This window comes from Rhinolophus ferrumequinum, chromosome 11 (assembly GCF_004115265.2).
Source record: "Rhinolophus ferrumequinum isolate MPI-CBG mRhiFer1 chromosome 11, mRhiFer1_v1.p, whole genome shotgun sequence".
In the NCBI taxonomy this organism is placed as follows: Eukaryota; Metazoa; Chordata; class Mammalia; order Chiroptera; family Rhinolophidae; genus Rhinolophus; species Rhinolophus ferrumequinum.
This window is the reverse complement of record NC_046294.1, coordinates 32,405,828-32,466,775: the sequence shown is the minus strand read 5'-3', so window position 1 is coordinate 32,466,775 and position 60,948 is coordinate 32,405,828. Positions and strand designations below refer to the sequence as shown.

At 37.3% G+C, this 60,948-nt stretch overlaps 1 protein-coding gene across 1 annotated transcript; it reads left to right on the top strand.

Moving 5' to 3' along the window:
* The first annotated feature begins 3,253 nt into the window (after positions 1 to 3,253).
* Positions 3,254 to 42,140, top strand: SLC17A6 (solute carrier family 17 member 6). The gene is made up of 12 exons (XM_033118806.1): positions 3,254 to 4,254; positions 6,966 to 7,218; positions 8,803 to 8,921; positions 25,441 to 25,555; positions 27,047 to 27,134; positions 27,366 to 27,452; positions 30,068 to 30,210; positions 34,527 to 34,676; positions 37,548 to 37,680; positions 38,584 to 38,694; positions 39,201 to 39,328; positions 40,055 to 42,140. Exons 1-12 carry the CDS (start codon positions 4,169 to 4,171, stop codon positions 40,388 to 40,390), a joined length of 1,749 nt encoding a protein of 582 aa, XP_032974697.1. The 5' UTR covers positions 3,254 to 4,168; the 3' UTR covers positions 40,391 to 42,140.
* The last annotated feature ends 18,808 nt before the right edge of the window (positions 42,141 to 60,948 follow it).

Sequence of the window (60,948 nt, the reverse complement as noted above, 5' to 3'; positions counted from 1 at the left end):
ATATTATTGGCATTTTTCTAAATTCATTATTAGCCATTTAGCTCAAATACAATCCGAAAATCTTCAGGCAGAAGAAACAAAGAAAAAAATGGTTTACATCAATGAATAAATAATGAAAAATTCTGAATTTCACAAATGGAAAAGAGGATAGAGATCATTTACTACAAACATTAATTTGTACAAATTAGGAAACACATTTATTAAAGTTACATGATTGATTCAAATTAACAGGGATGGTAATCAGAGCCAGGACCCAAACCCAGGTCAGGTGATTTAACATTTCGTACTCTAGACCATTGATATTCAAAGTGTGATCTATGGGCAAGTGGCCCTGGAAACTTGTCAGAATTGCTGAATCTTGGGCTACCTGTTGAATCCAAAATCTATATTTTAACAAGATCTTAAATTGTGAGAAACTACTCTAACCCTTGCTGCTTCTTCATCACTAGTTGCATGACTTTAGGCAATTCATTAAATCTCATTTTCCTCCTGAATAAAATGGAAATTAAACCAGTTTATTTTGAAAAATAATTGTAAGGTATAAATAAGGGCATGTAAGTGAAAGTTATTCATAAATTGTAATATGCTACACACAATAGTTATATTCAATGAAACCTTCTGATTTTATGTTTAAGAGTGCTTGGGATGAGGAAACAATTCTCCTAGAGGAAGACACGTTTAATAATTCAATTTAAGGCACTATTAAAATTGGAGGGAACATATTGGTGGTAAGAGAGAGTGTCCAGAGAAAGGAAGGTTTTTTCAATATCACTAAATAAATACCATGTGTATAACTACTAATATTTCCTTGCAAAAAAGATGAATCTGGTGTAATTAAGTCACAAAAGTTCATTCATAGTGTTTGGATTTTGGAAACACACGATGAAAATCTGTTGGGTTAGTAAAGACTGTCTGAATATCTCTCTTATATTGGGAGTAGCTATGAATTTAAGAGTAGCTTAAATGGCGTTCTTCGGTCTCAGATGGCCTAGTAACAATTCTTGTAATTTTCCACATACAAGATTTTCCCCCTTGCTTATGACTTTGCTTAAGATGTCCCCTCTGGCTAGGATGCTCGCCAAGTGCCATCACTCATCCCCTCTCAGTTCCACTGGGCTGCCATCATCTTTATAGAGCTAAAGTGTTGAGACGGACAAGGAAATGTTACCTCCCGAAATTTTTCCAGTACGCTCTTACTCCCAGGCGGGGTTACTGAACTTGTCCAATTTCACCCATAATTATTTATAATTGTGTTTAGCTGTCTGTTTCCAATGTAGACGTGAGACCTTTCAGGGAATATTCCCAGAACTCCGTGCAACTCTTGACACTAAATGAATATTTTTAGAACTAATAAATCAATATTAGCGGCAATTCTTACTGAAGCTCTCACCCTGTTATTAAGAGAATAGAGGAGAGATTCAGATGACATTTATTTCCATAAAGGTGAATGCAATTATTTTACTCTAGAAACAATGCTTTCATGTTGGATTTTTAGTGCTCGATGCCCCTTCAGATATATATATAGTGCAGACTTAGTTATCAGGTAGTTTAGAACTTGACATTTGAGGTGAGACCTTAGCATAAGTGCTTAGGAGAAACATTTTTACATCACTATACCTGCTTCAAAGATATTTAACTTCTTTTTTTTGCATAACTTTCAAGAATTTCAAAATTATGGATAGCCAAAGTGAAATACATTTAATGAATTTGGTCACTAAAGATTTTTAAAACATAGATATTTTGAAAAGCACCTAGATGAGCCATATCCTGACTCGCTTGAAGCATTGTTTGGAAGGAGGTAATTCCCTGTTTTGTTTTGTGTTGTTTTTTTCTGTCCTCGTGCTTGATCACCTTTGGTTTTGAAACATTCCAGAGTTTTAAAAAATCTGGTTTAGTGTTTTATAAAATATATATTTTTATATATATATATATACTTATATATAATATATATATTTATATGTATATACATATATTTATATGTATGCATATATATTTATATGTATGTATATATATCTATATGTATGTATATATATTTATATGTATATATACATATACATATATATGTATATATGTACCTATATATATATAGTATTATATGTATCATATATATAACATATTTATCAAAATAAGACAAAGATGTCTTTAGTATTCTTTTTTATGACAACTCATAATGAAATATAATGTTACAACTATCAAATTTATTAATGGCAGACAGTTTTAGCTATATTTGATGCTGTTTCAAAGTTATCCATTCAGTGTATACATGTCCATTGCATTATTTGGCTGATTCAGGGAACATTCTTACATGGTTCTGCCTTTAGATCCATACTACTAAGATTTGGTTCGGGGACCCTAGAAAAAAAATCTACTCTCCCTGTTGGTTTAAATGAAATCCAAGGATTTCAACCTTGAGAATGTGGTTCAAGGGCAATCTGTTTTGTAATCATTTGCTTGAATTGCATCTAAGATACTTGTGATTCGTGTAAAATGCTTTAATAGTTAACATTAAGGTAGCATAGTTTTATTGCTTTGCTTAATGAAATACATTCATTGATGCTATACCTATATATTGGAAACAAAAGTCATGCATGAATCTCTCTATATAGTTCTGCTTTAGGAGAATATGGTACAAAGAAAAACGGAACATTTTAAAGGAATATAAGTAATTTAAAATAAATCTTGAAGATATCATCAATCATTATTTATTGACAAGCAAAATATATAGCCACTAATTTCATCAGCATATTGATATTTCAGTAGTGAGCTGTGAATTAGTTTAGTGAAGAATCATAACATTCTGAGGAACATATTTTAAACTGCCTGTCTTTTATTTAACCACGGATACTGAGGTTACAGTTATGATTTTCTCTCTCTCTTTCCTTTCCCTTTCTCTTCTCTCTCTCTCCATCACCCCTCTTTTTTCCTTCCTTCCTTCCTTCCTTCCTTCCTTCCTTCCTTCCTTCCTTCCTTTCTTATTAAGGCTAAAACAAAACACATGGACAATATAATTATGCATTTTGTGTACATATATTTTATATCCAAGGGAGCCCGGGTGCCCCAGAATACCATAAACATAAGTCAAATATGTTGTAATCTTCCTTCCCTGCAACACCGTCAGATTTGATGTCAGCGTGCTGGGCAAAACATAGGAGAGACTAGAAGTAACTTGTCAATTTTTAATAAAGTCTTCCTTCCTCACAGAGCCAAATGCACCATTCTCCCTGCAAACTCTGGCAATGATGACATCTTCCCACTTAGTCTCCATAGCATCCATTTCTGAAGATCCCCAGAATGGTCGTTGGTCAGGGCGATCCGCCAGGCTCCCCTAGAAAGTTGGCAATCTGGTCAGCCAAAAGAAGCTTCCTCTTTTTCTGAAACTTACTCTGTCCGTGGTGCTGAACCATTCTGCCCAGACGCTCCCAGATGGGCGCTGTCAGCCGTGCTGAAAAAAAATCTTCCCTGACGCTGCCCAAATCAGAACTGTGGATCTGTTATTTACTCACGTCCTCAAAGAGCAGCAAGCTTTCTCCATCTTAATTCGACTCTACCGCAGAGCAGAATTGCGCCGGCGTGATGGGAGGAGACCATAGGCAAGGAGAGAAAAACTAATGGCAACATTTTTCACCTGAGACCTAAAATGCTCCCATGAGTTTTGGAAGTGCTGTGCTCCTTACAGCACATACACCATTTTTTAAAAAGTACTATTCTTTTGACTTTGTTCTTACACAGGGTTCCGTGATATTTCCACCATTCCGTTTAAAAGCCACAAGACTTGATAGCAATAAGGCTTTTGACCCTGGAAATTTAAATTGTTTTTCAGCGGGCTGACTTCCAGGACAAAGACTCATGGGCACCCGCCCAAATACCATGGCACTGCGTGTGCCCTTTGCCACCGGATCCTCCCCTTCCAATGACACTTTCTGATTGTGTCTACCAACTCTCCTATTAGGAAACCCGTGGGTTGCATGCAGCTATTCTGTTGTATTCTCCTTCTCACTCTCCCTCCCATCTCTCACTCGCACTCTTGCTGGAGGCACACCAATACCGTTCTGCTGAGGAGAAAAAGCCCACAACTACCTTAAGGGGTTAAGACAATATGCGCAACTCTCGCCTGTTATAGCGACCACTATTTAAATCTGGCAAGAGCCCGACACTAGTCTTTGCAAGAATGGAGTCGGTAAAACAAAGGATTGTGACCCCAGGAAAAGAAGGGCTAAAGAATTTTGCTGGAAAATCCCTCGGCCAGATCTACAGGTAAGAGAAACCAAACCCATGTTTGCCTGGGGCTCAGCATGAAAAAAAATCTGCAGGGCTATTTCCGTAAACCCTGGTTGCTTAGAGAGATTGTAATATGATCGGAAAGTCTTTTTTACTGCTGGAGTGGGGCTGCTCTGGAAACCTGCTTATTTATTCAAGAATGTTGCACTAAATGAACCTGTCTGCTGTGTGTGTATGTGTGTGTGTGTGTGTGTGTGCACGTGTGTGATTTTCCCCCTACCTGCAGATTCTTATCCTTTCCTTTCCAAAATTTATCCTCTTTACAATTAAAAAACAACAAGTATCTGTTCAAAGAAGCTTTCTTTTGCTGCTTATAGTGACACCAAATTAAATTCCTTTGATGCAGACAAATGACTTAAAAACACCTTTTTAAAAATTAACAAAGAAATCCCACAGAGTAATGACAAAAAGAAATTTAGATCTTAGCTTCAGAACCACTTGAGTAGTGAATCCTCAGTGCAATCATCCTTCCCTACAGAAGGAAGAAAAGTCAAAATGTATCAATAATTGATAGCTGAAGTGATTCTTCTCTCTAAACCTGAAACAATGTATATGTATTTTTCATTATTTGACCTCTCCTTGAAGTCTATTTCTTGCATGGGAAATGTCACAGTACTTATAAGAAAAGCCATAATAATAACCAGCAAAATGACTTTGAAAGTACTGGGAATTATTTTTTTTAAAAAAAAATTTTTTATCCTCCCAGTAGTCATTGTACTAATTAGGCTGTAAATTTCACAACTTTAAATCCTTTCAAGAATACTATCTGAATACACTGTTTCTTAATAATATGAGCAAAATCAAGAAGAGAGGGCAGACACAAAAGGATAGTGGATTCCAAGAGAGCGCTAATTTTCACAATTGGGAGATTGAAGCCTATGGAAATGTAAAGGAAATGACCAATGTGCCTCCCAATTTCCAAATCTCTTCGGTTCTGGTGGGCTTCCAATGGGCTTCATCATGCACCTATGCGGCAGTAGATACCGCAAGGGCCCTGCAGTCCCGCACTTGCCCTGGAATGGGCTGTGCTTTCCCCTCCCGACTGCTATCAGGTGGGGAGTTCAGGTGCAGAGTTTAACTTTGCATATATGAGCATATGAAGCCAATGTAAGAAAGATAATAATAAATCTCATTAGGTGAAATTTTCTTTCCCAGAATTGTCCTGTGTTCTACAATTGGGATTGGACTTTAGAAATCAGCATGAACATGGCAGCAAATATCTTTATGACCTATTTATTCCCAGGTGGTGTTTTGTAGAATTGAGAAGTCTGACATTTTTTTTTTCCTTGTAGCTTTAAATAGCTTGACAGCCATCTCCCAAGCTGTGCATTCTTGGAATGTATGTAAAAATTTCATTTGCTTTACCCGTGTGTATGAAAACAATTGTGTGTGGATACATCATGTAAAGGGCACACATAAAAATTAATTATGTGGTGGATTGGAAAACATCTGAAAATTGTAAACGGAAAGTTGCTTTGTTTAAATATTAAAAATATCCATCTCAAGGATCCACGGTGATGTTACCGTTCACAGTCGTCTTTTTTTTCTTTTTTAAATAGAAATTTCACAGATAAATTGTGGACTAGAAGAACATTATCAGATTTTAGTAAAACCGGTCCATCACTCCGCTTTCCCCTTCCCCCTTCCCCCAAGGACGAAAGCCTAAACGGAATTGAATCAGACGGGTGAAATCTTGTGAAATACTGTGAAAATTTAAAACCAACCAAACAAAAAAACTAAATATGAGACCTTCTACCTTGGTGTGGAAATCTTACAAGAGTTGATTTGGGGGCGCATTTGCGTATCTGGGAGTCGTATTTTAAGTCTTTGGAAACAGGCCCGTGACATTTTTTCGGGGTTTGTAACCGAGATAGTAATGACGCAAGGTTGTGAATAATTAATTATTCATGTTATGGCACTAGGAAGCTTAGGTGTCGGCCATATGTTGCGGAGGCCTTTGTTTCAAACTAGAGTAAAAGGAGGGGAAAAAAGTAAGACGTGTAACCGGAGAGTAAACGTTGAATTGGCTGCAGGAAGGGGCAGTAGAGTGCGTGACACTCCCAGAGAGCATTCACAGACCTTCTCCGCGTGGGCACTGCAGTGAAAGGAGAGGCCTTAGTCCCCAGGGTCCCGGGCTCAGCTGGGGGGCCGGGATCCCGGCATCCTCACCCCAGAAAGCTGCAACTTGATTGGAAAGGAAGGGGGGTGCAGGGCTGTGGCTGGGCCAGGTCGCAGCAGAGAGGCCCGCAGGAGGCTGGGTGGTTGGATAAGCCTCCTGTCGCTGGGGCAAAGCACTGCGGGTGGGAGGCGTCTCCACAGGTTCTGAGAAGGAGCCTTTGCGGTAACCATCATAAACTGCAGACCCCGCAAGAAAGTTAGGCCCAAGCGGCCTCTGTATGTGAAGGAAGTCACGGCGGGAGGCCTTGGGGGGAATGGGGATTGGATGCCAGAGACCAGGAGGTATTAAAGTTGAAGGGATGCTGACGCCGGGAAGGGGACTCGCAGAGGGTGGAGAACCCGGGAGGTCCTAAAGCCTAAGGTCTTCCTAGCACCCTCACCCCCGAGGGAGGAGGAGCGAGTCAGCGCCCCTCCCCCCGGGTCTGATGGGCCCTGAGAATTGGGAACCATCCGGCGTCTGGGGTTCCTAACCCGAGGCTTCCTTGCCTCTACCCCGCTCTGCCGCGCAGGGTGCTAGAGAAGAAGCAAGAGGCCGGGGAGACCATTGAGCTGACGGAGGATGGGAAACCCCTGGAGGTGCCTGAGAAAAAAGCACCCCTGTGCGACTGCACGTGCTTCGGTCTGCCACGTCGCTACATCATTGCCATCATGAGCGGCCTGGGCTTCTGCATCTCCTTCGGCATCCGCTGCAACCTGGGCGTGGCCATCGTGGACATGGTCAACAACAGCACCATCCACCGCGGGGGCAAGGTCATCAAGGAGGTGGGCAACCGCTGGTCGTATGGTTGCGCAAAGCCGTATCACCTGTTGGAGCCCGGTTCCCCACGCCCTCACTCCCACCCCAACTGAATGAGAAAGGCCTGGATGCTCCCTCAGCTCCCTTCTAGCACTGCCCTTCTAGAATGAACCCTTCTAGGATTATCACCTCCCGTTTTGCTCCTGAAGCAAGTCGCTTCTGCCCGCTGGGCCTCTCACCCGCAAAGGGGAAAACAGTATCTAGCGCACTAGGTTTTTGAGAAGAGTGACTTCATACAAGAAGGTGGTGCTTAGTAATGTCCGCTAAATCAAATGGAAATATTTTTCCTTTTACTCAGAGGAACGGAGCGGCATCTGAGTTATAAGTTCCCCGACTTCTTCCAATTCTCACCAAATATTCTCAGTCAAAATGAAACAAAATCGAGAAACAAATCAAATCAATTGTGCGCACGTAAGGGGCCTTTCGGAGCCTTCCATCGGGCTGGAGGGGAAGATGTGCCGCAGCGCAGGCGCACGTGGGGGTCTCCGGAATCCAGTCCCCTAATCTTACTGTGTGTGTGGTGGCTGACCCCTAGGGAGAGAAAGGTCAACGCCAAAGCCACAAAAACCCTTGGGTCCGTACTTTCTGTTCAGGGATCTGAGTGACCATAAGCCAGGCAGAGCGAGGATTGGGAGGGAGGAACTCCTGACGCACTGTGTGCATGGAAGGAGTGAGCGCCGACCCGCCTTGGAGATTCCGGGACACCCTGCAAAGTGCGTTTGTTTTCAAAATTGTACTCAAAGGGAGAAAAGGGGGCCCCAATTCCCCAGGCTGAATAAGCGCTCTTTCCCCTTTCTCATGCAGATATTTCGCCCTAGTTTTCTTTAAGGTACACCAGGTTCTGCTGCTCCCGCCAGGATCTGCAAACACACCCCTCTCCGGCTCTTAGGACCACCCCCAAAGCAACACCTCTCTCTCCATTGACTCCCCAAATTTCCTGAACTACTCCAAGTCATTCCGGCCCACGGTCATCCCCATTTTTCTGGGACCATCCTTCCCCCAGCTCCTCCAACTTCCGCATCTTCTATCCCAAGCTCACCACCTTCCTTCCCCAGAATTTCCCCGGTAGGGATTCCATTCTCCAAGAGACTCCACCACGGTTCGCACTGAATGGAGTCGGCTAACGCACCCCACCAGGTGTCTCTATCCCCAGCTGGCTAACGGAATCTCTTCCCAGAAAGTCTTAATTTTCCAAACCAGAGCCCCGAGGAATCCTCATTCATCGAGGTGAGGTGATCCTACCCGCCTAACGTTTTCGGAGAGCAAAGCCAGGACTCCCAGCTTTGCAACTAATCACAATACATTTCAAATGAGCACGATTATTAGGTTAAAGAGGCGTTTCTTCTCTATAAGTATAGATTCAGTTTTGTTAGGAAACGAAAATTAAGCCACCTCCACCCCGGGATGCAGGGAGTCCCCCGGGGGTTGAGGGTTCTCTGGCCCAAGAACCACGGAAGGTGAATCTTCAGCCCAGGCACTGATTCTACTCTCTCCCCTCTACCCCATTTTTTAAAAAAAATTTGTAATTATTTTTTTTCCCTACTCCCTAGAAAGCCAAATTCAACTGGGACCCGGAAACCGTGGGGATGATCCACGGTTCTTTCTTTTGGGGCTACATCATCACCCAGATTCCGGGTGGCTACATCGCGTCTCGGCTGGCAGCCAACAGGTAATTGGCGGGGCCGGGCTTAAGGTGGTGGAGCTTGTACACTCAGAAGGGCTAGCAGAGGCTGGGGTGCAGGAACGACAGCCTCGCGGGGATTCGAAACTCCTGGGCGAGGTCCCGCGCACCCAGTGTAGAAGCAGGAACTGTTGGTGCTTCCTTCCTGAATAAGGCCCCCCAAAAGCATTCGGGCTCTGCCGGGCGGGCGCACTTTGTAGCTTCCTCTCTGCTCTGGGCGAGCCGGCCCTTCGCAAAATAGTCGACGTGCCTTAAGGCCTAGAAGGAACTGAAGCCTGGCGTTGAGAGGGCCAGGCAGGGAGGCTGGTGCACAAAGGGGGTATCACGTGCTGCGCTCTCCCCTGCGGGTCCCGCGGGTGCCCCAGCTCCTGGAGGCGCTGACCTCCCGGCACGGCGTCGCAGAGCTCCCGGCAGCCGGCCCAGATGGTGCTCTGGGTCTGAAGGATTTGTTTCTATGGAGGCAGGCGGGATTTTAGGCACCCGGGGTGCGATTCCACCTGTTAATGAGCTCGGCTGAGTAGGGGCGGGGATGGGGAAGGCGTTCAGCTGCGCCCGGTGGCCTCCAACCTTGCTGCGCTGGTGGCTGCAAGCCGAGGTCCTAGCGCCAGCCCTAAGGAGTGCCCCCAGCGCCAACTTGCAGAGGCAGCCCCAAATTTGGGGCAAAAGGACTGAAGGGGTGGGAGTATCAAGGAGTACAGCCTGGCCTTCAGAGGGTGAGAGGCCGCTTCATTTGCTTCACTGTCTGTGTTACGATAAACAAAACTAAATGCTCCTTAGATCTGAATTGTTTATGCTGAGCAAGAACACATGCCCTTGCCCTTCCAGGTATTGCTGCTTAGAGACTCCAAATAAAGACTTCCGGTTTTCCTTCAGACCTGTACCTAAGGCCTCACCCCTCTCCCTTCCCCAAAAGGTGGGAAGTAATCTAGAACTGGGCACCTCTCTAGTCTTGATCTCTTCTCTGCTTTTATAAACTGGTCTCTCCTCATCTCAGTGAAATCTCTTAGGCTTCCTGTTTTGTTTCTTTGTTTTTGTCACCTACAATCCCATTCACCAGAGGTGTTCTCCTATCCAGTATTTCTCAGTCCCCTCCAAGGCCAAATAAGGAATTTTTGGAAATTTATTTTAGGCTTAATGATTCTAGGGTGAGGATTTTTGGACAGTCCCTCAAAACGTCAAGAGGAGTGCAATAGATTAGAAATTGAGTCCTGTGAATATCATCTTTACCTTGACATTAAGGATGGTTAACACTCAGACCCAACAGGAGACAAAATATTCTTTTAAAAAAGGAATCAGTTTAAAATGAAAAGCATTAATTGTTAAATCACCCAATTTTATGGATGGGATAAATCAAAGAACAAAAAAAGGTAGCAGGGAGAAAAATCTAAAGGAAGTATTGCCTTAAATATTACTAGTAATGAACATGTTACATTTTTGGCTTTCTTTTCCCTAATGCATAGTGTCTTGGGTCATTTTTGTTTCCTAAAAAGTATGTTCTGAAACAAAATAAACTTCCCCAGAAAGATACTACAAACATACATATATGAACTATTTTCATTTCAGGGGGAAAATATCCAACAATTCACCAAAACCCAAAATGACACATGAAACTCAGTGTAATGTGAACTGAAAATATAATGGCTGTGCCTGTAAGATTTTCTCAGAGTCAAACCTTCAGCTTGCCAAATGTTAAAATGCTAACATTTTCCTGCCAGGAAAAAAAACACCAGGGATGCCCCAGCTTTCCCTGGTTGTAACACTGGGAGGTTTTCCTGCTTTAAAAAAATAAATAAATAAACAAAATAAAACAAAAAACAATATCATTGTTATCATTTGCCATGTTTAGTAAAGAAAACACTGAGGCTGACTCAGGTTCTAAATTTTTTGGTAGATTTTCCTCAAAGGAAAAATTTTTGAATTTTAGAATTTTTACTTGGATCTGAATTCACCTTACTTTTAAATGAGTACTCAAGGGAGAGAAACTCAATATTTTCACATATAGTGTTTTGTGTTCTACTAGACTGAGAAAATTAAGTTAAAATTCATTGTAAAATATTATGAACAGACAGAAGATTATAAACTAACTTCCTTATTACATCTTAGAATTTTGACATATTTGCTTCATTTTTAAAATAGAACAAAACATTACACATACAGTTGAAGCCTCCTGTGAAAGGAGGTTTTTAAAATATGTAACATTCCCTTTTTTGGTTATAAAAGTATTAATACTAAATACAACATATAAAAAAGATAATAAAAATCATAAATAATCGCCCAGAGACACCTGTTATTAACACATTGACGTATTTCCAGTTGGTCTTATATATACTACATAGGATTTTATCTTAGAAGCCTTTTTTAAAACACAAAATCTGAGAGATTTTTTAGAATTGGTTTAAAAGATATGTATTTTTCTATTATGAGTATTTTTCAAAAACAGTAAAAACAACACAGCAAGACCAGTTTTCCACCTACAGTATTGTATGCCCATTCCAATAAGCTTCTCCATATAGATTATTTAATAATAGAACAAGGTTTCCTTCTGGTGGTATCCTGGGGATAGAGTCCTTTCCCTCTAGGTATGAAAGAAGTGCCCTTTGGAAAGTTTGCCATCACTGTTTTGGGTGGAACTGGAGCAGAGGAACTGAGGTGTGTGGAGACAGCTCCTCAAGAGAGAAGGGTTCCTGGTTACACTTCCTGGCAAATTTCTCAGTGAAAAACAAACAGCAAGGATTTGGAGTCTCCATATTATGGATTAAGCAAAATCAGCCCCACATTTGGTCAGAATACAGAGTTCTGGTTCTTTTTCTGGTCAAATGATAAGCATTCTTGTTTTCCAGCTCATTGAGAGGAGGAGCTGAGGGAGTGCTAGAGAGGAAACACAGATCCACAGGGGAGCTCTTGTATTATTTTTTCCTTTGTCTTTCCTTAACAGGCTATTGCACAATCCTGGGTAGGAGAATTATTCACCTCCATGGAGGGCCTTAGAGTGGGGAGTCAAAGGACTCCTCACAAAATCTGTAATGTTTTCAGATGAGAACATATTGAACATAGTGATTAAAAGGTGTTGGGGACAAATTAATTTTTGTCTTTAGATAATATAGGTTATGGGTTTTTCAGCAATCCAGATATGTACAAATGTGTAATTGCTAAGGGCTATTTTTAACTTGCATTTAGAGAGTGATGAGGAACCTGGACAAGTATTTAATGGGAGAAACAACAGAAGTTTTGCAGTGGGCATAACCAAAGAAGGTTAGATTTACCAAAGAAGTTTGGTGGATACTATGTTTTTAATGGGTAATATTATATACACAAAGACTGCCCTTGCCTTTGTCTAGGTGGTAATATTAAACCTTATTTAAAATTTTTCCCTATTCCCCTGTCCTCCTGATATCTCAACCCAGCTTTAATTTTTTTACATAGCACGTATTGCCACCTCTCGTACCAATGGTTTACTGATTTTTCTTTGTTTAATGTCTGCCTTTCTCCAATAAAATGTAAGCTCCGTGGTTTTGTCCATGTTATTTTTACTGCTATATACCTAGCATCTCAGAGGGTTCCTGGCCCATGATAGATCCTTGTTGAATAAATAAAATGAACACCACAACAAAGGATTTGGGGCTTTTTAAAAAAAGGCAGTATTGCATAGTGGTTAAGATATGGGTTCTAAAGCAAAACTATATGGGTTCAGATGCTTGAATGTGCTATTTAAAAACTGAATAACATTAAATATTATTTAACCTCTCTGAGCCTCAGTTCATATTTTTGTAAAAAGGGACTAATCAAAGTACCTACCTGATATGGTTATCATGACATCTAAAGAAGAGGATCTGTAAGAAAGTACCTGGCACTCAATAATTGCTTGCTGTTGTCATTGATTATTAATAAAATCTTAAATTCATAAAAAAAGTTAAAATAAAAATACTCCCTAAGACCATTAGCATTGCTTGTGTTTAAATTTGCCTTAAGTGTTAGTAGTGAAAAAGGATTATTTTTATTATTAAAAAAATGCCTTTTTCACGTCAGATTTCTACCTTTAAAATTATTTCATCTAACACATTATGCACAATTAATATTATTGTTCACTGGAAATGTCATAAATCTCCTTTGAAGGCTTTTAAAGAGCTGTCTTTAAAATATTTTTTAGCCAAGAGTATAGAGAGTGCATGCAAGCTTGAGGTTGCATTCCTTTGTGGAAAATTAGTTTCTTTTTCCCTGCCCTAAATCAAAGAACTAAATCAAAGAGGATCTAGTTCCTTGTACAACATTTTGTCTTTTCATGTATTTCTTGGGTTTCAAACTTGACTTTTGCTAAAGAAAAAATAGTTTTTTATTTGAATAAGGATTGCATGTGTCTGAGGCATACAATGCACTCTCTATAATAGAAAGAACCCACATTAGAGCTGGGCAGGGCTCATCTAATCCAATCCTCTTATTTTACAAAACAGGAAAGGAAATAGACAATCAGGGAGGTGGTGACTTGCCCAAGGTCACAAGAGATTGTGACTAAAATTCAGGTGTCCAGTAGGACATGACCACAAGCTACATCCACTTTGAAATTTGACATCTCTGCCTGATATGTGCTTCATTGCAGAGTTCACGTTCAGCAGCAGACTGAGCCATCTGCTATCTGAAAGAGTGCCTACAATCTATCATGCTCCAAATCCTGGACAAAAATCCATGAATTAGAGAGAGAAGCCTTTAGCAGGCTCAAGAGAGTCTTAGATTTTTGTGGCAGGAGAAACATGCTGTATTTTTGTGTGTGTACTGGCTCCCAAACTATTTGGCCACAACATGAGTGATTCTGTTCTTTTCTCTGCAAAAGGCAATATCCAAACTTGATAATGACTTAAACAGATAGTGTGATTATCTGTAGAAGAAAACACGGTATTTAGAACTTTTCCTGTTACCCAGCCCCTTTGGAAATTTGGGCTTCTAAAAAATCGCAGAGGTTTGAGCATGACTGGGAGTAGTTCAGACCTTTTGTCTGCAATGAAGAAGGGTTCTTCCTTGGGATTCCAAATGATACAATTCAGTTCATACTACTGATAGAAAAGAGAGTAATTTATATTTAAAAATGAACAGATTTAAATGTATGGATTTTAAAACTTTACTAATGTGCATTTATGAAAATGAAATTTGATATACTTTAGGTAAATATTCTGGCTAGCCTGATTATGAAAAATCCTCTTGTGAGAATGATTTTCAGAAAGAAAGGAACAAAGATACTTTAAATATAACACCTTCATATTTTAAGCCCAGAAAGAAATGTTACTGGCATGATTATTTTTTGCCACAGAATTAAACAATAAAGATGTGCTTTATTTAGTAGAATAAGCATTTATCGGAAATGACGTCTTAAGTCTCATCATCAAACACACACACATGCACACACACACACACACACACACACAATCTGTCTATCTATATCTATCTATCTATCTACCATCTATCATATTTATTTTTTTTCCTCTCTACTTACCTACTATCTATTACAACATCCATTGTAATCTAAGGTTTCTTAACTCTTGTACTGAGAAACATTTACACATTCCTTTTGTGTGAGACAATAATTCAGACTGTGAACATAAAGCCCACTGCAAGGGACCACCATCTTGCTACGGTGGAAAACCAGTTTATAGTCATCTAGTCTTTCAGGGCCAGAGGTGACGATTTCTATCTCACTCATCTAGCTGCCTATCAAACATCTAGCTGCCTTCCCATTGTGGGCCCTATAGGTTAGATATCTAGGGCAATGCAGATGAGGCCTTTTTTTGTCTGATAAAAGAAAATACCCTTTCCACAAGATGAATAGATGGATCAAGAGTGGGAGGGGTCCCTAAAGGGCTTGCACGTGATTTGCTGACGTGAGCTTTTTTCTCAGTACCTCTCTCTTTCCAGTCTCCTCTCCTCTCACCCCTTTCTAGCTTAGCTCTGGCTTCCCGGGTGGCTGCCACATCCTACTACCGCAGTGCAGAGGCAGCCTCTAGAGGGAGGGGCATGATTTGGAGGGAGGAGTCAGGTGAGCAGCTGGTAGAATGATTTTCTCCCTGCCATATGCCACTGTTGGGGCTGTCTAATTTCTTTGTCATGAGTGATGAAGTCATTTTTACAACTTAATGATGTACCAAGGGACCCAGCGGGCTGGCTTGTGCTTGTGTATTCCTTTTTTAATATGTGAGTAGGGGCATCAGATGTGACAAAGGGAGGTGCCCGAGCACTGATTTGATTAGATTAAATAGATTAAACAGCCTGAATCAGTCTATTCCTGCAGACCCTCTAGGAGAGGATTAGTGCCACACCTGGGGTGAGGAACAGTAGTTCCCTGTTAAGTGACAAGGTACTGCCCAAATGGAAATTGATTGATTGATTCAGGGAAAATGGATATAAGCTGTAGATATGACAAGTCACCAGTGTTTCTGCCACCTCTTCTGGGCAAATCCTTGTGAAGTGGGGTTGATATATGAGGACGTTTGTGGTTGTGGTCATAGGAAAAAATATATATATATGATTGGGAATTTCACAGCTAACTCGTGCTGGGCCACACTGAACATTCATTATCAAGCAGGGTGTGGGACAGGTTTTCAACAACAGCATTTGCTTTTCCAAACATTTCTGTATCAGGGATACTATATGCCTCTCAATTTTGGCAATCTGTATTAATATAGGGCCTTCTGCAGCCCTGCACCCACCCACACACAGGCCAGTGTTTTGAAAGTGATTGTACATAAGGAAATATAATCATTTTACACTGTAAGGCAAAAGAAAGGAAAGACATGTGTACGTGTGTGTATATGTGTATCATATGCAGAGAAAAAACAAGTGGAAATTAGGTTTTAACTTGAAAATAAGGAAATTGAATTTATTTTAATATGTCATTTGCTGCAGAGGGAATCATAAGGAAAACAATAATTTTAAGTAGCTTTCAAGTGGTTTATCGTTTTTGAAAACAATCTTAATTATCAAATGGCCCTTATTTCACAGAAATTACCGTGATGTTCTTTGAGAAATTGAGAGCACGCATCAATTTCTAATCCTGCTCTTCAGTCATAGAAAAGTTAAGATTTTTCACATTTAGTTTGCACATTTCTTTGTTGTTTTTTCTCAGCCCAATTATGAATGACTCATTTCTGACTGATATAAATATAAATATACTGATATAAATACTGATTGATATAGAGAATTGAGATTCACAGTTCAAAAAATAAAAATGGGCAAATATTTATTTGGGGAAATTTATTTCTAGAAAACATTTTTTTATGTAAAATATATTTCTTTATTTTCCCATATATTACTTACCTTTACTTGGAAAAAAAGGATAATTAGACTTTAAGTGAGTTGTTGAAATTTAAATGGATTATAAAGCAAAACCCCAAAACAAAACCAAAACCCAGAATATAAATCAGAAGTCAGATTAACTTTACAAATATGTAATTGTTTAATTATATTGAATAGAGCATCAATTTTCTATTCTATAGTCACCAATTTATTAAAACATTCTCATAATTATTTGACGTGTCATATAATTTAACATTTAACCCATGGACAAACATTGAAAATGAACCTGAAAAAAATCAACAGTGGAATTTTAGAAGACAAAAGGATTGTAAAAATGAACCTAAAAAAACAGTACAAATGTTCTCTTTAGGCCTACTGCAGTCATGCAGTAACATGATTGCTTAATTTATATGATGGAGGAGAGGACAGCCTTCTGTTTTCCTGTAGTTAAAAAGAGTCTAGAAATGTAGCTGTTAGATTAAAATGGGGGAAAATAGGAAGCCTCCTCAATGGAGTGGAAACACAGAAGAGATACTCTCACCATGTAAAGTGGAGAAGGGTGAGTGAATGTAAGAGCTTTTTAATCAATGTGAAGTAGATCATTCAGGGATAAAATGTCCACCTCTCCCTAAATAGTACATTTGTATTGGGGGTGGGAAGAAAGAGGAGGATATGAATTATGAATCATCTTCTAATTGCCTTACTTCTCCATTTCAAGAGGCAGATGAAATTAGAATTGAATAGAATAATAAATATATGTATCACTAAACTTTTTTATATATATACCATCTTTCTTCCTCATAGAGACTATGAGGCAGACATTCTTACACCTGCTTTATTGATGAGGAAACTGAACACAGAATAGCAGTTATTTTCCCAAAGATCACTAGCTGGTAAGAGGAAGAGGGGGAGTATGAATCCCATTGTGTCTGACGTCAAATGATGTCCTTCTTTACTAAGCAGATTTCTCCTCTTGAATAGGTTTCCTGTGCATGTCCTTAAAGAAAATCTATTATACAGACTCTTAAAAAATACTATATTACTTAGTGCTGGGCTATGTCCACAGGAAAGAGCATGTCTATGGAATAATCAGAAAATTTATTTATTTGCGTGATTTTGCTTTTTAGACAAGTCTTTTGAAAGAGGATAGATTTGAAAAACCTATTATGGTGGATATTATTTTCAGTGCAGCTTTGCTGTGAAATGCAATTATGTGTCAAAGTTAAGAGTGATGCTAGGAGTAAGAAAACTCACATGAATATTAAATATCCCTTGGTATATAATCTATTTTCTTCTGTCTGTTGAGATATAAAGAAATATATTCAATTCTCATGTTTGTTTGTTTTTGTAACATCAGGCCAAACAAAAATGATGACTGTCAAGCATAATACAATATACACAACTACATTAAGTATTGATAAATGATGAGATTCCTTAAGAGGAGAATATATCACCTCTAAAACATTGCAACCTAATTTAATTTTGAGGGTAGAGCTTCAGAGTGGTTTCAAAGGCTCATCAAGATACTATGTTGAACAGAAAGTGTAATGGCAGTTGGTCTCAGGAGATTCGACAGTGTTGTTTGGAAGACTTAAGGATGAGGCCAGACTGAGCCATGTACTTGAACTTAGCAACTATCTCAAGTGCGGATTTATCCACAGGGTTACTCTAAATTCTAGTCCATAGCTGCCATGCTACAGTTTCTCTATGAAAGTAACTCAGCTTCCTAGGATTGTTAGGATACCCAGAACGGCAATTTGTTCCCCATCAGAAGCTGAAGAACAAATAAATGGTCAATTGATTGAAAACAATATCAGGATAAAGAAGTTTCAAAGAAAAAAAATCTGTTATCACCTACCTATACCTCAGGAAGGGAAGTTATCATTGCCCTCTATTTAAAGTATTTATACAAAAGTGTAAGAGGGTGACATATACAAAACCTTCTGCTTAGCATCATGACATTTGAAGAAGTGAAATAAAGACCTGGACTATATTATCCAAGAGACTCAAATAACTTAGAGTGTGGAGAAACATATGATATCTTGGTTTAAGTCTTATAAAAGTGTTCTACGGTGCTTTAGAAATATCTATGAGAGATGAGCTTGAAAAGAGGTGTGTCTGTGTGTAAGAGAAGTATTGGGGGTAAGGGTGAGGGTATACCAAGACAGGTATAATTGATTTAGAGAGGGCTGTCAATTTGAAAAAAAAAATGCTTCCTGTTTGATATTTTAGATCAACTATTGAAGCACAGATTGAGAGGCTAATGTATGTTGATTAATTCTGTATGATTTCAAAATGGGAGCTAGAATTCCCACTACATGTTTTCATGAACTTAAGCTGCTAGAATTTCAGGATGATGTGGAATGACTCTGACTCCATAGACACAGAAATAGCATTATTTAATCAGGGCAAAAACATTCTGGAAGAAAAGGACAAAGAGTAACAATTCTCTGAAAACTGTATTGAAGGTTAAGAAATTTCTATGTAATAATAGCTGGTAAACCATTTACCATTTACTATGAAACAGACACTGTCTTCTTTCATAATTGATTTATTTAATCTTCTTCATGACAATCCTTTGAACTATAAGAACTTATCTCCATTTTGCAGATGTATACATTGAAGGTTGGAGAATTTAAGTGATAACAACTTGCTCAACATCATACCTAGTAAGAAACTAGAATATATAAGAATTTGAATTCATACAGTGTATTCTTAACTAATAGTCTGTCATGCTGTTTGCATGTCCTTAAGAAAAATATGGCAGCTGCTCTGTCAATTTGGTCAGTGAGGACAATTAAAACCAGGCCAGCAAATTTCATTTTTGGTCTTGCTCAAATGATCTAATTACGATTTGTATTTTGTAAAGGATATCATCCCTTTTCGTAAGTGATTCCATTCCACCCTTGCCACTCCCCTCTTAATAAAAGGTCAGCCCCTTATTGCAGCTATGGTTAGCTCTTTTCATTCTAGGTCTGACTTGCCCTAGCCGTGCCCCTTTTTGTGATGTCTCAGGGGAGGAGTATCTAGCACAGTACTGCTAAACCCATGATTCTCAAATCAGGAAAAGTAACATCAGCATCACCTGGGAACTTGTTAGAAATGCAAATTCTCAGTTCCCACACAAACCTGTTGAATCGGAAGCTCTGGTACCCAGCAATCTGTGTTTGAACAAGCCAGCTAGGATGATTATCACGTGTAAAGTTTGGAAATCACTACACTATTTTATTTTCTGGGACTTCTTTTCCATACTCAGTTCTAGTATTTCTTCCATTTGTTTTGAAACCTAGACTTTGTTCATGAAAGGCAGAACCCTTCTACATTTACTTATTTTAAAACGTAGGTGGGATGGGGTAGAGGTCTGTTCTGCTCCCCACTGCTGCGACCATCTATCTTTCAATAATGTTCTTATCTTTCACGGTTTTGACTTTATCTACTGGAGCTGGCACTGTTAGTACTAGTTCTAGTACTAGTGTTAGTTCTGCTGATGTTAAAATATTAGTAGAGCATAGTGGTTGAGGATCTACAACCAGAGGGAGTAAATATAAACAATAGTTCTCCACTTAGTATTTATGTGACCTTAGCAAGTTATTTAAGCTCACTGAGACTTGGTTATTCTATCTATGAAATAAGGATAGCAGTAGTAGCTTTCTCATATTGCAATTGCTCGTTTAAAACAAGAATCTACAGCAGGGACTGGCACACACTAACAATTCAGTAACCATTGTCTATTATTATTTCTACTTGACCGACTCACATTTATGGATTTGTGTATATGTGCATTTTTCATTTAGCATCACAGAAATCCTGTGAAATATAACATATTGATATCATTGTACAAGTCCGAAGACCCCTTAAATGCTTAGGATGTGTCAGCCATTCTTCTGTGTGCTTTACTTGTAATAACTTACAGGTTCTATTAATATGTCCGTTTTGTAGATGAGAAATGAAGCATAAATAGTAAAATAAGCTGCTCAAGATAACTCAAGTAATAAGTGACAGAAATAAACTTTGAACCCGGGGAGTCTGGTCCTAGGAACCATGCTCTTGATCATGACATACACAGCCCTTTTTATAGACAGCTGATCAGAAGCCGATAAGGTTAGTACCTTCCAGTCACATCTTTATCAAGTGACACAGCTAGAGTCCTATAAAAATTTCTGCACCACATTTATGTCACTTTTTTTTTCTCTACTCCCATTAGTGACGTTGGCCCCTGTTCCCCTGCAAGCCATCATCTTGCCTTAACTCACATGAATCCTGATCACCTTCTGTCCTCCTGGCCTCATAGATCCCTCGCCCTTAAATTCTTGTCAGCTTCATGTTTACTTCACCTTAGTAGAATAATCACCTATTAGTCTCTAAGACCCTAAACTCCATCATTTCCAAGATGTCATGGACTTATGGACTCCGCTCTTTTCCTCTTGTCCTATCTACCTTGCCTCAACGCCCCTCCCACCCCAACACCATCCTTATTCATCATCTCACTCTTGATGTTCTTATTTCTACCACCTGTCCCACTATGTCCAGCCATTTTCAATACTGCCCTCATGTAACCTCTTCCATTTTTTGAAACTTTGCTGATCCATTTTCTATTTTTGGAATTCCTTTTTTCTTTTTTTCCTTCATTTTCCAATGGCGAACTTGAAAGTTTCCTTATGAAGTTCACCCCAGTTGGAATGGATTTCTTCCTCCTTGGTTTTCCATTTATACTCCTGTTACAGCCTTTGACATAAATTGCCTCTCGGCTACTTGTCTCCTTCTCTCTCCACCTACACCAAGGGCTAACATTGGCCTTTTCTGAGTGCCTAGTATCATTGTCTAGATGAAAGAGCACAGATGTTCATGTTAGAGAGCCCTGGGTTCAAATCTCAGCTCCACTGCTTGCTTTTTTCTTGCATAGACTTTCTGTGTGCATTTTCATATGTGTAAAATGAGAAGAAAGTGTAACTCAGAAGGTTGTCATGGGGATTAAATTAATTAATGTAGGTGGAGAAAGTATAGTAAGCGCTCTGTAAATTTTAGTACCTTTCTGCTCAGCACAATACCTTGCTCTAAATATAGTCTCACAAAGATTTGGGGTGTGAATGCATAAATGAATGTTAAATGAAATGACTGCTTCAGTTTTTGCTGTGTGTAGTACAGCAAGAAAAGGTATAAAGACTTCCCATATTGGGCAAGAATATTGATAATCAGAATTTCATGTAGTTGGATATTGATTTGTACACCAATTACATAAAATTTAAAAAGAAGATGAGGTTCTGAATGTTTGATGGATTTTATTCTTAAATACCCTGTTTCCCTGAAAATAAGACCTAGCCAGACAATCGGCTCTAATGCATCTTTTGGAGCAAAAATTAATATAAGACCTGGTATTATATCATATCATATTATATTATATTATATTATATTATATTATATTATATTATATTATATTATACCAGGTCTTATATTATAGTAAAATAAGACCGGGTCTTATATTAATTTTTGCTCCAAAAGATGCATTAGAGCTGATTGTCCGGCTAGGTCTTATTTTTGGGGAAACATGGTTAGAAAAAAGTCAATGCATTGTTATGATGAAATGACCATTGCATCATAAACAATAAAAAAGGATAGTTTAAGTAATTAAGAAACTTAAAAGTAGGAAGCATTTACAAATGTCATAAGATTATATAATTTGAAACACTATTTGAGACAAGAGTAGAAGGTAAACATTGTAAGTGATCTATTAACATTTTACCAGGAGTAGTAGGGTGATTTCAAGTCGCTTTGTGAAGACTATTTAATGTTCATTGCAGCTTTATTTACGGTGGCCAAGACATGGAAACAACCAAAATGTCCTTCGATAGATGAATGGATAAAGAAGTTGTGGTATATATACACAATGGAATACTATTTGGCAGTAAGAAAAGATGAAATAGGACCATTTCTGACAACATAGATAGATCTTGAGATTATAATGCTAAGCGAAATAAGTCAGACAGAAAGAGCAGAGAACCATATGATTTCACTGATATGTGGCATATAAACCAAAAACAACAAAAGAACAAGAAAAATGAGAAACAAAAACTCATAAACACAGACAATAGTTTATGGTTCCCAGAGGGTAAGGGCGAGGGGAGTGGTAGATGAGGGTAAAGGGGATCAAATATAAGGTGATGGAATGAGAACTGACTCTGGGTGGTGAACACACAAGGGGATTTATAGATGATGTAATACAGAATTGTACACCTGAAATCTATGTAACTTTACTAACAATTGTCACCCCAATAAACTTTAATTTAAAAAAAAAGAAAAAAACAAAATTTACAATTAGAATCCCAAAATACATTGCTAAATGATGTGGTATGTGCATCATCAGATATAAATCCTAGCGGCAAAACCCACTAGCTTTGGAATCAGACTAGATTTGGAAACAGGGCTCCTCTACTTAGAACTGGCTAACAACTTGTGCAAGAGCTTTCACTTATCTTAGGCTTATTTTCTTCATCTATGAAATGGATATGTTAAGAGTACCAATGTCATTGGGTTAGGTGGTTGTGGATTTTACATGAAGTGTTAGCATGGTGTCTAGCAAGTTGAATAAGCACTGATTACATTTAGAACTGACCATAGTGGGCACTCAACAGATAGTTCATAATTGGTTCAGCTCTACTGAATCCATAGGGGACATTTTGCAATTGCTGGAGATATTTTTGGTGTCGCAAATTGGGGCGGTACGCTACTACTGGCATCTAGTGCTTGGAGCCTAGGGGTGTTGCTAAACATCATGCAGAGCACAGAAGAGCATCATGCAAGAAAGAATTATCTATCCCGAAATATCAACAGTATGGAGGCTGAGAAAACGAGGTGAAGAATGGGTAAAATGCATCTTTCTCCAGCTTATCTAGAGATAGCAGAATTTTAAAACGCTTCAAATGGGGCAGAGAAAATGATGATTGCAAGTTATATTCATAGAAAATGAACTTCATGCATCATACCTTCAAAATAATTATTAAAAAAGAAGGCTCATGTATTAGACAAACACGGATGTAAACCTTATAGTATTATTTTTTTGCAAACCTTAGCATGCAAAATGATCACCTGGACTGCTTATTAAAGCACAGTTTCCAGGCTTCACTCCCAGCACATTCTGATTTCAAAAGTCTGGAGTGAGAAATCTGCATTTTTAATAAGCACTGCAGGGAATTCTGATGCAGCTGGTTCATGGATGACAGTTTGAAAGAATTCTTCCTAAGGGCTCAATGAGGTGGATGCATAACTCATATACACTTTCAAAAACCCTGTAGCATTATGTAGCTCTGGTTTTCTCTATGCTCAAAGCCTTAAGCAGTCAGTCTCATTGTTATCGACGATAATAAGCAAAGTGGAATAGATCTACAGAAAGATATAGTCAATAGAAGTTTGCCAATCCCCAGACAGCCTGCTCACGTGACTAAAAGTCCTGTGTCATTTACCCTTTCTGCCTCCATTCTCTCTGTTGCACAAGCACCACATTCAAACACCCAGAATAGTAGAAAGACATGTTTACCTCACTGGCCTTTGGCAACACGTACCATTTACCACTAGGTCCAGGAAACATGCCCCGTATACTCCCTCCTATTTCCTTTCAGCCCTAAAGGAAACCTCTATAGTGTTCTGGGATTTGCACATAAGAACGTTTGGATTGCAGTCTGAAGAGAGGTGAAAATTCTTTCAACTTAAAAGTAATAATCAAACCTTAAAATATGTTTTAAATAAATTTTATAACAATTTTGGATTCTAAGTTTACAAAGACAGGTTATTAGATTTTTGATTTATTTTCTGAAAAAAAATAAATCCACGTTTGGCAAGAGTTTAGTGTCACTAAGTGTGTGGCATTTTCATAGGGGTAATTATTTCTAGAAATAAAAAGTTTCTATTTTGTGTCAAACATTTATAAAATAAATTCTTCTTTGACAAAAACCCAAAGATACCCTATTCAGCAAACAGCACAGAGGAAGAATGGAACAGAACATTTACCTTCTCAGTGACTATCTACCTTGCTGGAGAGAAGCCACTGAAGACAGACAGATATTAGGCTGCATCAAGTAAACAAAAGCATTTGACCCCGTCTGTGATTCATAGAAAAAGATTTGATCCACTTCAGCCCTTCATAAAGTCATTTCTCAAATTTTAGTAGCAGATTAATAATGACCAAGCCTCGTTTCAGAAACTTGGGTCTTTCACAGTTACATTTAAATGTGCCTCGTGGAAGAATGAGAGCTTCTATGAGGCAACCAATTTTGACTGAATTAAAGGCTTAATGTTCAACTTGAGAAAACTTGCACAGAACACACTGGTAACCTCATTAGTGATAGTATGTCCCAAAACTTCCATGCAAGAATATGTTTCTGGAGTTACCCAGTTTTGGGATTGTTTTTCTTGCTTTGTATGAACAGTATAAAATATTTTTTAATGATGAAATGGAATCTTTACTTGCAGATGGATAAAAATGTTAGCACCATATTTCTAGCAGTTCTTTCTTGAATCATTGTGTATATGTACACACTTAGAGGTGTGCCTCAAACACAATCTCCTCACCAATCCCCACACAAAAAAAAAAAAAAAAAAGGAAAAAGAAAGAAAAGGAAAAGAAAAACTTGAGACAAGTATATTAATTATTTTAATTTAAGTAATAGTTATTTTGATTATAAAAACGTATGCTATGGGATCTGACCATGAGATTTCTTGGGACATTTTAAATATGATTTCATTTATAAAATTTTTATGGATATACATAGCCTAGGGAAGTTGAAAATAGTTGTACAATGTAAGGTACAACTCCATTTAGGCATTTATAATTTTTTCAAAAACTCTTTAGTGAATATCTACTCTGTGTCAGGCACTGTGCTAGGTATTGGGGATATAACAGTGTATCTGAAAACAAGCTCTTGGCCTTAAGCAGCTTACACTGGAAACTGAGATACAGACCAAAAACATATACAATGATTCATTAAATATTTACAATTTGCAATACATTTATGAAGAAAATAAATACAAGTGAGTATAACCAGATTTATTGAATCCTTCTATTTCTTGTGCTTCAAATAATCTAGCTTTTCAAGATAGTCCAAGTATCTATTTACAATGGCTAGCTAATCAAGTCCAGAATATATTTATTCTTTTAAAAACAAAAGTCTACTTTAAAATTGCTTGTAATTAACTTGACCCGAGAAATGTAGCTCTATTAACTCCCTTTCTTTTTCAGGGTTTTTGGAGCTGCCATACTTCTCACCTCTACCCTGAATATGCTAATCCCATCAGCAGCCAGAGTGCATTATGGGTGTGTCATCTTTGTTAGGATATTGCAGGGACTTGTTGAGGTATGGAACTGCAGGATGACCTCATCTTAAGGTTGGCATGTTATTAAGGATCAGCAGACAATCTTTGCCTTGATCTATAAATAAATATGTCTTATTAGGTTGTGTCTACATCATGTTAAAAAAAATTGGAAAAGTTAGATACTCAGGTACTGTGTCTTTCAATAAGGCTAAATTACAATTGTGACGTCTTACCTCCCCATCTCTGGAATTAAGTGGTATTAAATAAATGTTTAGCACCTATTTGACTGAAAAGAAAAAAAAAAAGAACAGACACTTTTATCAATGGGTTGTAATAAAAATATCTGAGTCTGTCTTGTTGGCTGGTGATAGCCCTGAATTAATACCTTTTGGGAGGTTTATACCACATCCCTATTGTCTTTGAATCATGATTTGAGATTTCACTAAAATATTTCATTGACTATATTCTTTGGGCATCTCACTCTAATGATTTACTTTTGCTCTATCAGCCCATTGTCTTTGAAAGAATATCATTTATAAACTTATGATTGTCCTACCTGTTGCCCCTTCTCTTTCCATGGAGTATGGTGGGAATAGAAAATCAGATAAAGTATGAAGGCACTGAAAACAATCTCCTATCTCCAAAAAGAAGGAAAAATCAGTCGGATCAAAAATAACGCAAAAAGGATAATTACTGTTTTTCCTTGGTATCCAATAGGTATTGGTTCCAGGACCTCCCTCAGATACCAAAATTTGAGGGTGCTCAAGTATCTTATATTAAAATGGTATATTTGCATGTAACCCACACACATCCTCCTGTATACTTTAAATCATCTCTAGATTGCTTATCATACCTAATACAATGTAAATGCTATGCAAATAGTTGTTATACTGCATTGTTTTGGGAATAATGACCAAAAAAAATACAACCAAGTCTGTAGGTGTTCAACACAGATACAACCATGGTAGGCCAAACTACACAGTACACATCAGCAACAATGTAACATTTCTTTTTCCCAAATATTTTCAATCACTGTTGGTTGAATCTATGGATGCAAACCCTGTGGATATAGGGGGCTGACTCTATTTCAAAGGTCTTAAGATCTGTATAATACTTTTAGGAAGTGTCAGCTTCAAGGATATAAGCTTCCCCTTCCTTCATATGGATTCCTTCTATTTGGAATCACTGATTTTAATGCCTTACAAAAAGGTCTTCCAAAATCTCAAACTGTTCAGAATTGCAGATGAACTGAGTAATACAAAATCTTTCATTTTGCCTTAATCCGAAGAAAACTGAGGTAGAAGGAAGACTTGAAGGGTGGGGAGAATTTGAACAGGTCACTGCAAAGGGGCCACGTTTCACCTGGTCTGGGGCTGAAAGTTTTAAGTGGACATTCAGGGAATCAACAAAGGCCCATGAGTAGCAGCTTCCCCTTGTGCCCATTCTAAGGAAACAGCATCAGAAAAGGGAATGTGCTTATTTTCCAAGGACCCTGGATCCTAAATAGTGATACATATCTTCCCCCATCTCAGGGCGTCACCTACCCAGCATGTCATGGGATATGGAGCAAATGGGCCCCTCCTCTGGAGAGGAGTAGACTGGCGACCACCTCCTTCTGTGGTGAGTACTGTGCTGGTGTAGCTATGGTGGGTACATTTTAGGAACAACTTGAATACGAATTGAAAGTTGGTGAAGCTCACCTGTAAAACCATCTGGGGTGTGTGTGTGTGTGTGTATTCCAAATATGTATATATAGTGTGTGTTTGTGTTAGCTAACCAAAGAACACGAGACAAAGTCAAGAATTTTTATTGATTTCACCTACCTTTCTCCCATTCTCCCTTCTGTTTTAGGTTCCTATGCTGGAGCTGTGATTGCAATGCCGTTAGCTGGCATTCTTGTACAGTATACTGGCTGGTCTTCAGTATTCTATGTCTATGGTATGTTACATTTCCATACAATAGACTTAAAAGAAATGTACGTAAGCTGTAACAATCAGCTAGATCACTAAACATCCTTCTGTGTTTACTTGTTTATTTTTTTCCATTAAGAATCCTGACAGTATGTCCTGTGAAGATCAAGGAAAATGTTTATTTCCGTGATTTTCCCTACACTGTTATTTATTGTTTAAAAAACAACCACATAGTTGATGGAAGCTTTGTAATATGTGACATATATTGTCCTTGATTATGAATAAAAAAATAAAATCAGCTCTTAGTTCAAAGCTGATTAAGAGGAAAGAGTTAGGCAGCACCCACTCCTCTTTTTTGCTACAGTTTTCTTGGTCATTTCCTTGATCGAGCCTCCTTAAGACTGAATGGGGGCAGAAAGCTGGATGGTTATAGTCATGCTACTGAAACAATTCAGTTTTGTGATGAAATACTATCAGTCACCTGCAGCAACAGCAGCACATTTTAGTCCTCATTTCCCCAGAATTAAAAGAGATTAAGCCCCCAAATTGAAATACAAGTGACAAGAAACCCTAAGTTCAAACTCCCTTTCTATTTACTTTCCAACCAGAAACTGAAAGCTTACCACTTGAAAGTACCCCTAAAGTCTCTCTCTAAAAGACACTTTTTTAATAACAAGGAAAGGAGAAGTAGAAGAGAGCTGGATTCCAACTGATATGTCATTGATTAATACCACCTTTGAGCATGGGCACAAGAATCTGAAAGATTAACGAAGTCAGGGGGTCGAACAGAGCAGTATCTGGCTGCTCCCGAATTTGCCACGATCCATTTCCGTTCTGCAATGTTTTCATCAGAGCCAATCCTATGCTTGTAGAATGTTATTAAATATACTTCATAGAAGAGGCTCTTATCTGGGGTCAAAAGCCATGGATGGGTTTTGGATTTATGAATACCCAAAATTGTCAACGCAGGCGTTTGTATCTATTTTATTTTCTGGGAAGATCTTTTTATCAGATTTTAATCCATATCTTTCATTAGATTTTCCAGAGTTCGTAATTCAAAGAAGTTTAAAGCATTTGTTAATAGGGTGTGCAGTACAAGTTGAGATGGCCATTCGTTACACCCTCTGATTTATGCCTCGGTCCGTTACTTAATTGATGACATGATGTAGATTTAAAGCAAAGGTACCAATTTCCAGAAAGCACTCATGGGAACCAGTCTCATTATTTCAAGTTATAACTTATTTAATATTTATCACTGAATGGTACAAACTGAGATATTCTGAAAATATCACATCATAGTACTTGCTTCTTACTGTGTGTAACAAAAATTGGGTCTTTGAGTCACACATTCAGCATTGATATTTTAAAACTCAGATAAAACCTGTATAGGGCCTCAAGTTTAAAAAGATAATGCATATAAAGCAATTAGCTGAGTGTCTGGCACTTTAGATGCATTCACTTAGTGGTAATAATTACTTCTAAATTACATTTACTGAGTGCTTATTTTGTGCCATCCACTGTGTTAGTTGCTTTATGCATCCTCTCCTTTAACTTCTCTTTGCCCCAACCTCATAAAAAAAAAATCATTATCTCATTTTATAGTAGAGGTTTATAGAGATTCAGTTCCTGATCAGATCATGTAGCTAATGAGAGACACAGCCAGGATTTGAATCTAAAAGATCATATTCCACAACTACTACACTGCACTGAGTTTTCATACACTATCTGACCCAATATTGTGTTTGCTGTCATGTTCAGTAATTAAAAGAAGCATGGAACATCAAAAACTCTGGTATTAAGGGACTTTCCTTAGAAATTGAACAAGCAAAAAAAAAAAAAAAAGTATTATGGAGATCAGAGTCATTCAGATTTTTACCCATGAGAAAGAGAGAACCGTATGAGATAAAAGTGAAATGGCCGGCTGCCATTTCAAGAAATCACTTGAAATTCTTTCTATTATTAATGCTTTAGATTTATGCATATATTGCACAATAAGTGCATTTTTAATGGTGAGAGTGCTAAATCAAGAGGGGTGAAAAAAAACCTTGCAAACAGTTTATTGTACTGGAATGTATAAACTTTCATCTTCACAAAGAATGATCAATAGGTAATAGCATGTTCTGAAAATAATATGGCATGCAGTCAAATAAAGTGGGAAATGTTGCTACATTAATTACAGAAGCCCATTTTTTTAAATGTATAATAGCCACTCAGGTTAAAATAATCTAGATTTTACTTAATAGTCTATTTACTAGATCTTGAAGTGCTAACAGTAGAGGAAAATGAGCATTTTTTTCCTCTGGAAATACGGACCACTTTCATATATTCAAGACAGGCAATTAATAAAAAATGTCACCCCTAGAAAAATTCTTTGGGGACTGGAATTTTTTCTTGTTCATAGTACTTCTGTCATTTAGCAGCCTGCCTGTAAAAGTAACTGCTCAGTAAATGTTTGTTGGATGTATGAAGATGTTCCAGACCACATCATTCGATAATTATTTATTGTGCATTTCCTGGGTATCAGTGTTATTTAACAGAGACAAAGTGATAACACTACAGCACCAGCCTTCAGCAAATGACTGTTAAATGGAAGTATTTGTGATGGTTTTCTTTGACTTCCTCCTTTTGAATTTTTGCTTGCAGGTAGCTTTGGAATGATCTGGTACATGTTTTGGCTTTTGGTGTCTTACGAGAGTCCTGCAAAGCATCCTACTATTACAGATGAAGAACGTAGGTACATAGAAGAAAGCATTGGAGAGAGTGCAAATCTTTTAGGTGCAATGGAAGTAAGAACTTTATTATGGTGTATATTTCTATTCTTATTCTCCATCTCATCTCCCTTCAACCAACCAAAATATTTTATGAGTCCTTATTCAACAAAACTAATTTGATATCAATCATGATTTTTTTAAATTCATCCATATTCTCTGACTTACTTAGGAATGATTGCTACTTCCTCCATCTGCAGTTTATTTTTTCTTGATCTTTGTTAAACATGTTCAAATTTTGCCTTGGATTATAGCTATGACTGTAAACCTAAGCAAGTTTTTAAAAATAGTTCAATATGGTCCATAGTTTAAACAAATTCAACAATAGTCATTTAGATTGTAGGAAATGCCAAATTACCTAACACAGTCATAGAAAGGGCTATTTTTTTGTTTATTGAATGACCTAAATGTAGATTTTATACATGCCTATTTATATTATATGTGGTTTAGTAAATACTAAAGCATTAGGATGCCAACATGAAAAATATTCTTAATATAATATAATCCTTTTATTGAAAAAGGTTAACATTTTTCAGGATTATTATTATAAAAATCAAGTATTATAAAGGTAATGTTATAAAGCTTTTTTTTCTGATTATGATTCGGTTTCTTGGATAGCATCTGTTTATAGAGAGCGAAATGCAGTTCTAGATCAATAATGCAAATGTTTTATTAGTCTGTGAGACAGTAATATATCATAAGTAGTAATAATAAATAGCTAATGATACTATAAAAATGAAAAAAAAACTGGTAAGCACAAGTAACATATTTAGACAGGTTGAGTAATTCAGCACTTAATCCATAACTCAATTTCCTTAAGCTAAGAGTTGGAAGGTAACATGCACTGGCTGAGAAACCAATGCCCCTTATACATTATGTTTCTCCTCTTTCTTTTAAAGGCTCCTCCCCCTATTCTAATTGTGTTTCACTCCAGCTCTGCTTCTCTACTTCATTTGTTAGAAAAAGCCTGTCTTTGACGTCTTATTCTAGGTACAAAGGTTTGTCATCCATTGTTGCTGAGGGTATCTTGGCCTTTAATGAATAAGAAAAATCCCATCTTGGATATTATGTAGAAGTTAAACTTCAACACTTAAAAAAAATAATCCTTACATTATTCCATGAGCTGCATAGACTTGAATTAGAACTTTCCCCTTTCTGTTTCCTTCTGTAAATTGATTGATCATTTCTTTCTAATGGTGGCTTCTCAAACAATGAGTGGTGATGTGGAGGGTGGGATGGGTGTTGGCGGTACGTTCTGGTGTCCACCCGCTACAGTTACCTTGAACAGAAACTAACTCTAGACTGATCCATGGTGAGTTCAGGATTTAACTTCAATTGCTAGTCAAAAATAATCTTATCAGTCTATGTCTTCATTAGTTAAAAATGCTTCTTTTATTTACCAGTTTTTGAGATATTGTGTGTCTAGATCAGGCATAATTTTTTTAATAGAACAATCAGAAATTTAGTCTAAGTGAAAAGTGCAAACCAGTTTCTGGAAATGAACCCAAGAAGAACAGCCAGTGGGTTGTTAATAAAATGGCATAGATAATCTCAAACCTCCCATTTTCTATATCTTACTCGTTTTTCTAAACACAGTATTTTATTTATTTCTGATATTTTATACTTTCCTGTAGCTTCAAAGTAAATTTTTAAAAAATGAAATAAAGTGGGAATAGAACTCATACATTAGTTATTTTGAACTTTTTATTGTGAACACATTTAATGTGCAAGAACAGTAACAGGAATACCCATATATACACTGTGAAGAAGCAACAGTTATTAACATCTTGCCTTACTCATTTCATTTTTCTTTGCTGAATGATTTCAAAGTAAATGAGACATCAAAACACTTTAGCTATGAATCCCTCACATGGATATCTAGAAAAATAAGAATATTCTCCTTCACAATCTAAGTACTTTTATCATACCTAACATAATTAAAAATCATTTCCTGACATTATTTAATACTTATTTGATATTCAAATTTATAACATCCAGTCCAAATTCTAATACCTAGTCTATATTGCTATGTCTTTTGCAGCATATTGTTTTGAGTCTGGATCCAATTAAGGATCATACATTGTGGCTAACTGTAATGTCTCTTTAATCTCTTTTTTCTTTAAAAAACTAACTAGATATAACACACATACAGAAAAATGCACACAATCTTGGCCAAACAGCTTGCTGAATTTTTGTAAACTAAATACACCTGTGAAGCAAACAGCCAGTTCTGTATGTAGAATGTTATCAGAATACCACAAACCCTCATATGGCCCCCAATAAATTCTAAGGCATAAAATTAGACACTTTTCTCTTACACTTGATAAAGTGTTTTTCAACCTGAAGAATAAAGTTTGTAGTGGAGATGATCTTGGTGTAAGTAAAAGAAATATCTTCCCAGCAGGAAAAATTTATTTACTCCTAATAATATTCTAAATTTATGTCATACAAACATAATAGTATAATTCCTGTGTTTGGCAATTTTTCTTATCAGTCAATAAGTATATTCATCTGACACCATTTTCCCAGAATATATTGAATTTAAGAAAAAAAACCTGTATTTTTTGAACCCATCTGTTATGCTGTCACTATACAGTTTTATCCAAAGCCATACAGTACTCTTTGTATATTATTAGGACAGGTTTTTGTTTTTGCTTTGTTTTCTTTTGTTTCTTTCTTTTCCTGTATATAGTATATATATATTTGTGATTACCACAATATGACTTCCTACTATACTGCTTTTAAAGTAATCTTTAAATGGCCCAATTTGATTCACAATCAATACTAGTAATTATAAGGTTCTATACCCCGTCACCCCCCGACCCCCAAAATTACCAAATCTGTGTAAAAAAGTGTTTGCCTCTTCTTTTACTAATTTGGTCAGGTCAAAGGTCCCAAGTTACTATTAAACCACGTTATTTTAGGATATTGTTTCTTTACCAAACAGTATGTTGATGTTCAAAATAATTGAGAAAGTATTTGGAAATGTGAAAGACATTTTAAGTTGCAAAACTTAATCTTAGGGGAAGATACTTGTTCTATATTGGGGTGTATACAGGATCTTAAAGTGTGGTACGTGTAATTTTTTGATGGGTATTATAAGTAAAGCCAGTAATATTTATGTTGTTAATTTTGAATGTCTTGAATATCATAAATAATGTGCTGCTGAACAGCAGGATATGTTCTGAGAAATGTGTCGTCAGGTGATTTACTTGCTGTGGGAACACAAGGAGTATACTTACACAAACCCAGATGCCCTGTTTCCCTGAAAATAAGACCTAGCCAAACAATCAGCCCTAATGCGTCTTTTGGAGCAAAAATTAATATAAGACCCAGTCTTATACTAAAATAAGACTGGGTCTCATATAATATAATATAACATAACACAACACAATGCAACACAACACAACATAACATAATATAACGTAATATAAAATAATACCGGGTCTTATATTAATTTTTGCTCCAAAAGACGCATTAGAGCTGATTTTCCGGCTAGGTCTTATGTTCGGGGAAACACGGTGGTATAGCCTACTACTATAACTGTATGTGCTATACTTATATGACTGGCATGATATTCCTTTGTTTACACTAGCGTCACCATAAACATGCGAGTAATGTGTTTCACTAGGACATCATTACAATGGCTATGGTGTCACTAGGCAATAGGGATTTTTTTAGCTCCATTATCATCTTATAAGTCCACTATTATATATGTTGTCCTTCATTGGCTCAAGCATCATCATGCGATGCGTGACTGTAGTTATGATGTGCCCATGGTGTGCTGGGTGGCCAAATGCTTTAACCAGATGTACACACCATGCAAGTTTTATAAACCCTTGCATGCCAGTGTCACAGAATTTATACTGATATCCACTGGCTATCAAGAGGGTTTATAGATAGTTGGTGGTATCATTGTCCTTAGATAGGGTCTAGAATATTGCATTGTTAATTTTTCTTATTTTTATGCTCCTGACTGCATTGAATTTTCAACATTTTATATAAAATATTTTGGATACCAACAAGGTCACTAATTTGGCAGTGAGTTTTAGCTGAGACATGATTTATCACTGCCAAAAAAGAAAAAAAAACTTGGTAACTAAGACCTATGCTTTTGGAATTAGTTTTCTATAAATATGGACTTTTGTATACTTCCAACGATTATTCATGCAGCTAAGGTTAAATGGACTGTTATAACTAATGATTCACTCCCACTTACCTACCTCCTACTCATGTTCCAACATACATATACTGAGAAAACAAAGCTCGCATCATTCCTATTTAGTTAGAGTATATTTTAAATGATCAGAATGGCTCTGTTTTGGGGATTTCAGAAATTCAAGACTCCATGGAGGAAATTTTTTACATCTATGCCGGTCTATGCAATAATTGTGGCGAACTTCTGCAGAAGCTGGACTTTTTATTTATTGCTCATTAGTCAGCCAGCATATTTTGAGGAAGTCTTTGGATTTGAAATCAGCAAGGTATGGAAAAATTATCTTTATTTAACTCATGCATTGTTTTTGTATTCAAGTGAATATTAAGTTCCTTTGCCAAGATCTTTATCTTCTAAATTTCATGACCTAATTCATTTATTTATTTATTAGTAACTTCCGGGAATCAAAGACTAAGTAAGGTGGTTGAGTGTTGACTGCATTCATCTGTCTACTGGAAACTGCTCTTTGTTGCTAAAAATACAGACAAAACAGAACTAGTCTTTACCCTCATGGAATTTACATCTCAGTTGGGGTGGGCAGCAATGTACCCTTTTCCCTGTAATTCAGCAAAGCTTACGTTAAGTCTCAGGTCAGAGACAACATACCAGTGAATAAAAAGGTATTTTATTAAGATGGAATTTTATTTATATAATTACCAACTTAACTCTTCTTCAGTGCTCTCAGAAATCTTCTTGTCTAAAAGATTTGAGGACAGCAAAAAAATATCTGAAAACATTCTTGTATGTAGTTTATCCGACTTATTCATTTAACAAGAATTTGTTGAACACGGTATGCAAAGTTTTGGTGAGATTCAGAGACAAAATCGTGGTTCCTGTCCTCAAGAGTTGACAGCTTGGTGGTGTAGCCAAAAAAAAAGCAAGGTGAGGGAGGGAGGGCGCGGTTATTAATTACAGTACAGCATGCTAATGCTACAGACATGTGTTACACCTATGAAAATGTAGTCATTTTGAGATTTTCTATATGGATAAAATGAGCATAATAATGCTACTTTATATTCATATAAGGGTTTGAAATTTAGAAGATGCTTTCAGACTCATGAACAACCTTGTTTGGTTGGCCAGATGAATTTTCTATTGAACTGATGGGAAAACAGAAACTAGGGAAGATATTTAAATTGTCTAAGGCCAAGCTGGTAATAAATGACAGAATGAAGTTTAAGCCCAGATCCTTTGATTTATGTTTCAATTCCTTTTACTATGCCATTCAAATCCAGGTAAACCATATATTCATTGAAGTAGTTCGCGAGGTATTTGTTGAATGCCATCCTTGTGCCAGGCCCTTTGCTGAAGCCTGAATACACTTGTCTGTGCTGGCTATGGGCTTGCCATTTCTCTTCATGTCATTACATAAGTCCAGCTGGGCTCGCTATTCATATTATGTCTCTACATGAAAGACTATCTGAGGCCTGAAACTGAAGAAAACCTGAGTTTGGGAGTAGCTATTCTAAGAGCTCTTTTGTAATCACTGTTTCTAAGGAAACTGTTTCCTTCATTGCTGAGAAGAATGGCTGCTGCAGATGGGCTCTTCTCCCTGTAGCTGATCAAACATTACAGGGTAGCCTTTGGGAGCTCTGAGAGGTGTTAGACTTCTCAACAAAGGCTGCTGGAGTGTGAGTCCATTTTCATAATCTAGGACAAATATGACACTGAGAAGCTATTAACAAAGTCAGGTCTCATGGGAGAGAGTGAAGGAGCCAACTGATGTTAATAACACTGTATGGTCATTCTGGCCTTGTAGCTCCAATTAATTGAAAATGCTAGATAGAGGTAAAACTAAAAACTAAATACAATAACCAGATGGGTTGATTTGATTCTCGTATTACATTTTTAACTAAAATTGTGAATAAATTCTACACACACAGATTGACTTGAAGATTTCAATTATACTGCTAAAAAAATAAAAGTCTCTTGACTTATCTGAAAAATGCGTAAAGGAGGTGATAAATGAAATAGACCATGGATTGTGGATCTAGGCTAATGTGGCTCCAAATCCAAACTCTACTATAAACTATAACAATAATGTAAAACACTCCCATGTGAAACGAAAGAGATTATTTAATAGCTTGGACATTTAAATTATTTTGGAGTCATTCACTGTCTCAAATAACCATCACCACAACCCAAGTCTATGGTCGCAATACCACACTATTCACCATTGTAAAATAAAACACACAATTTGTCTAAAACCTTCAATAATTAAATTTGAAAGACATATTTATACCAAATAATGAACTTTGAACCAGTACTTATAATTTGCAAGGAACTGTGCTTCAAATTATACTTAGTAAAATACTTCCGTATGTTTATATTTAAAATTTACTGAGTCCATGTATTTGGTAATATATGATTAAAATGCATTTTATTTATACTTTCTGCTTCAATAATGCCTAGAAAACAGTGCCTTGCACATAATTATTGGTCAAAAAATGTGTGTTGAATTGATGTGGTGGGTCAGATTTTAGATTGGGCTATTTGGTATGAAATTAGTGCAGAAACTATATTCCACTGTATAATAATGTGACTAAATATTAATATTTGCCTAAAATTAAAGAATTGATCTGTATTTTCTGGGCTCTTAATGTATGAAACTAAGTATAAAACTCATAAGAGATATATACTTAAAGTGCAATAAAGTTTCTTTAGCCTTATTATGAATTAAAAAATAAATTTAAAATACAGTCTCTTCAAGATTTTTTCAAATATATTTTCCTCCCTCTCACTGTCTGCCTCTCTGTCTCTGTCTCTCTTTCTTCCACTCCCCTCTCTGACTAACGATAAAGTTTTGCAAACATATTTAAGAATATGTAATGTACACATAAATGTGAATCACTCTAATAAGATTCAGGATAGTTTATTCATAAACTCAAAATTTACTGACTCATAGCACAGAAAAAATGTGTTCTGGAAGATAAAAAGGGATCAAAGTAAATTTACTTGTTTTTCTTCTTTATTCTGTGGAAGTTATTACTTATTCTAGGAATGAGTGGTTATTTGGAGACAGTATTTTTCTTTCCTTTGTCTAATAAAGTGTTTATGGTGGGTTCAAAAAAACAAGATCATTAAATTGCCCACATTACATATGGTCACATATATTTCTCCCCCTTTTATTTTTCATCAGGTTGGCATGCTATCTGCTGTGCCACACTTAGTAATGACAATTATTGTGCCTATTGGAGGGCAAATTGCAGATTTTCTAAGAAGCAAACAAATTCTTTCAACTACCACAGTAAGAAAGATCATGAATTGTGGTGGTAAGTACATAAGTGATGTTAAGGACATGTTTTTTGTTTTGTTTTGTTTTGTTTTATTGGGGAAGGGGAACAGGACTTTATTGGGGAACAGTGTGTACTTCCGGGACTTTTTTTCCAAGTCAAGTTGTTGTCCTTTCAATCTTAGTTGTCGACGGTGCTGTTCAGCTTCAAGTTGTTGTCCTTTTAGTCTTAGTTGTGGAGGGCGCAGCTCAGCTCCAGGTCCAGTTGCCGTTGCTAGTTGCAGGGGGTGCAGCCCACCATCCCTTGCGGGAGTCCAACCGGCAACCTTGTGGTTGAGAGGATGTGCTCCAACCAACTGAGCAATCCGGGAACCAGCTCAGCTCAAGGTGCCGTGTTCAATCTTAGTTTCAGGGGGCAAAGCCCACCATCCCTTGCGGGACTCGAGGAATCGAACTGGCAACCTTGTGGTTGAGAGCCCACTGGCCCATGTGGGATTCGAACCGGCAGCCTTCAAAGTTAGGAGCATGGAGCTCCAACCGCCTGAGCCACCAGGCCGGCCCCAAGGACATGTTTTGAGTTCACAAAGTTCTGATCTACATGAGTTTTGCTACTCATGTAGATATTAAATATGCGGTTAAATTTGTGCCTTCATTGTTCATTTATAATCATTTCCCATGTTCTGATTTTTATAACTCATTTTAAATAACCACATAATGAACTTGACCTCCTGCTCTTGAAATTTAAGGTTGTTTTTTATGTTTTTATTAAAACACAAGGAAACTTTCAGTAATCTCTCTGTGTAAATTATTACTGTTATTATTTTTTAAATAGACTCCCTGAAGTGGTTTGTTAGGTCAATAAGTATAAGCATTTTTAGCAGTTTTGGCTCACTGGAATATTTTACACAAATTCTGAAGTGTTTTCATGTGTTTGTTTCTTCAGGTTTTGGCATGGAAGCAACCCTGCTTTTGGTTGTCGGCTATTCTCATACTAGAGGGGTAGCTATCTCCTTCTTGGTACTGGCAGTGGGATTCAGTGGATTTGCTATATCTGGTAATATACCTTTTAAGAATTTGTACTTGTGACATCTGATTGGGGCTGGTGATAAAAGTTTATCTATCTATCATCTATTTTTCAATCTCCTTTCCTCTGTAATATTTTGAATGTTGAGAAAGTTTACTTAACATATTTCCACTAGAAAAAAATAAAAATAATAACACATTTAGAAATCATTGTTTAGATTTGTTACTACTTACCTTCTTTCTCCCTGCTAACCCTTCTTTTATTGTTGTTGTTGCTGTTATTGTTGTTGTTGTTAAAAGAACATCTCTCCTCTCCTCTCTGTCAAGTGAGCAACATATATTATTAGACAAGAAATTATACCTCATTTTATTTCCACTATATTCCTGAGCTAAATTATCCAAAAGCAGCTATTAAGCACATAGTATGTACCTAATATCTTTTAAGGAGGGTGATGAGTATGGTAGAAGATATTCTCTAGGCATTTACTTCGAAGAAGTTTAGGATTCTCTGAGTCAAAGTTTGTGTTTGTGTTTCAGGTTTCAATGTTAATCACCTGGATATTGCTCCAAGATATGCCAGTATCTTAATGGGCATTTCTAATGGCGTTGGCACATTGTCAGGAATGGTTTGCCCTATCATTGTTGGTGCAATGACAAAGAATAAGGTAAGAGGGACAAAACAGATGTTCAGTTGTAGAAGATTCTCTCTCATGATTGGAGAAAAGGTTAATATATTCACTTTGCCATTTCTTTGTTGGTCCAGTGACCATACCTCTAAATAGGGGAGATAACTGAGGCTCAGAAGATAATATCTCTCTAAGACCTCTGAGTGAGCCCTCTTTTTCAATCAGTAAGCAATGTGTTCTGGATACCTTTTACTATTTCTGATATTCCTGATGTAATAAACAAAAAAAAAAAATTGCTCGTAGCTTATTAGAAGAAACAAGCAGAAATCTTCTGAGCTTTATGTGCTAACCTCCATTCAGACTCCTCTGCTGTTATCAGTGGAAGAATATAATTATCAGCTATTTGTCCTTATATTGAGAGCTTCAAAATCATGATTTGTCAGAAGGAAATAAACAAAAGGAATGAGATAAAAAAATAAGTAAATCAATGGAAGTAAGAAGAGATTATGAATATTCTAAAAACTAACAGACCATAGGTGTATTTGGAGTTTTATTTCACAACGTTAGATTTAAAAATTTTTGAATAATGAAAGTTATTATATTATAGGAAGTTTCTACCACAGCATTTGCTTTATGTAATCAGGATAGTTGTTTTCCCTGCAGGTAGCATTTTATGAAAAGCTTGGTGGTTAAGCATTTAGAGAAGATGTTAGCCTTCTCAAACATGGGGAGTTTGTTCTTACAGTGCTACTTTTGTCACTATAGTCACGTGAAGAGTGGCAGTATGTCTTCTTGATCGCTGCCCTCGTCCATTATGGCGGAGTTATATTTTATGGAATATTTGCCTCAGGAGAGAAGCAACCCTGGGCAGACCCTGAGGAAACAAGTGAAGAAAAATGTGGATTTATCCATGAAGATGAACTTGATGAAGAAACGGGGGACATTACTCAAAATTATATAAATTATGGTACCACCAAGTCTTATGGTGCCACAACACAGGCCAATGGAGGTTGGCCCAATGGTTGGGAACAGAAAGAGGAATTTGTACAAGAAGAAGTACAAGACTCATACACCTATAAGGACCGAGATGATTATTCATAACAAAGCTAATTGCTGGATTTGTTTTTAGTGTTTGTGATTAAGTTAATTGTGATTGCACAAAAATTTTAAAAATATGTGGTGTAAACATGTAAACATATCAACCAGGCAAGTCTTGCTGTAAAAATGAAATCAAAACAAACTCATGAAGTTACCATCAAGTGCAATCTGTAGAAGTTGTGAAATCCCATCATTCCATTCAGGTCATCTATTCTTGCGTTTGTGATTTAAAGGTTGACTGGTCAACACTGTAGAAGCAAGTAGTTACTCATTGGTTTCATCTGAGCTAAAACTCATCACCATTTAATAAAGCACAACTAAAACAGTTGGCACATTTCATCCTACAAAGGTTAGAAAGCCAAAGCTACTTTATCATGTAAAATGCACTTATATTTGTTACACTGTATTGCAAGATCTCACACAGAAGTCCTGTTAAAAAAAGTCAAGTTGTCATGTTGGCTGCATCAGATGTTGACAACGCTTATTGAGTGTAAATCATGAGTTGGGATATCTCTCAATTAGAGAAGGATATTATGGGCTAGCAACTAGCAAGGTGTGCTAAATAATTATTGTTATTACATAATGTGGAATAATTTGTTGATTACCGAAAGGAATCTTGCAGTGTTTTATATCAAATGTTTGGGCACAAACACTTATTCTATCTGTGAAAGAACTTGTAAAGAGAGGGGTATGCTTCACGTTCTTCCATTCATTTACCTAACAGTATACAACACTTCATATTTCAATAAAATCTGACTTTTCATGTAGCATATCACATAACTTTTTTGCAAAAAATATAAAAAATAAATAGACTTCAATGTATTTTTTATTACAACTTTGTACAGGTTGTAACTTGCATTAGAAAAAAAGATGCAATCACCATGAAGAATCTAATAAGAAATTTACTATGAAATAATATAGCCCTGAAAATGCAATATTAACAACAAAAGAAATAGAAAATGGTTTAGATATTCTTCTTCCTTAATGATTAAATACTATATAAAACTTGTGCCACAGAGCTATATATGTAATATAAAAATGATTAATAGAGAGATTGTAAGTAGACAATTTTATTATTTAAAGTCCCATTTAAAATATATTTGTCTTAAGTATATAGGACAATAAATTATATTAAAATTATATCTATATATATCTATATATATATCTGTATATCTTATACATATCCATACACGGAAACATAATAAACAATCTTCACAAAAAAACCAAAAACAGCATACACCTAATGTTGGGTTAGGGGACTGCAATTTCTACTTTCATAGAGTCATTGAATTTTAGATGGGGCAGAGGCATTTTGCTTGTCATTTCTTAATATAATTCAACAGGAATTGCAACATTTGTGTACCAAGCAATAAGTGCAATGCATAAAATGTTCTGTCAGTATATTATCTTTATTTTGCTTGTGGTAGCTTTTTGGGTGGTTGGAATGATTTTTTTCTTTTAAAAAATGTTAACATCAGACCTCTTTATAATGTTCTAAAATGATAATAATGCATTTCCCAATTCAGCACAAAATATTATTGGTGTATTTAATTGTCTATTCTGGATATTTGATCTGTTCATTGTACTGTGCTAGTGACTGGAGGCCCTGCTACTGCAAATACAAAACATAAAAGTTTGTTTTAAAAATGCAAACCGTTCTTGACCTTAAGAAAATAAAAATATCTTTTGCTTTGTGTCTCAAAGTGATGTAATGTGATCATAGGCTTTTGTTGTGTTGAATGAAAAGATATGGACTATCATTGCTGCAAAAAAAAAGTGTTAATAAAATGCTCTATTTATCCTTTTGTAAAAAAACAATACATTAATTTGGGTTTATTTTAGTTAGAGTGTAATTTTTGTGAATTTAGCTTGTGTGAATTTAGATGGGGCTCTCACGCAGCCACATCTAGGCCCAAGAATAACACTTTTTTAAAGCCACTTGATATTTAATGGAAGAGCATGGCATTCTTTAGATTGTGGAGATGGTTCTGTAGAGTTTTATTAGGTTGGTGCAAAAGTAATTGTGGTTTAAAGGGTTAAAAACAATTGCAAAAACCGCAATTATTTTTGCACCAACCTAATACATCAAAAACTAGGTCTTTGAGTCAAACTCTATTTTTTTTCTTTTTAGTAATTTTTTATTTTTCCATTACAGTTTGCATACAACTAATCAGAAATAGTCTCAGCGATATAGAGGAAAAACTCAGGGTTGGTAGATTGGGGGGGGATAGGGGTAGGGGAGAAGGTGAGGGGATTAGAAAGCACAACCGGTAACCACAAGATTGCCACGGGGATACGGAAGAAAGTTTGGGGAATATAATCAATAAGGTTGTAAAGATTTTGTAGGGTATTTGATGGACACTTGTCTTATTAGGGAGACCAAACTCTATTTTTTGACGACAGTCTTCTCACAACTTCTGCTAAGCTTAAAGAAAAATTTAGGAAAAAAATCAAAACTTGTCAGGTCAATGATACTACCTAATTTTAATTGCACACATACTTTGTGCTGGGCATTGCCCTAACCATTGTATATACAGTAGCTTATGTAACTCCACAATGACCTTGCAAAGTAAGTACTCTTTATATCCCAGATTACAAATGAAGAAACTGAAACTCAGAAAAGTTAAACTTTCCCAAGATAAAGTAGGGTAATGATATTATGTTAGAATATGTCAGCAAAACCAGCAAGGAGTGAGCAAGATTTATTAAGGCAGCCAATCAAATATCCATGTCACTAGAAAGGCAATCGTAGTTCAGATTCCCTACTTTACAGATGTGTAGAAAGGGGAGTCTAAAACTATATAGCATTGCAATCTGAGACTCAGAGCTTCTCTGCTCAAAGGGCTTATGGGACGATTCAGTGGACAACCCTTGCTGAACAAGTGAGGTCACTGAAGGTCAGTAAGAGAAACTGACTTGATCAAGAGAACACAGGATGTTATAGATATGAAAAGAAGTTGTTCTAATTAGCTATACTTCTGTTTTTATTTTTATTTTCATTTTTATTTTCATTTTAACCAGGTTTTCATTTAAAAAATTAAAAGAATATTCATTGCTTCAACCACTACCCCATACTCTCCACTCACATCACCTCTGTGTGTGGGGGTGGGGTGGGAGGTTGGAAGTGAGGGAGTATATTTTCTTTGCCTGTGTTCCTCTGCATAAAGAAATAACGGCCAAAGACCAAGCCTAATTCTTAAGGCAGCTCATATGCCATCTTTGTACAACTTGATGGCAGGAATGAAAATGTCTTGAATCTAACACTATATAATTTCCCCAATTTCAGAGCAAAAACATTTGCAGGTCCTGTAAGAAAAGTACTCTAATGATATCTCCTGATATTACCACTAGCCACACTCATTTTCTCTTTACTCAATCGTGCACAGTCATTTTCCCCTTCTCCTTTTTGTCCTTCCTTTTTCCACATTTTCCTCCTCATTCCAATGCCCATCCCCATCTGGTTCACTCTATGTAGCTAGTATTTCGCAATTTGCAAAGTGCTTTTCCATGTATTACCCCATTTTGTTCACACATCTGCCTTGCAAACTTGAAAGGCCACATATTAATATTAATATTTCTATTTTCCAAATAAGGGGACTGGGCCTAATAGGTTGTAATTAACTTCCTAAAGATTCCCCCCACAGGGCTGGAACAAGAATACGAGGTATCTGGACACAGCAAGAGAGTAATTTATTTTTACTTTTAAATCACTTTATTAATCTTCTGATTATAAATATAATACGGTGTGGGAGGGAACCTTCATTAGGCAAAGAACAATATGAAAAATAATGAAAATGAAGGTAATTGGAATCTTGATATTCAGAGATAATCACTGTTAAAAGATTTCTAGAATGTTTTCTATAAAAACACATATACAGAAAACTCACATTTACTTTGTAATTTGCAAATTTGAAATCACACTTGATCTACTGTTGCAACCTCCTTTTTTCCATTTAACAGTATATCATGTGTATTTTCCTAGTTGAATAATGGAGTTTGTAATCTAATATTCTATTACATACCATCAGCCTTATTTAATGTATTTGTATACCCAATACCTTACTTATGAACATTTCTTCTTTGCCCCCTTTTCCCTTTATCTTTCTGCTTGCATGGATCTTTTTGGGCAAGGCAAAGTGACGTACACACCTTTAACCTTCCTAACCATGATGGATATTTCAGTTACTCTCTATAGTTTATCACTCCCGTGTTTGTCTACAGTAGAATGTGTCTGGCAATTGGCTTTTCTGGAGTTCATTTATTAATTCATTTATTTACTCAATAAGTGTTTATTAAGCACCTATACTGTGAAAGTCACTGAGCATCCATGGAGAGAAAACAGATCCAGCCTCTGCTCTTGTGGACCCTCAAGTCCAGTCCCCTCTCTGAGGTGATTGCAGCACACTCAGCAGCCCAGTCGGGACACACAGATGTGACTGACAGAAGAGGTTCTTGGACCCGGGGCCCTTGCTAACCTTCCTGAGATTTTTCTTAATCCCTAACCTCTTAAAGTTGGGCTGCTTTCCAGGTGCTCCCCTTGTTATTTTTTTTTCCAGTTTCAGGTGAGGAAACTAGAAACTTGGGGATCTCCTTAGCCTTAGAGATCCCCATGCTGCAGTAAGTTTAGGGCTTGAGGGAAGATCAGCCTCAATTATCTCCAGTGTTTGAATCTCTGCAAGAGGGGACATGGATGGGCTGAGTTTCTTAAGTGCATTTTCCATCCAGTTCTTAAAATTATTTTCTGTTTCTGTTTCTTCCCTGGATTTCTAAGGACCCATGCATTTTCTCTTTCCCCTTTTTTCCCTTCATCTACATGCTGTCTCCCTCAGTTTTAACCACAAATAGGGGCTATTGAGATTTCCTTCTTCCCGTAGTGATATCATGATCAGGGTTCTTTAATGTTTTCTTTTCTCTCCATTCTCATGCAAGACCTCAAACCCGAATTTTCATTCAGCTGCTGTCAAAAATACTTTATTTATGAAGGTTTGTTTATACTAAACAGTCCCGTAAAATGCTCAAGCTTCTCTGAGCTTTCCCCCGAGTGCAGCCAGGCACCTAAAAGCTGCATAACCTAGACATATTACTCTATCTCTTGTCCATAGTCAGCAGCTTTTGTTGAGTGAAACCCTCGACTTTCACCAAGAGCAAACAAAATAGAGAGAGACTGCTCCAGTTTTGTAAAATCACGTTTGAGGACCTGTTTTGTTACTGTGCTCAATATGCAGTAGATAAACATCCTTTCCTTTCTCAGAGTTTGAGGCATTAGCGCTTTCCTGATGCATTAGAGCTCTGTCAACAATTAGGTATGAAAGGACACAGGCCACCATGTCCTACGTGGTCTCCTTCTCAAGAAACTTAGAGACCCACTTTTTGGCTCAGTTGCTGGTTTTTCTCTCCCGTCCTCATTTTTATTTTGTTCCTGTTTTTCATTGCTTGCTTAGGTGTTATTTACCTTTGACTTTATTTTAAAGGAGGAAGTGAATGAGGGATCCAATAATAACTATAGGAATCATTTTGTATATTCACACTGTATATTCACATTTTGTATATTCAGACACTGTTCTGAGGGTTTTATACACAGAGGGTGCCAAAAGAATGTGTACCCATTTCAAAAGAGGTTATCTTAAAACGGGTATACATTTTTTTGGCACCCCCAGTGTACATATTTACGACTTATATTTTATAATATACGTATATAATATGTATATATTATAGATATACACATATACAATTTAATCTTCAGAATAACCCTTTGTGTTAGATACTATTGTTAACTCCATTTTATAAATGAGGGCACGTAGGCACGGGGAAGTTAAGTAACTTATTCAAGGTCATACAGCTAATGGAGTAAAGTTAGAATGTGAATATGAGCCTTTTGTTTCCAGATCCTGTATTCTTCATTGCTGCCTCCAAGTAGCTATGTGACTTTGGTAAGTTGCTTAATTTCTCTGAGGCAGTTTTTCGTCTATAATATGGCCATCTAATGCCAGATTGGTAGCTGGTTTTGCAATTAAATAAAATAACATATCATGTGGTTAGCACAGCACCCACGTTAGTAAGAGTTTAACAAATGTTACTTCCCCTCCCCCTTTCCCATAATGCTAAGTAAACACAAAGTATTAACTCTTTAATTATAACTTCAAAGTCAGACTCATCAAAATGGTCCATTTTGGAAACTATCTTGAGATATTTATATTTTTATCATAAATTACTCCGGTTGGTTACCTAAATTGTTTTTCCATCCATATTTTACAAATTTTATGTGGTACAGAACAATAGACACTATAGCATACTATTTATATGAAATCTACATATTTATCAATATATAAAATACTATATATTGTGTAGTAAGAGGATAAAGACATTGATTAGAAGGATACACACAAAAATGTTCATAGTGGTTGCATCTAGAGAGGAAGGAAGAGGATGAACTTGGGAAAAGCATCAAGAAATTTCCGATTTATCATTTTTTAATTTTGAATGAAGACATGAAGCAAATAAGGGAGTACATCAGTATTTGTTAATTCTGGGAATTCACATAAGACTTTTTATTATATTTTTTGTGATATTTTTCTGTGTTGTAAAATACAAAAACAAGCAAACCAGATAAAATATTTTCCCCAGAGAACACAAGACTTATTTCTCTCCATTTTTTTTTTTTTTAATATCTGGGCTGCCGATGAAGATATTGTCATGATCTTCAAGAGCATTTGACAGTTTTCTAAAGCCATAGAATTTAATGCAACAGCTTTGGAGGAATGTTTTTATTTTATAAAGTCAAGGTAAAAGTAGAATTTTACACATTTATGAGCCGGTTTATGAATCCAAATGAAGTTCTTCTGCACAAAGCCAACAAAAGTGTGCATGAGAATAAATGTCACAGATGAAAGCCATCTTTCCAACAGATTTCATATCAGTCTATTGAACTGCTTCTCTAAGATTAAACACAAGGGGTGTCGGGGGGCATGTCTCTGTCCATGAATGCAGGGTAGGAATTTGTATGGTGTCCTTAGTTTAAAGGCATATTAACTCTCTCAATCCCGCTTGAGATGGGATAGCAGAATAAAACAGGACTGTTTGGGTTCAGTCCCTAAATCTGCCACTACTCCCTTATATAATTCAAGGTAAGTCTGGGGTCTTCAGCTCTCTGTCAGCTCTCTGGGCTTCAGCTTCCCCATCTAGTAAATAAAGGGATGGGTCAGCTTTGTTTGTTTCTAAAGATCCTCCTAGCTCTGAAGCTCTGAAATTCTCAGACTGTATTCTCTCTGCAAAGAGCTGAGTTCCTCAAGTCAACTTGAAGAAGTATGCTAATTGTCCTCAGAATTCCACTAAATACAAGACTAAATGTTTACTTCTTCCTGCCTACATTCTTAACGACTTTGTTTTTAATCAGCCACCCACCATCTTGGTGGGGTTCTTTCTGTGATGATTTTCTCCCTGACTCTTATGGGGAATGCTTTACACATTTTTACAGAACTTTGGATTTTAGAATTTCATGGAACTCTTTACTAACTAAACACCCTGTGATGAGTTGAAATCCTTGTGTGTTAAAAACATGAGTCTAAATTTTAATAACAGGTCACACTTGACTTTTACTATTTTAATGGGATATGTTATAGAGTCCTGACGTTGGAGAGGCTAGAAATCTATGCTCAAGAGCCTTCATTTTATGGATGGCGATGCTGCAGCTAGAAAAATGAAGTGGCTAAAGTCTACCCAACTAATTAGTAGCAGAGGGTCGCATGAAATTACTTCTTGGGATTCACAGCAGTGCTTTTGAGATAATTGAGAACCACTCTTTCATTCAGTAAGTTAGACAGTTTGTCAAGCCATAAATATATATTGAGAATGCATTATGTGGCAGATAGTAAGAATACAGTGGGGAAAAAAAAAAAAAAACCTAAATGGATCCTGCCTCCATAAAACTCTTAATACAGTGGGGTGGCAGATAGTAAAATAAATGAACAGAAAAATCAATTAGCTATGAAAGTATAGGTGCTTTGAGAAGTTCAAACAGGGAATTCGACCTAGTTCATGGATTGAAGAAAATATCATCAGAAATGTCACACATGACACGAGACTTCAAAGGCGAGTATGAGTTAGCCTGTCAGAGCACGACAAGAAGAGAGTTTCAGAAAGACAAAACGGTGTTTGCAAAGACCTCACCATGGAAAGAGCTTGGTATTTTACTGTTAGTACTACCCAAATGTTTGTGGGTATACATATAGAACAAGTGGGATTTATTTAGTATGTTGAAATGCTAACGAGCTAAGCTTAAATCTAGCATACTAAAACATTTTTTTTCCAACAGCTACAAATTAGCCCATCATTACTTCTTTCAACATCAATTAAGCTATTTGTAGGCCTATTAATTGTACTATGGAGCTACAAAAATGAATTAGGCATGGCATCTGCTCCTGAGAAACTTATGGTTTAGAGGAAATACAGAAATAAATAGAAATAGGTGTAGAATGTCATTAGAGAAAATTAAAAGAGAACTTTGTGTATATAAAATTTCACATTTGAGCAGCAAATTCTGCATATTAACCTATATTCATAATCATTCCTTTCATAAGTATACCACTTCAGTGTTCTATGAGCACTTTTACATATAATTCATTATAATTTGCAGTGAGGCATTTATATATTTATTTATAAATTTAACATTAACATGTTTTTCTTCCAGTAATCCACAAATGCCATGAACATGTCTTTTGTTCTCCATATTTTATCCATAGCCTAACATAGATTAGAAACTCAACAAATACTTAGAGAAGAGAAGAATGCATGATGACATTTGATTTGCAAGCAGAATGATATTACCCTCCTTATTAAATTAATTGTTTTTAGAAGGGAAGTCAGAGAAGGATAGAAACAAGACATCGAACTAGACTTTGAAAGTGGAATAGATGTTTGTCCACCTTGTAAATGGAGAAAGGCATAGAGGCAGAGGTTAGGATATTAGCAGATTATGGCAGTGTAGCTACCATGGTGTGTTTGGAGGAGTGAGCAGGTGGTGTGGTACACTATCAAGTGTGCTTCGGAGCGGATATGAGGCTGAAGAGGATGATTAAGCTGGTTACGCAGTGTTCAAGACTAACGTGTTCAAATGTTATCTTATAATTGAAGAAAATATTAGCGGGGCCTGAGATGATCAGATCTGTCTTGCAGAATGTTGCACAGGAGTGGGGAGAGACTGGAAGCAGGTTCTGTCCAAGAGTTCTAAGGAAGACATGGGGGGAAGATGGTTGCCTGGGGACTGTGGTGCTTTCCAGATGTTAAGACAAGAGCTTGGCATATTCATTCCTTCCATATCTACCTACCCACAACTCAAACCCAAGAGCATATGTGGATAATCAAAATACATTGACAAATACATGATTCGTGCTTTCTGCATCTTGCTTAATGAGCACAAGGCAGAGTGATCCACTTGTCCCTGGATTCCAAAACTAGACAGAAAGAACTATACACCATATTTATTAGATAACACTTTTTCTCTTTCTTCTCTTTCAAGATCCTGTGTGAAATTCAAGGTTATACACAAGGAGAAGACAAAGTGTCTCAATTTTTACTTTTTTTTTTTTTTTTGGAAATCTAGGGACATATTTATTCCAGAGGTATCCCCAAATTAGTCTTTTTCCTCAAGGAAATCGATACACTCAACCCAGGGAACAATAAACTCATCTTAATGGTGGATTCAACTTAAGTTTTGACCATATCCACATCATTTTTTGTGCCTTTTTTCCCATTGTATTTCTTCCTCTTTTCTCGACAGAACATGATTCTTTATGATGTGTCTGGAAACATAAATAAAACCTTGATGTATCACCAGAGGGTTCTCCATGTCAAAATCACACTTCTTCATCAGTAATGGTGGACATTATAGTTACCTCTACTAAGGATTTATTTTTAAAAACATAAAAAGGACTGGGTGATCAAAAACATTCCCCTCACAAGGGGTTGCCATGTACAATAAGATGAGGACTGGATCTGGTTTCGCATCACACTTCTAACCACCTCTTCTAACCACCTATGAGCAAACAACTTCATTTCTTGAGCTCAGTATCCTCATCTGTAAAACAGTGCATAGCTCGCTGAACTGTGGTAAACATTAAATGAGATGATTTGATTTGCAAGCTTTGTAAATCTTTATAAGGTGTCAAACAAATGCAGGGATTTCAGGTTCCTCCATTTGGGTGGAGACAGTAAATTTGCAAGAGGTTTCTGGTAAAAGGGACGTATTTAACTGGATGTAAACATATCAGACCATTAGTAACTATGAATATTTTATGATATATTACAGGTTCTCCAAATGCCTCCTGACATTCTCTGTTATTGATGCTCACAGCAATGCTGTGAGGGTCATTGTTTCCATTTTTTCAAAAAAATAAATAAATCTAGGGTTAGAGATAGTCTTTGCTTTGTCCAATTTGGGGCTAGATCCCAGGACTAGTGCTATTTCAGATACACCACAGTACCCATTCTTGGATGGCATAAACCCAAGAGAAATAAATCCCAAGATTGGTGATCATTGGAAAGAGCTGCTCTTCAGGACGGGTAGGTTCAGTAGTGACACCCTTGGTTGGAGGGGGCAGGAGGAGCCACAGGACTGCATGGAAGCCCTGTGTGGGGTGAAGGGAAAGGGAGCACTGAGCAAGAAGCAATGGGTCTGGAAGGCTGGTACGTCATGCTTTTCTCTGCTCACTGACACCAACTTACTTGATTTCCACATAGCCCTTGTTTATTATTGTCTTATTATTTGTGCTCCCCAGCAAACTCATTGAAGATAGGAGTCATGTCTTGTTTATCTTCATATCTTCCCACAGTACCCAAAATGATGACTCCCACCTAATACATACAGAATCACGTGGAGCAAAACTAAGAACATTTCTGTATTAGTTTCCTATGGCTGTCATAATAAAGTACTACAAACTGGTTGGTTTAGAACAACAGAAGTTTATCGTTTCATGGTTCTGGAAGTCAGAAGTCTGAAATCCAGGTGTTGACGTGGCCATGCTCTTGCTGAAGGTGCGAGGGAATGATCTGTTCCAGAACGCTCTCCTACTTTTGGGTAGTTCCTTAGTTTATGGCAACATAACTCCAATCTTCACATGGCATTCTTTTTATAAAGATACTCATCATAGTGGCTTAGAAACCTACCCTAGTCCAATATGACCTCATCTTAACTAATTATATCTGCAATGACCTTATTTCCAAATAAGGTCACATTATGAAGTACTTGGAGTTAAGAGCAACATTGATTTCGGGGGGGACCCAAATTCAACCCATAGCAATCTCCCTCTGGTCTTAATAGAACCCATCAGACTGTTATTAAGAGCTTGTTTGAATATCTATACTTAATAATCTCTCCATTTCTCCCCTTTACTATGGGTAATAAGACTTGCAAAATGTTGTTACACTTAGCTTACTGTGGGCATTGGTTTTTCAGTACTTATTTTTTTTTAAGAAATTAAGGAATGTGATTGTCTGATTCCACCACTAACATAGCCAGAAATGGGAGAGGGAATATGCATTCCAGACAGCAAGGAAGACATCACAGTTAGGGTGCACGGTCATTCTTCTGACAAGGAGTTGGTCTGACAAGACACGTTGTTGATCCCCTCAAGAATCAGATGGCAGAAGTCCTAGATCAAAGGGCAAGAAACAAAATGAGCGCTGGAGACAAGGGCATAAAACAAATGTACTTGGCTGTGTGACTGGTATCTCAAATCACTCAAGAGTATGATTTCTTCCACTTGGTGGTTTGTGTCTTATTCTATGCTTAACATCACTCTGAAAATTCGGGGAAGTGATTCAATAGAATGGCAACATCAGTCACTGCAGAAGTTAGAGCTATTATTTGGAGTAAGTATTTATTTATGAATCAACAACTGTGTATATCTCAATGTGAGATCTGGAAAGTACATGAAACTGAAAAGTTGCCTGAAAATTACATAAGACCAGAATCCTTCTACGTCATTCTACTTCTGGGTTCTAATGAGGTCACATAACAGTTAAACTGGAAGTCCACTCCTGAGTCGATGTCCACCTTCCCTTTTGAGGATCTTCCCTGAGGGCTGCCATGTCTATTTGAGTTATTGATTGGGCTTCTGCTATATTTGGTGCCAGAGAGCTGACCTACGGAATGTTACTACTAGAAGTCCCAGCAGGAACTCTGCCTGCTATTACCAGGCTCCCCCGTGGCTATAACATCTACATATAGCTGCCCTTGGCCAATGAACTACAAAGAGGCAGATGAGATTTGAAAGGGATACCTTTCCTTTTGGTTGCCTGGCGTCAGAGTACATTGCTGTCATGCAGAGTTCTGGCTGGGTTTCAGGCTTCATGGCTCCCTCAGCTTGTCCCTTTGCTCATGTTACCACTCTAATCTTTCCTTTAGTTACTCAGTACAGCTCAAGACAAGCTGAAGATTCTGCAACGGTTTATCAAAGAAAGGCTCCAGGATTATAGAATAAGAGTTCAATACGGAGATTTTCAACTGGTCACTACTGGGATTAGGACCTCAACGGTTTGTAGGGACCAAATATATTATGAAAAAGAAAGAGGAAGGCTAGTGGGAATGTGGTAACAAGGAAAACTCATGCCCAGCAGAAAAGGGGCAGCAGCTCCGCGGGTCCAAATGACCATCGTCATGCAGAAATGATGACATTTTTTTATTAAGAGAAGCTAAAAATCCAGGTATTTCTGTGACATCTCGTAATTGTTTTTTTTTTTTCTTTCTTTTTTCTTTTTTTAATGTCTGCAAACTTAATGGCAACTTAACAGTGTGAACTAAACAAAGCATCTCCAGGTCAATCTGGCCCTTAGGCTTATACTTGGAAATCTCTGGGCTGGAAGTTTTAGAGGCTATATGACTTGGGAATTCCTCAGACACCTCTTACAGGATGCCCTACACTGATTGCAGACCAGGTTTCCTGGCAAGATCTAGGGATAACTCCCTTCCCTGCTCTTAGCCTATGTCCCTGTGGCAGAGATCAACTTTTCCCTGTCACCTGTAGCTATGCTCAGAAACATATACTCACCTCAGAGACCAGGCTCGACAGATTGAAGTTCAGAGACAGAGTGTTTCCCTGCTTATCTAAGTTTAAAGCCTGCATTCTATTCATTCAACAAATATTGACTGATTGACTATGTGACCACATATAAAACAGGTACTATTCCAAGTATGTGTATGTACGTATGTCATGGAGTTTATTACGTGTCTAGGAGACAGATTTAAAATAAACAAATAAATAAATAATCAATCAATAAAAGGTAATTCCAGAATGGTATATGTTGGGGGGAAAATAAAAGAGGATAATGCGATAGAGAAAATGGTGGGAGGGTGGAGTTCTACCTTAGATCCGGTTGTCAAGAAAGCCTCTCTGATGAGAAATCTTAACATTTTCGCAGCGACGTTGGTCTATAGTTGAATGATATTTCCATGCCACTGACTGCGGCGTTCGACTTCACCCCATGAGTTCAGTGTTCCACAAAAGAGGTTTAGGAGAGTAGATGTAGTTTTTCTATATTTTTGTGTTTTTCAAGAATGAGTAACAGTAGGAAATTTTTACACTTTAAAGTAATCATTTATTTTAATAAAATGTAGCACCTTAACTGTATTTACTTAAAAATCTAAATATTCTAATTCTTTTCTGTGGATTTTTGACACATTTTGGAGGACAAAGTTGAAATCAATTATCGCAGTAAATAGGTTAAATAGAGTTTTTAGAAGCAGAGCCTGAAATGGGGAATCCTGAGTGATCGAGAGCATGCTCTCAGGAGAAGGGGAACTAGGGAAAAAAAGAGGGGAGGGAAAAAATGCGAAGCAGGGATGTGGTCTTAGCTTTGAGTTCCTAAAGCCTGGAGCTTTAGAACGTTAATTACGCCACATAATTGGTACCATCGTGATGTAAGAAGGCTGCCTTTTGTATTTCCTTGTCAGTCAGTCAGTCAGTCAGTCAATCAGTCAGTCAGTCAGTCAGTCAGTCAGTCAGTCAGTCAGTCAATCAGTCAGTCAGTCAGTCAGTCAGTCAGTCAGTCATGGCTTCAGTCTGCCCCCTGGTGGGGAAAGCACCACCTCTTAGGCTAGAGGGCAATTCTTAGCAGAGGGCGGCAGCTGTGAGCTAACAACCAATACGCGCAACAGCTGCGGATGGGTACACCAGCATAGCAATGGGGGTATGGAAGTAAGAATCAGCTGGTCATGCAAATATCTGGAGGGAGAGTACTTCAGGCAGAAGGAAAAGCAAGTGTCCCTCTCCATCATGGGAAAGAGCTTCTAGAGCTCAGTGGGAATGTGGAGCATACGATGAAATGCGGCTGGAGAAGCAGATGGGCAACCAGGACCTGCATGCATTTTTTGGTAAGTGCCATGGGAAACTCCTTATCAGGTTTTAAGTGAGAAGTGCTATGATCTGACTTAAATTTCAGAATACGATAGGAGACTCCCTCGTGGAGGATAAATGGTAGGGTAAGTATGACTAGAAGCAAGGGACCAGTTAGGGTACTGCACTGTCCCGCTGACCGACGATGGGGCTTGGAGTAGGACAGTCGCCATAGTAAAGATGAGAAGCTGTTAAGAGTTTCAGAATATTCTGATGGATTGGATTATGAGGTAAGGGAAAAACAGGAATTTTACTTAAACATCTCACAATAATATTAGTGACGAATTTTCTACTCTAAACCCAAGCCTGCAAAAATCAAATTAGCTCCAAAAGCTGATGTGCATTTGAAAGAATAGGGAGCAAAAGAGATATTTGGAACCTGCCAGCCATTCACCTTTTTTTTTTTTTTTTGTCTAGGAGATTCAGAGAAACAAAGACTTGATGTAAAAGGTAGCCAAGAAAGGTAAAACAAGAAAAATGCCCTGATGCCAAAACGGCTACTTCCCAGCCTCTGTGGTCTCTATCCAACCTCTTATCCTGGTATAGTGCAGTTCCCCCAGTCTAGACTTTGTCTGGTAAATGGCAGATGGGACTAATGAGGAGGATTCCGACTCTTCAGGCAGGGTCTATTCCTAGACCCTAAGAAAGCCTTCTTTGGAGGGACTGCGTGTGCCTGCCCTTTTCAGTCCTACAAATGTGCTCATTTATAGGAATTAGATTGCTTTCCTCCTTGCATTCATCAACCCTATCCCCCACTGATCCAAATGTCTTCCTGCTGGGTCTGCTCTTTCCCTCTGCTTCAAATCCCCACTCCTTTCCCTTGCCATTTCTCCTTTCTCCCACTTACAATTTATCTTAGTGTGACCTTTTGTTAAGCTTAAGAATCACAGTAATATGTGCTCTTTAAATACTAGAGAAGAGTATATATTTAAAAGAAAGGTGTGATTAAGACAGACAGTTTAAAGTTCAGCCATTTTTCAAACCCACTTGATGTGAATGGCATTGTCTGTGAAATCATGATCAAGAGAAATTTCACAGTTAGCCTTTTGGCTCACTAGGTGCTTTGGTTCTTCTTTGCAAAACCAACTAAAATAAAGAGGAGAAATCCAAGTACCATTGGAACAGAGAATATTTTCTAGCTAAGAGCTTACACAAATTCCTCATCAGGATGAACTGGTAATTGATATTAAAATTTATGTATTTAACATACTTGTGCTGGACTCCATAAGGACCACGAGACAATCTAGAACTTACGTGTACCATCTCTCAGGTTAAGCAGACTTATGCTCCTTTATTAGCTCAGTCACTTAAAAGCTGTGCAGCTTGAGCAAAAATATTCTTTGGTGCCTCAGAAAGTTCTTTCATGAAGCAGGAATAATTACAGTACCTCCATGAAACTGGTTGTAAAGATTAAATGTGAGAGAATGCAGTAAGGATTTAGGATAGGGCCTGGCATATAGTAGATACTCATTAAGCAAAGATTGTTAGTATAAAATGGTGCTATGACTTGGCAATTCAGTGATAAATGACAAGGTTCTTGGCTTTGGGGGTCTTTGATGGGCTGGTATAAAGAAGATTCGAGGACAGAGTGGAGAGTATTAGAATAAAGTGTTTAAGATGGAATTTTAAGTTTTATCAGTTAATAAAATCTGAATGAGAATGTAAGCTTTCAAAGTGGGTTTTGAGAAAAGGTAAAGAGAGAAAAACAGGATGTTAGGCACACATGGGAAGGTGCTTAAGTCTGAGATGAGAAGACCTTGTCAAATTCACAATGTTCCCGAGGGCCATAACCGGAGCTTGGATATGACAATTTTCTTTAATTTCTTGTCTTTTCCTTTCCCTTCTCTTCTGTAAGATTCTAGGTCTGTTGACAGTGTCAGTGATAATGAAATTCAACAATATGTCTATTCTTTGAATTTATGGGGGAAGTATTTAATAAAAAAATAGAAATTCTATAAATCAGGTATTCTGCACATGGTGCTGTAGTGAAATAAAATAAATATTTAAGCATCTGAGCATTTTTAACGTTCAGCACAGTGTTTCTGATTAACACAATGATGCCTGCATTATATTCTAGGATTTAATCTCCTAAGATGTCAGAACTAACCACAGAGAGGTTACTATTTAGCTTTGTTATAAATTGAAAGTATTTCTTGACAGTTGAATAACCAGTTTAAAATTTTGAGCTTATCCCACATATTGTGGAAAGTCAAATTAACATTTGCTTTTACTTAAGTAATAATTTCCAGATGTTTCTATTGACCGGTTGAAACATAGGTATAGATTTTAAATGTATGTTTATATGTGTATATACAGGTTTGTATCCAAAAGCAGCACAAGCAAGGTAAATGAAGAGTTGTATTAGAGTTTATTTACAAAGTATAGGCTTGGTTAAAGGAAACCACCAAGAGATGTTGATGCACTCCTGAGTTATCACTGCTTTTATTAAAATTTACCCCAACCATAGGACCTTTACAAAGACGGCACTCAAGTGGACGTATTTGGACCACATGACCTAACCTCACTGGACAGAATTGAATGGGTCAGAGTGGATACCTCGCCCTGGGGAAATCCAAACATAGGATTTATTCTCTCTATCTTTGTCTTGTTATGTCCCTGTCTCCCTTTCTTTCTCTCACTCCTGAATTTAGCTGCAGAGGTTTAGTCATTTACATAGTGATCAGCGCTAATAGGAACAGGTCACTGAGAGCTGTGGTGATAGTTTTTGCCATCCTTAACAGAGCCCAGAGAAACACACAGAAAGCAAGAGACTTACAGAGGGAGCAGGTCCTCAAAGAAGATAAAGGAACAGATGTGCAGAGAATCTGAGATCACAGAGTGTTTGGACCCAATGGGAGAGGGAGAGTGGGATCAAGAGCCTGACCACGTTTTTACTGTTCGACAGCTGACAGCTTTCAAGCCCCCTCCTCCTTTCTCTTCTGCTCCACACCAAGCAAGCTGGTAAACACACGTGCTCCCTCCATTGGCACTAGTGGAAAGACTAAGCTATTCAAGACTCAGTTTGAGACTCCTCACTCCAAGCCCACCCCCTAACTACAATAAACCCCAAAGCCATCTGCCCATCCTGCTTTCTCAAACCATTTTTGGAACTGTTGAGACCTGCCCCGCTCTCCCCAGAAAGCCTTGTTATGTGAATAATAAATCTTTTCATTGTCTGTTGTTGTTGTGTGTGTGATATTATTTGAACAAAATTTTAGATAGGGAGTCCATTCTCTTTCTGTGAGGTGACCTCAACAGAAAAAAGAGAGAGAATGAGAGAGCAGTTTCTGACATTTCAGACACTCTAGGACACATATCTACTCCATTTTTTGTCCTTAGGTGCTTCTGAGATTGCTTCCTTTATCTTTATTCTAAACTCTCAGTAGATTAGCTTTAATGGATTTCTGTTCTTGGCAATCCAGTGATCTCTGTTTATGACACCTGATGACCCCTCATTTACCACAACCCACAGACCTTGTAAAATATTGATGCCTCTTCTTACAGTTCTTGACTGATTTGATTTTATTGAATTTTGGTTCTGGTATAACCAAGGGATGATGGTTCCTTGCAAACCGAAACATTATTTTTGGCTATGTAAAAATAATAATTGCCCAGACTATAGGTAAAGGTAAGTCACAGGAAATAACTGACTCATAAGTACCCAGAGCAAAGGTGTGAAAAATGTAGTCTATGTCACTGAGACTAAAATGGGTAGGCCTCCTGGGGAAACATGGTACAGTCATTCCTTTTGGCTGTCAGGGTTGCCGTTAATTTTGTCTGCAATCGCCGGCAAAATGCAGGAAGATGTATGAGAATGAATTATTGATTTTCACTTGCATTCTGATTGGAGCAGGTTTGCAGCTTATTTCCAAGTAACTTTTTTCTTCTTCATGGCAATAAATAGAAACATCAATCTAATTTATCTCTTTGAGTTAGCACCTTTCATGATAAATTGTATTTGTGAAACAACTAACTCTTTCCTTATTACAATCAGCAAATGAACAGCTACAGCTGAACAGATTCTTCCATCACACCACAATTTAAAAATACTAGCAACTTTCAGAAAAAAATAGAAAGGTTCATGGAAGGTGAATGCAGATTGTGGAAGGTTTTAAATACAATAAGTCTTATGGGCTTGAGAACGAAAAAAAACTGCCTGTGGAAAATAGTTTTGACAGTAACTGAGAAAGAGTTTCTTCACTCAAACTTGATTCATCAAGTTATGACAGCATTGGTTTAATTATGTTAACCCTCTGCTTCTGTGACTTTTTCCTTTCTCCCATCCCCCATCCTGCAAGAAAAAAAGGGACCTCGCATGTGTTCCGGAGCTAAGCTGCACCACTCTGAAAGCACTCACACTACGTTTCTTTTTGTTTGCAGTGTCCTCTGTAGTGCTGAAGAGCTCTTGTTCCCTTCCTTCCATTTGCTTAGGAGACAATGCTTTCAAAGAACAACTTGGATGGCTGTTGGCCACAAAATGGGCCCGTCACTGCGCAGCAGCTGTTTGAAACCTTCTGGTCCCAACATGCATGAGGATTTGATCTTTCAGAATTTTATTTAATGAGGATGGTGACAGACTCACAGCTTCAGAACAATAGTTCATCTATCCAAAATAGACATATTTTATCAGAATTCCTAATAATCCAAAACTGTTTCAGTATGATCTCTACAAAAAGACACGCTGTATTCTCTAGCAAGCTGAGAAGTGAAGCTCACAAAGTCAAACACACACACACACACACACACACACACACACACACACAGAGTCTCATATCTGATAGTTCATTTTAGCATCCATTCCAATGGCTCTTCCTTTGCTTGAGAATATTTCTGAGGAGAAAAATTTAATTAGGTGTAGGCTATGCTCATTAAAATTTTATCTTCTTAAATATTATTCTTTTAATGTTCTTTATTATGATTGACTTGATTTTGAAAAAAATTGATAATATGATTATTTTAGATTTTAATTATTTTATTCAGAATATGCATTCTCTTTCTGTGTGTATTATGTTTATACATATATTTCCTACGTGTCAAGAAAAAATATAAAACACAGCTAATTTTTTATATTCTGAAGTAAAACTTAAGGAAAAAAAAAACATAGCTTCTATTCCTGGAGATTACAAGGACAGCATGACTGAATTTAAACCAGAAGTTTATGAACATTATTAACCCGAGATATATTTTTCCATGCTGTAGAACTGTCATGAGGTGGCTCAGAGTTTTTAAATTGTCTTTATTTGTTATTTTCATTCTCACCTCCCAATTAGAGCAGAGCTGCAAACCTGCAGGAAATTAAGGCGGGAGGTCAGGGGTGCAGAAGATAGGGCAGCTAGGCAAAAAGATGATTTGTATTATTTTTATAAGATAGGAACATCAAGCTCAGGAAAAGAAAGTTTTGACTGCTGGGCTGACCTGTATGAGAAGGGGGTGACTTTTGGAGAAATGGAGAACTCCCCTTCCTCCTCTAAATATATCCTTTATTCATTCAATTCAAAATATATGTATAGAGGACCTACTTTATGCCAGCAGCTGAGCCTGATTTGGATACAAAGATGGGAAACAGACCCCTCCTCTTTTTAGATAGTTTATAGTGTAGTGATCATACAGAAGGGAAGAGAAAACATTCAAGGTACACAGTAATCTATGTTATGATAAAGACAAACCTAGAAGCTATGGAGCATAGAACAGAAACATTTACCCAGTCCTTGGAATCAAGGGAAGCTTCCTGAAGGAATGATCGCCTGGTACCTGAAGGACGCACAGAAAGTTGGTGAAGGGAAAGAGGAGAACAGAAAGAAAAAGCAAGAACATGATGGATGGAAGGGAGAGGCAGGAATAAAAGCTTGGAGGCAGAGGGATAACATCCCATTCTGGTTCTATCATTTATTAGTGATTTGACCTTGGGCAAACCATTCATCTTCTTTGAACCTCAGTTTCCGTATCTGGGAAATGTGGATAATAAGATTTGTCTCTCAGTATTACTGAAAAGTAAATGAGATAATACATGTAAAATGCTGCTATTACTAGCAAGAGATAAAATACAACTTCAACCAGTTAACTACAAATGGCAGTGTATTGGAGGGTTACTGGGAAATGACATAGAACAAGAAGACCTTATAGAATGCAGGGAGGTGGTTGCCTGTCAGAACCAACCGCAATCAGAAATTCAAA

Bases quoted from the DNA above. Each gene is read 5' to 3' on its own strand.
- SLC17A6 (XM_033118806.1), top strand. From the start codon at position 4,169: ATGGAGTCGGTAAAACAAAGGATTGTGACCCCAGGAAAAGAAGGGCTA. The intron at 34,677-37,547 runs GTATGGAAAAAT...ATTTTTCATCAG, and splicing joins TTGGATTTGAAATCAGCAAG to GTTGGCATGCTATCTGCTGT. The intron at 38,695-39,200 runs GTAATATACCTT...TTTGTGTTTCAG, and splicing joins CAGTGGATTTGCTATATCTG to GTTTCAATGTTAATCACCTG.